The 70,601-nt window shown below is 51.5% G+C and overlaps 2 protein-coding genes across 4 annotated transcripts; one reads left to right on the top strand and one right to left on the bottom strand.

Moving 5' to 3' along the window:
* The first annotated feature begins 14,127 nt into the window (after positions 1-14,127).
* On the top strand, positions 14,128-31,393 carry DDB2 (damage specific DNA binding protein 2). Of its 3 annotated transcripts, XM_075567483.1 has the most exons (13): positions 14,128-14,260; positions 17,407-17,597; positions 19,306-19,492; positions 20,089-20,272; positions 20,362-20,447; positions 20,604-20,792; positions 20,911-21,056; positions 24,452-24,551; positions 24,756-24,933; positions 25,918-26,063; positions 26,268-26,432; positions 27,405-27,450; positions 29,425-31,393. In XM_075567483.1, exons 4-13 carry the CDS (start codon positions 20,089-20,091, stop codon positions 29,679-29,681), a joined length of 1,497 nt encoding a protein of 498 aa, XP_075423598.1. In that variant the 5' UTR covers positions 14,128-14,260; positions 17,407-17,597; positions 19,306-19,492; the 3' UTR covers positions 29,682-31,393. The 3 variants fall into 3 exon arrangements, with proteins under 3 accessions (XP_075423598.1, XP_075423596.1, XP_075423599.1); XM_075567481.1 differs by lacking the exon at positions 19,306-19,492; XM_075567484.1 differs by lacking the exon at positions 19,306-19,492 and having other exon boundaries at positions 14,137-14,260; positions 17,411-17,597.
* Positions 31,394-39,681: 8,288 nt separating this feature from the next.
* On the bottom strand, positions 39,682-63,576 carry ACP2 (acid phosphatase 2, lysosomal). Its single transcript, XM_075567485.1, has 11 exons — positions 63,333-63,576; positions 57,273-57,368; positions 56,451-56,537; positions 46,916-47,068; positions 46,729-46,827; positions 46,510-46,599; positions 45,776-45,908; positions 45,048-45,136; positions 44,245-44,351; positions 41,538-41,713; positions 39,682-41,076 (listed from the first exon to the last, which is right to left on the bottom strand). The coding sequence occupies exons 1-11, from the start codon at positions 63,450-63,452 to the stop codon at positions 40,940-40,942; spliced, it is 1,287 nt and encodes a 428-aa protein (XP_075423600.1). The 5' UTR covers positions 63,453-63,576; the 3' UTR covers positions 39,682-40,939.
* Positions 63,577-70,601: the final 7,025 nt, after the last annotated feature.

Here is a 70,601-nt window from a genome sequence, read left to right as displayed (position 1 = left end):
AAAAGACCCAGGTACACCCAGGTACATTCTGAATACATTTCCTTAAACTAGCCCCAGCATTTTTGCATTGATTAATGGCCTATCAGATTAACAGCGGGGGTCCCTGGCAGTCCCATTCAAACTGAATTGGACTGCCAGGGATCCCTGCTGTGTTAATCCTATGGGTCGTTAGTCAATGCAGAAATGCCTTAAACGTGCCTCAAACTAGCCCAGAACATACCCAGCACATACCCTGAATGTAACCCGGCTAGTTTAAGGCAAATGTTAGAATAAGCGTTGCCTCTACTGTACTGTTGATATATTATTGAAATGGACTGGGGGGGTGGTCTCTGGAGAAGGATTGAAAGTGATGTTCAGTTTCCATTTTGTAAAGTCAGTAAGAATGTGTCTGGTGTGAATGGGAGATTTCGCTTCTAAGTAGATTTACGACTGTGCCTAAAGTAACGCCCACATTCTTGTGATAGTGTATACCAGGTATCTATCTATTCATAGCTATTTTGAGGCCAGTTCTAACCAGGTATTATGAGCTGTAAGATGATTGGTTTAAGAATTAAGGAGTGGTTAGTATAATCTGCCTAGTAACAGTTTTAGACAAAGGAATCAAAAATGTATAAAGGTTGCTGCCTGGACACTCCCTGGCAGAGAGAGTCTTGTAGACTTTTGAAAGAGTATGATGATACTGTACAATAAACTACTTATTATCAACTGAACCCCGTTTGTCAATTTGGAACATTGACAGTCTTAAAGGTGGATGGACAGGATGCTAGTCAGGAATTGAGGGGAAGGACATTCCAGAGGTGTGGGGCAGTCAGTGAGAAAAGTTTTAAGGCGGGACAGTGCTTTAGATACAAAAGGAGTAGAGAGAAGACATCCTTGTGGAGTGTCCTGAGCCCGTTGTGCTCTGTCTGCATCCTGCTCTAAGCAAGCTGTGAGCGCGGCTCTGCTTGTCGACAAGGAACCCTGCTTCCCGGACACAGTGAAGTTTCCTCGGTCGGAGAAAACCTGTTCAACCCTAAGGACAAGGAACCCTGTGTGAGACCCGCACCCAGGCTGCATCTCTCCTACCTTGTGCCTGGCTAGCTGACTCTATCACGGACTACAGAACCAGCCGCTTCCCGCTCGGGAGCAACGCAAGACTTTACTTTCTCCAGCCGGAGAACACAGACGCTCTTCCCACTTCCCCAGAGGCTGGGAAAGTCACCGCTTGTTCTGACCCTTTTCAGCCGTGAGCTGATTTCCTTCCCCATTTGTTTCCAGGCCTTTGGGTACTTCCGCTTTCACGGAACATTGACTTACTTGGCCCTAGTGGCAATACTCCATCTCAGTGCCTGGTGGCAAAAGGACTTTGACAGAAATATCCCAGGGACACCTCCCATAGTCTCCCCGGCTACCTTCCTGATTCCCCACAGAAAGTTACCTCTCTATATATCTATGTTGTGTGGTGTTCACTGTATTTGCTAAATAAACCTGTTTTGTTAAACTCCTGTGTTTAGTCTGGCGATCCAAACGAACCCGGTATTCTGATCAACCCCCGATTATCACATCATCACCTTTTTGTTTGTTTTTTGACGTACGCATGCACACTTTTTTTCTTACGATGCCAGGCATTCCAAACCTCTTTGTCAATGAAACTAAGATTGTTTTTGAGCTCTTAAAAACAGAAAAATATTACAAAGCTTGAACCGGTTGCCCCAGATGCAAATACAAAATTAGCCCAATACCGCACTCACGCTGCAGTGTATACAAACTTCCTTCTGTTTTTTTTCTCGGGCGGGAGGGACACACACACACACACACACACGGGGGATAAAGCGATTTGCCAAAAAGCTGCAGGGAGGCGACACGGCGATTTGAAATGGGCTCTCCCACTTCAAAGACAGTGCAGTGATGATAAGAACACCTCCCCCCCCCACCCCCGCCCGTTCACTTAATGTCTTTCTTCTTCTGTGCTTCACACGTACAATGTGGCAGCGTATTCTGAAACAAGTGAAACACTGAGAACTAGAAGCATCTCCAACCTGATCTGTAACGGGGATTTTGGTGCTTGATGCTCCGGTTTACCCTGCATGTTATCCCCGTCCGGCAAACCGTGGGAGTTTAACTGGCTTGTGGCAATTCAATGCACATGGAGGGCAATGTATTAAGCAAACGTGGCATCTTGCAGCTTTTTGCGTCCCGCATACCAAAGTCTTTGCTCCAAGCCTTGTGATTTGGGGAGTGTCAGTAAGGGGATTACGTCCCACAGATTATAGTGAGGTGCATCAAACTCTTCGTCTCCAAATGCCACTTTTCTATCTTGTAGTTGAGTGGAAAAAAAATCTTGCCAGGTCTGATGGGCGTAAACTTCAGTGGTTCACAAACATAACAAGCACTTTCTTACATTTGACGCAAACAGAAAATGGAGCAATGCGTCAAAATATACTACTATTCTTCTATGTCATCATCATGGAGACGGGGGGCGGTAGGACCCAGTGCTGAGACGTCTACATGTGGAGCAGTGCGGAGGGCTGCACTTTATATCTTTGCCTGGATCTCCTTTTTTTTAAACTTCAAATTTTTTATTGGAAAATACAGATACAGCCAATGTACCACAGCCCATTATTACATTTCCAGATTTGTCAGTCATATATAGTAACACCTAGGAGACGAACAGACTTAACGGTTTACAGACAGGACCAGACGAACATGACAAGGGGACAGGGTGAGAGGGTAGGGGTGGGGGAGGGGAGGTGAGGGGGGAGATAGTGGGTAGCCGGACTCCGGGGTAGGGGTGTAGATACTGTAACTCCTTTTCAGTATTGTCGGCCCTTGCTGAGAGATTGAGTCGGGACAGGTCTTTCCGGGGATTCCTCCTGATCATTGTTTTTCCCAGTTCTATGACTACCGAAGGGTCTGCTAGCTGTGCGTCTCTAAGTCGTGTTGTCTTGTCTGCCCATAAAGGAGAACGCACCTATTTTAATTAGTGCAGAATTGAGGAGGCATCCACTCCTGGGATGTCTACCTGGGTCAACCATGGATCCCAGACTTTTAGGAAATTTGTGCCGGTGTCATTAACTAAACTCGTTAATTGTTCCATCCGGCAGACATACCAAATTCTATTTTTGATCTTAGGGATAATTGGTACCTCCTGCTGTTTCCATAATGCTGCGATCTCACACCTCGTGGCAGGGGCAAAATGCGCGATCAATTTATGTGACGCATTTGACAGACCCTCGATCCGTCTGCCCTGCAGGAACAGCCACGGGTCGAGGGGGATCTCCAAATCGAGAATCCGCTGAATCCAATCTCTGATTTGTTCCCAAATAGGGGCCACCTTAGTGCAAGACCACAGCACATGTCGGAGATCTGCTGCCTCCCCACACTGTTTAGGGCAGAGAGGGGAGTAGCCCTTTACAAATTTCGCTAAGCGCGTCGGAGTGTAGTACCACCTCATTAGGACTTTATATGCGTTCTCCTTTAATGTGGAGCAGATTGAGCTTTTTGCCGCCGCCTGGATAATTCTGTCCCAGTCATCGTCCTCTAAAGTCTCTCCTAGGTCAATTTCCCACTGTCTCATCTAACTCAGTCTATTGTCATTGGGCGACTTCTGGCAGATCACTTCCCTGTACATTCTAGACGTGAGTCCCCTAGTGTCCGTATCTCTAGAACACAGCTGCTCAAAATTTGTTCGTGCCGGTCGTAATGGCGTTTTGTTGTAGAAATCTCTGATCTGGAGGTACCTAAAAAATTCGCTGTTTGGGATATTCTTAGAGGATTTAATTTGCTCAAATGATTGTATGGTCCTTTTGCCCTCCAGATCTTTTAGGCGGGAGAATCCCTTCTGAGTCCAGATTAAGACATTTTTGCTATTCAGGCCCGGAGCGAAATCGGGGTTGCCCAATATTGGCGTCATTACTGACGCTTTGGTTGTCAGGTTACATTTAAGCTTCGTGGCCTCCCAGACTTTTAACGAATTGACCATGGTCTGTAGCGGGTTGTGCATCTTGCGTACCCTTTCTCTGGGTAGCCAGATTAAATTTCGAATTTCAATTGGTGCACAACATTTCTTTTCCAACTCAACCCATCTCCGAAGGCTTGGGTCAGTGTGCCATTGGAAAATCTGCCCTAATTGGGCTGCTTTGTAGTAGGCCTGCAAGCAAGGCACCGCTAACCCTCCACGTAGCGTGGGACGTTTTAAAATCCCTTTAGAAATTCGTGGGTTTTTCCCATTCCAAATAAATTTCATAATTTTTGACTGGAGGGAGAGGATGTCCGCCTGTACCAATGGGATAGGGAGACTCTGGAAGAGATATAGCATCTTTGGGAGGAGATTCATTTTCACACTATGTATCCTCCCAATCCAAGAGATGTTCCCCTTCATCCAGGTTCGGAGATCCTCTCCCAGTGTCTTTATGATCTTGGGGAAATTTGCTTTATACAAAGTTTTATAATCCCTTGTGAGATACACCCCTAAATATTTGATCGCAGAGGGTTGCCATTTAAACTGAAAATTGAGGTCAATCAGTTTTTCGATTTCTTTTGGTAAATTAATATTGAGGGCTTCTGATTTTGACTGATTGATCTTAAATCCCGAAATTTGGTTAAATTTGCCCAGTACGTTGAATATATTTGGGAGAGATGTGAGAGGTTTGGTTATTGTGAGAATGACATCGTCCGCATAAAGCGCGGCTTTGTGCATTTGGTCTCCCACTGGGATACCAGAGATATCTGGGTTAAGTCTAATGTGTGCCGCCAGAGGCTCTATACATAAGGCGAACAGTAACGGCGACAGCGGACATCCTTGACGTGTTTCGCTTTTGATTTCAAACTGTTCTGAGGGGAAGCCTTGATATCTCACTCTTGCTGTTGGATTTTTATACAACGCCAGGATGGCCTGCAGGAGGCGTCCCTCAAAGCCAAATGCTCTCAATGTTTCCGAAAGGTAGGACCAGTCTATTCTATCGAAGGCTTTCTCAGCGTCCAGACTTAGCACCATGGAATGTATTTTTTTGTTTTGGGTCAGATCAATCAAATCTATAATTCTCCTGGTGTTATCTGCCGCTTGTCTACCTGCGATAAATCCTACTTGATCCGTGTGTATCAACCCGGGAAGGACGCTACCCACCCTGTTGGCTATGAGTTTCGAGTATATTTTAAGGTCCGAGTTAATCAGTGAAATGGGCCGGTAGCTCTTGCAGTCTGCCGGGTCCTTACCGGGTTTATGGATCACCGATATTGAGGCTTGGAGCATTTGTGCTGGGAATGAGGCCCCTGCTAAGATTTCATTGAATAGCTTTAACATATGGGGGGCTAGTATTTTTAAATATTTCTTGTAATATAAATTCGAAAAGCCATCTGGCCCTGTGCCTGGATCTCCTTTTACCTCTCCCATCGTCCTTTCAGTGTCCCGTTTGCCAACGCCTCTTCCTCCTCTTATCGATCTCTCGGGGTACCCCAGGACTCTGTCCTGGGAGCTCTTATCTTTTCTCTTTACGCACTCTCTCTAGATGACCTTATCACACCATATCACATCTCAAGGGTCAAATATCACCACTACGCTGATGACACAAATTTACTTTTCGACCTGACCTTACACCTGCTGTTCAGAACAAAATCTCTGAATGTCTCTTAGCTATATCATCCTGGATGGCCCTCCGCCAACTCAAACTTAACATGTCAAAAATGGAGCTCCTCATACTTCCTCCCAAACCTGGCCCTACTGCTGTGAGGATCGGGTGCAGGCTCTGCTCCAGTTTGATCCAGACCTTGCTGCTGCTGGTTCCTCATCAGTGCCTGCTGTGTAGACCCCACCCAGCAATGAATCCGGGCTCTGATTATATTATCAGCTTCTGCTGTGCAGCTCTTCAGCTATTGGCTGTTCCTCCTTTATAGGCTCAGCGGTTGCCTCTGCAAATCGGCTGAGGCTAATACTACTTTACTTGTGACGTTGTGCTGGTCACAAGCACACTGTTTTGCCTTGTCCTGCCTTGCGTTGCTGTGCCTTGTTCTGCCTAGCTTTGCTGTACCTTGCCTTGCAGGTTCCTACCTGAACCCTTCTCCTGTCTATGACCAACCGCCTCTCTCCAGCCCTCGACTACGGCTTGTGACCCCAACCTTCTACACCCTCTCCTACCTCTGACCACGGCGAGGCTATTTACGTTCCTCTCTTCTCCAACCAGACCCGGGTACCCACAACTGCGAATCTGCATTCCGCACACAACTTCGCGTTTCCAGGTCGGTGTTTCTATATCCACACCTCGGCCTCGCGGTTCAGTCCAGTTTGTGGCGAGCACCCGTTACAGTTTGCTCAGCCCTGCAAACATGGACCCTGCTGAGATGGGTCGAGTCCTGGCCCTCCACGCCAACGTGTTCGCCAAACTACAACAGTACCTAGATCAGAATAACAAATGCATGGATCAGATCCAGGCTGCGGTACAATCCATCGCAGACCAGGTACTGCGTGCAGGGTTCAATCCTGCTCCCCATGAAGCGGCTGTCCCAGAACCGAGGTCTACCCACGCCGCCTCGGCTGTCGTGTGTTTCTAAATCAATGGTTTATTCAATTTGAACTTATTCCTTCTCGTTTTGTCTTTCAGCGTTCAAAAGTCGCATATATCATGTCTCTGTTAACTGACGCCGCCCTTGTGTGGGCATCTATCTAGGAGCAAAGACCGGACCTCACGAGTAGCTTATCTCTCTTCACTCGGGAACTCAGAGGGGTCTTTGACACTCCAGGACGTAAGGTAACGGCTTCCTCTTCTCTCCTGCATATATCCCAAGGCAGTCGAACGGTGGCCCGCTACGCAGTTGAATTTCAGACTCTCGCCGCAGATACTGGATGGAACGATGAAGCACTAGTAGCAGCATTCTGGTAAGGTCTTGCGGAAAACCTCAAGGACGAACTTGCCACCTGGAACGTCCTGCAGATTCAGAGAATCTCATCACTCTATGCATCCGCATGTATCAGCGTCTACAAGAGAGAAGAGTCGAGAGGGCCTAGGGCAGAGGAGGTAAACGTTCTTTTCATACGCTTTCAGCAGCTCCCGTTACCGACAATTTCCTGGAGAAAGAGGAGGCAATGCAGCTCGGTGGTAACATCCTATCAGGGAGTGAGAACCAGCACAGATGCAGTTCTGGCCTCTGTATGTATTGCAATATGCGGACATCAGGCTCTACTTTGTCACAATAAATCGGGAAACCCAAAATCCCAGTGAGATCCGGGAGAGTCACACTGGGAGTATTACAACCTTCTCCTTCTTGCCTACTTAGTAGGGTGCTTCTATCAAGTTAACCGGGAAATCCTTTGTGGTCAAGACAAGGGCCTTTCTGGACTCCGGGTCACGCGGCAACTTCATCGACCAGGGTATTGCAGAGAGACATCAAATCCCGTTGGTACAGAAAGAATCCCCTGTAGGATTAGAGGCTACAGCCAGCATTAATTTCCTTAGCGATGGCACTGTTTCGGTTGGAAGCGGGTAAGGATCATACAGAAGAGATTATTTTGGACGTTATCCACTCTCCCACTGCTGACGTCATTCTAGGATTGCCATGACTGCAACTTCATAACCCCCTTGTGGATTGGACGGAGTCCCGACTCGTCCATTGTAGCCCTCGCTGTCTGAAGAAATGTTCAGTAGCATCACAAACCCTGTCTGGAATTTCTTTACCGCCCGAGGTAAATTCCAATCTACCCAGTATCTACTCCACCTTCCGGGATGTATTCAGCAAGGCCCAGTCTGAGGAGTTGCCACCACATCAGCCTTTTGACTGTCCCATTGACCTCTTACCCGGGTCCGAAGAACCGTGCCATGAAAGATTACATTCTGGAAAACCTACAGAGGGATTTCATCCGAAAGTCGGCCTCTCCTGCTGGTGCAGGGTTTTTCTTCGTCAAGAAAAAGGATGGATCATTGCGGTCTTGCATTAATTAACAAGGACTCAATAAAATCACGGTAAAAAAAAAAAAAAAAAAAAAAATCGGTATCCCTTACCACTCTTTTCCGAACTTTTTGACCATTTACAGGGAGCCTCTATTTTTACCAAATTGGATTTAAGAGGGGTTACAATTTGGTAAGAATTCGTCAGGGCGACAAGTGGAAGACGGCCTTTAATACTCGTGATGGGTATTACGAGTATCTTGTTATGCCATTCGGACTCTGTAATGCTCCGGCTGTATTCCAGAACTTTGTTAAGGAGATATTTAGGGATCTCCTCGACAAGTATGTCATCGCATACCTGGACGACATCCTGATTTTATCAAAATCAACAAAGGAACATTCCGGCCATGTGATGGAGGTCCTAAAACGTCTGCGAGAGAACATCTATTCTCAAAGCTGGAGAAATGTCAATTCCACCATCCACCATTCCAGTACCTCATTTCTGGGATACTGTATATCATTTCGGCCACTGGATTAGCCATGGATCCAGCCAAAGTCAAAGCCGTTCTGGGATGGCCCCGTCCCCTCAGTCTGAAAGCTGTTCAGTGGTTTCTTGGATTTGCGAATTATTACCGCCGATTTAGACAAAACTTTTTGTCTGTCTTGGTGCCCATCACCGCATTAACCAAGAAAGATCCGGATCCTTATCAATGGTCTGCTGAAGCGGCGGAGGCATTTGACAGACTAAAAACAGCTTTCGCTTCGGCTCCAGTTCAAGTGCACCCCGATCCTGCTTTACCCCTCACCCTAGAGCAGGGGTCTTCAACCTTTCAAGGAAGAGCCATTTTATTAAAAACAAATTGTGTCCAAAATATTCACAGAGCCGCAACACATGCATGAATATTAAACCCCCAGAAACACATGCATATACTGTGCACACACTAATAGGGTATATACAGTATAAGCATTAACTCCTGCACTGTCCCACGCCGGGCTCATGCCGGTGCACGTTGTCACAGAGAAGCCCAGTGTGGGACAGTGTAGGAGGCAGATCAGCAGTTGGGGAAATGCCCGGCAGCAACAAGAGGCCTGACCAAAGCCGGCCGGGCCCCCCCGCAGCCAGTGCAGCACAGTGAGGGAGGCAGCAGCTGGGGAGCGGCAACCTGCGGATGGAGGAAAGCCGCATGTAGGTGCTGAAAGAGCCGCATGCGGCTCGGGAGCCGCAGGTTGCCTACCCCTGCCCTAGAGGTAGACGAATCGGATGTCAGATAGGAGCGGTGCTATCGCAGTGGAAAAATCCAAAAGCCAAGTCACACCCTTGTGCATTATTCTCCAAAAAATTCTCTCCAGCCGAATGAAACTACGACATGGGCAACCGAGAACTCTTAGCCATAAAGATGGCCTTACAAGAATGGAGACACTTGCTGGAGGGTACCGAAAATCCGGTCACACCACAAAAACCTCATTTACATCTAGGGCTCTCGTTGATTGGGGTAACGACAAGCATGGTGGTCATTAGTCTTTTCTCAAGGTCCTGGGACGTGCATCCGTTGAATGAAGATAAACAGGAACATCCAGATAAAAAAACGGAGCACCATCCAATCCACAAAACTAAAGATCCAGAGGGGGTTACCTCATAAAGCAGACTTTATTGAACATGCAAAAAGGTGAACCCCTAAAGAAGTGGGGGAAACAAACTGCGCGGTTAACACCTACGGCGCTTCATCATGATCTTGATTTTTGTGGATTGGATGGTGCTCCATCTTTTATCTTCATGTTCATATTTAAAGTAGCAAGCAGTGTGGAGTTTAAAAGGGAGTTCAACAGGAGTGGAACAAGTGGACAACACAACACCTACTGGCCCTGAATCCTGGATTTGGAACTACGCTGGATAGGAGGATATTATCTATCTCAGACTACACATCTCAGCATTAAACTATTGCTGCCATATGCCGCCACTACTGTTTGTATTTGCTTTGACCTCACTTTTTTCAAAATACAGCCTGTGCTTCTTTCTACCACTCTCATTATGTCTCTATCTCTATTCATATATCTCCATCTGTCCTTCCTTCGCCACTTCTCAGTTCACATGAACTCCTTTCTTACCTGCGCCCTCTGACACTGCACAGCAATATCCCCTGCACTAAAACACACCCCTACAAATCATCCACACACATTCTCTTTCAATCCATGCTTCTCCTCCTTGTTTTTGGGGATATCTCTCCCAAACCTGGTCCCTGTCTTATTTCTGTATGCTCTCGTCCTCGCCTTCCACATACAACTTCTACTCCTTCTGGTGTCAGCCCCTCTAACCTCATACCCATCCCCTGCCACCCTCCCTCCTCTCTCCCTTTCTCCTGTGCCCTTTGGAATGCTCGCTCCCTCTCTAACAAGTGCCTCTCTGTGCATGACTTCTTTCTCTCTCACTCTCTGCTCCTATTTGCTATAACTGAGACCTGGCTCACTCAGTCTGACTCTGCTCTGGAAGCTGCCCTCTCCTGGTGGCCTTTCTTTCTCCCACACTCCGTGCCCTGATGGCAGGGGTGGAGGCGTGGGGCTCCTCCTCTCCTCTCTCTGTCGTTACCGTACCCTTCCTATTCCTCCCTCTCTTGCTTTTCCCTCCTTTGAGGCTCACACTGTCCAGATCTTCTCTCTTCTCCCTGTTCACGTGGCGGTCATCTATCGCCCACCTACCTCTACTAATCCCCCTTCTGCCTTTCTCTCTCTTTGAATCCTGGCTCTCTTTCTTTCTCTCCTCAGACTCCCTTGTTCTTCTCCTTGGGGACTTCAACTGCCATATTGATGATCCCTCTCTCCCTTGAGCCTCCCGTTTTCTCTCTCTAACCTCTTGTTTTGGCCTTCAACAGTGGACTGCAGCCAGCACCCTCAAGGATGGCCACTACCTAGACCTGGTTTTCACTAAACTTTTCTCTCTCGGATTCCTCCATTTCCCCCTTTCCTCTCTCTGACCATCACCTCATCTCAATTTCTCTCTCTCGCTTCTCCATCTCCATCTATCCCTCGTTTCTGCAGAGACCTGCGCTCTATTAACCTGCCAGCTTTTGATTCCACTTTACGCACATCCCTCTCCTCTCTCAGCCCTGCTCCAGACAACCTGGTCAGGAACTACAACTCTGCCCTGTCCTCCTCTCTTGATCTACATGCCCCACTTTCTCTCTGCTGTTCCTGCCCTTCTAACCCCAGACCCTGGCTAAATTCCCACACACGCATGCTGCGTTCCTGCACTCGTTCCTCTGAACGCCTCTGGTCACACTCGCAGACTTCCTTCACTACAAATGTATTCAATCCTGTTTCAATTCTGCCCTCTCTCAGCCTAAACAAATCTACTTTTCTTCACTATTCAACATGCACAAGTCTAACCCACGCCAACTCTTCTTTTTCTCCCTACTCAGACCACCCTCTGCTGCCTGTTCTTCTTCCTCAATCTCACCTTAGGACTTTGCCGACTATTTCAAGGAAAAGGTGGAATCCATACGTCAGGCCATCCCCTCTGTATCCCCCTCCCATCCTACACCTCTTCCTAACTCTCCTCCTGCCTTCCTTGACTCTTTATCAGTTGTCACAGAGGATATGTCGTTGCAGATCTCCTCTTCTCCCTCTATCACTTGCCCTCTTGAACCCATTCCCTTCCATCTCCTAAAACCTCTTGCTCCTACTATAATCCCTACACTCACACACATTTTTAACTCCTCCCTCTACTCTGGTACCTTACCCTCTTCCTTCAAACATGCAACAGTTATACCATTACTCAAAAACATCAAGCACGACCCTACCTGTCTTTCTAACTATCGACCTGTCTCCCTCCTGCCTTTTGCCTCTAAACTCCTTGAACGTCTTGTATTCTCTCGCTTGCTCCATTTTAGCAACACCTATTCTCTCCGCACTGCTCACTCCACTGAAACAGCTCTCACTAAAATAACTGATGACCTCCATGCTGCCAAAGACAGAGGTCATTACACTCTGCTCATATTACTCGACCTCTCTGCAGCATTTGATACTGTGGACCACCCTCTTCTCCTTCACATTCTCCATACTCTTGGTATTCGTAACAAAGCTCTAAACTGGATCTCCTCTTACCTCTCCCATCATACTTTCAGCATCTCTTCTGCTAACACCTCCTCTATCTAGCTCTCTATGGGGATACCCCGGGGCTGTCTCTTCTCTGTACACACTCTCTCTAGGTGACCTAATCACATTTCTTGGGTTCAAATATCACCTCTATGCTGATGACACACAAATTTACTTTTCTACCCCTGACCTTACACCTGCTGTACAGACTAAAGTTTCTGAATGTCTCTCGGTTATATCATCCTGGATGGCCCTCCACCGACATAAACGTAACATGGCAAAAAACAGAGCTCTTTATACTTCCTCCTAAACCTGTCCCTACTACCTCCTTCCACATTACTGTTGGAAGTACTATCATTCACCCAGTAGCCCAAGCACGCTGCCTAGGGGTCACACTCGACTCCTCTCTCACATTCTCTTCTCACATTAAAAAAATAGCAAAAAACTGTTGTTTTTTCGTAATATTACAAAAGATACGCCCCTTCCTCTGTTGGCCGACTGCAAAAACTCTGACACAGGCCCTCATTCTCTCCCGTCTTGATTACTGTAACCTCCTGCTGTCTGGCCTTCCTGCCTCCCCTACAATCTATCCTAAATGCGGCTGCCAGAATCACTCTACTATTTCCGAAGTCTGTCTCAGCGTGTCCGCTGCTGAAATCCTTCTCCTGGCTTCCTATCAAACACCTGTGGAATGCCCTTCCCCTCAATATCCGACTAGCACCCTCTCTATCCACATTTAAGACCCACCTCAAAACACACCTGCTTAACGAAGCATACGAGTAGCTCCGTGGCTGATAATTAACACTTCATACATAAAGCTTGGCCCCCTGCAGACGCACTTATCAGAAAGCCCTTCTACTGTCTCTGTACGTTCTTCCTACTTGCCAATTAGATTGTAAGCTCTTTGGAGCAGGGACTCCTCTTCCTAAATGTTACTTTTAAGTCTGAAGCACTTCTGCCCTTTATGTGTTATTTATATTATGTTAATTATATGATTGTCACGTGTATTACTGCTGTGAAGCGCTATGTACATTAATGGCGCTATATACATACATACAGTTCTCCCTACCTGCCACTTAGATTGTAAGCCCCTCGGGGCAGGGACTCGTTTTCCTAATGTTACTTTTATGTCTCAACTGCTTATTCCCATTATGTGTAATATTATTGTGTCACATGTATTACTGCTGTGACACGCTGAGTACATAAATGGCGTTATATAAATAAAGATATACATACACGCATACAATCTCCCTCCTGGCTGTCTCTCCCTGCCCCTATCTCTCTTTCTCCCTCTCTGCCCCTGTCTCTCTCTGCCCCGTCTCTCTCTCTCTGCCTGTGTGTCTCTCTATGCCCCTGTGTGTCTCTTTCTCTGCCCCTGTGTGTCTCTCTTTCTCTGCCCCTGTGTGTCTCTCTTTCTCTGCCCCTGTGTGTCTCTCTTTCTCTGCCCCTGTGTGTCTCTTTCTCTGCCCCGTGTGTCGCTCTCTCTGCCCCTGTGTCTCTCTCTCTCTGCCCCTGTGTGTCTCTTTCATTGCCCCTGTGTGTGTCTCTCTCTCTCTGCCCCTGTGTGTCTCTCTTTCTCTGCCCCTCTCTCTCTCTGCCCCCGTGTGTCTCTCTTTCTCTGCCCCTGTGTGTCTCTTTCACTGCCCCTGTGTGTCTCTTTCACTGCCCCTGTGTGTCTCTTTCACTGCCCCTGTGTGTCTCTCTTTCTCTGCCCCTCTCTCTCTCTGCCCCTGTGTGTCTCTCTTTCTCTGCCCCTCTCTCTCTCTGCCCCTGTTGTCGCTCTTTCTCTGCCCCTCTCTCTCTCTGCCCCTGTGTCGCTCTTTCTCTGCCCCTCTCTCTCTCTGCCCCTGTGTGTCTCTCTTTCTCTGCCCCTGTGTGTCTCTTTCACTGCCCCTGTGTGTGTCTCTCTCTGCCCCTGTGTCTCTCTTTCTCTGCCCCTGTGTGTGTCTCTCTCTGCCCCTGTCTCTTTCTCTGCTCCTCTCTCTGCCCCTGTGTCTCTCTTTCTCTGCTCCTCTCTCTGCCCCTGTCTCTTTCTCTGCTCCTCTCTCTGTCCCTGACTCTCTGCCTCTCTCTCTCTCTCTCTGCCCCGGGGGTTGATGGGAAGTGATATTATTATAGTAGGGCCGTGAGGTCACAAAAAAGGCGGGCCCGTCGTGCGCCACAGCCAATCACAGGAGGCCCCCGAGGGGGCGGGAGTGCGCGCGCATGCGCGGGAGAGGGAGACGCGACATCTTGCACAGAGAGACACAGAGGAAAATAAAGAGACAGCTCAGGATAAAAGAGACAGCGACCGCTGCTTAGAGAGAGTAAACCAGGTACAGACACCGTGCATCCAGAGACAGCTCCCGCTCCCTGAGAGACAGCTCCCGCTCCCTGAGAGACAGCTCCCGCTCCCTGAGAGACAGCTCCCGCTCCCTGAGAAACAGCCCCACTCACCCCGAGAGACAGCCCCCCTCTGCCCCCCTCACCCTCCCGCTCCCCGAGAGACAGCCCCCCTCACCCTCCCCGAGAGACAGCCCCCCTCACCCTCCCCGAGAGACAGCCCCCTCTCACCCTCCCCGAGAGACAGCCCCCCCTCACCCTCCCCGAGAGACAGCCCCCCTCACCCTCCCCGAGAGACAGCTCACCCTCCCCGAGAGACAGCCCCCCTCACCCTCCCCGAGAGACAGCCCCCCCTCACCCTCCCCGAGAGACAGCCCCCCCTCACCCTCCCCGAGAGACAGCCCCCCCTCACCCTCCCCGAGAGACAGCCCCCCCTCACCCTCCCCGAGAGACAGCCCCCCCCTCACCCTCCCCGAGAGACAGCCCCCCCTCACCCTCCCCGAGAGACAGCCCCCCCTCACCCTCCCCGAGAGACAGCCCCCCCTCACCCTCCCCGAGAGACAGCCCCCCTCACCCTCCCCGAGAGACAGCCCCCCTCACCCTCCCCGAGAAACAGCCCCCCTCACCGAGAAACAGCCCCCCTCACCCTCCCCGAGAAACAGCCCCCCTCACCCTCCCCGAGAAACAGCCCCCCTCACCCTCCCCGAGAGACAGCCCCCCTCACCCTCCCACTCCCTGAAAGACAGCCCCCCTCACCCTCCCCGAGAGACAGCCCCCCCTCCCGCTCCCCAAGAGACAGCCCCCCCTCCCGCTCCCCAAGAGACAGCCCCCCCTCACCCTCCCGCTCCCCGAGAGACAGCCCCCCTCACCCTCCCCGAGAGACAGCCCCCCTCACCCTCCCCGAGAGACAGCCCCCCTCACCCTCCCCGAGAGACAGCCCCCCTCACCCTCCCCGAGAGACAGCCCCCCTCACCCTCCCCGAGAGACAGCCCCCCTCACCCTCCCCGAGAGACAGCCCCCCCTCACCCTCCCCGAGTGACAGCCCCCCCTCGCCCTCCCCGAGAGACAGCCCCCTCGCCCTCCCCGAGAGACAGCCCCCCCTCGCCCTCCCCGAGAGACAGCCCCCCCTCGCCCTCCCCGAGAGACAGCCCCCCCTCGCCCTCCCCGAGAGACAGCCCCCCCTCGCCCTCCCCGAGAGACAGCCCCCCCTCGCCCTCCCCGAGAGACAGCCCCCCCTCGCCCTCCCCGAGAGACAGCCCCCCCTCGCCCTCCCCGAGAGACAGCCCCCCCTCGCCCTCCCCGAGAGACAGCCCCCCCTCGCCCTCCCCGAGAGACAGCCCCCCCTCGCCCTCCCCGAGAGACAGCCCCCCCTCGCCCTCCCCGAGAGACAGCCCCCCCTCGCCCTCCCCGAGAGACAGCCCCCCCTCGCCCTCCCCGAGAGACAGCCCCCCCTCGCCCTCCCCGAGAGACAGCCCCCCCTCGCCCTCCCCGAGAGACAGCCCCCCCTCGCCCTCCCCGAGAGACAGCCCCCCCTCGCCCTCCCCGAGAGACAGCCCCCCCTCGCCCTCCCCGAGAGACAGCCCCCCCTCGCCCTCCCCGAGAGACAGCCCCCCCTCGCCCTCCCCGAGAGACAGCCCCCCCTCGCCCTCCCCGAGAGACAGCCCCCCCTCGCCCTCCCCGAGAGACAGCCCCCCCTCGCCCTCCCCGAGAGACAGCCCCCCCTCGCCCTCCCCGAGAGACAGCCCCCCCTCGCCCTCCCCGAGAGACAGCCCCCCTCGCCCTCCCCGAGAGACAGCCCCCCTCGCCCTCACCGAGAGACAGACCCCCCTCGCCCTCCCCGAGAGACAGACCCCCCTCGCCCTCCCCGAGAGACAGACCCCCCCTCGCCCTCCCCGAGAGACAGCCCCCCCTCGCCCTCCCCGAGAGACAGCCCCCCCTCGCCCTCCCCGAGAGACAGCCCCCCCTCGCCCTCCCCGAGAGACAGCCCCCCCTCGCCCTCCCCGAGAGACAGCCCCCCCTCGCCCTCCCCGAGGGACAGCCCCCCCTCACCCTCCCCGAGGGACAGCCCCCCCTCACCCTCCCCGAGGGACAGCCCCCCTCACCCGACAGCCCCCCCTCACCCTCCCCGAGGGACAGCCCCCCTCACCTTCCCCGAACACAGCTCACCCTCCCCGAGGGACAGCCCCCCTCCCCCTCCCCGAGGGACAGCCCCCCTCCCCCTCCCCGAGGGACAGCCCCCCTCCCCCTCCCCGAGGGACAGCCCCCCTCCCCCTCCCCGAGGGACAGCCCCCCTCCCCCTCCCCGAGGGACAGCCCCCTTCACCCGCCCGCTCCCCGAGACAGCCCCCCTCACCCTCCCGCTCACTGAGAGACAGCCCCCCTCACCCTCCCGCTCCCCGAGAGACAGCCCCCTCACCCTCCCGCTCACTGAGAGACAGCCCCCTCACCCTCCCGCTCCCTGAAAGACAGCCCCCCTCCCGGTCCCCGAGAGACAGCCCCCCTCACCCTACCGCCCCCCGAGAGACAGCCCCCCTCACCCTCCCGCTCCCCGAGAGACAACACCCCTCACCCTCCCCAAGAGACAGCCCCCCTCACCTCCTTGCTCCCCGAGAGACAGCCACCCTCATCCTGAGACAGCTCCCCTCAACCCTCGCTCTCTGGAACAGCCCCCCCTTTCCCTACTAGACAGCCCCCATGCCCACTGAGACAGTACCCCTCACCCTCCCGCTCACCGAGAGAAAGCCCCCCTCACCCTCCCCGAGAGACAGCCCCCCTCACGCTCCTGCTCCCCGAGAGACAGCCCCCTCACCCTACAGCCCCCCTCACCCTCCCGCTCCCCGAGAGACCGCCCCCTTCACCCTCCCAGAGAGACAGCCACCCTCATCCTGAGAGACAGCTCCCCTCAACCATCGCTCACTGGAACAGCCCCCCTTTCCCGACTAGCCCCCATGCCCACTGAGACAGTACCCCTCACCCCTCTGGTCCCTGTGAGACAGCCCCCCTGCTCCCTGTGAGACAGTCCTGTCCCCCCCCCCACTGCCCGAGAGACAGGCTGAGGCAGCCCATTACATCTTGAGACAAACCCCTGCACCCCGAGACATCTCCCTGTATCATGAGACATGCCTTCGTGTATATTTAAGGCAGATTTCTGCACCCTGAAAGAGAGAGACCGGCCCATCAGAAACTGCTTTCTGTACTCTGCGAGACAAGACGCCCCCTACTCTGCGAGACAGACCACAGCAGGCGAACACCCTGTGAGAAAGATTACAGCCCATTTCATCTTGAGAGACAGACACTTGCATCCTGAGAGGTCCCCTCCTGTGACTGACAGGTGAGCAGTAATGGCCAGTCTACCTGCTTCCCCTGTTGGACGAGGTGGAAGGTGTTTTATCACTTCAGCACATAAAATATATATATCTCCTGCTGCTTGTGCCACTGTACATGTACGAGTAATCGCCTGGGACACGGTAATCCAATCCAGTATTATTTATGAAGGGCATTGTGGATTCCCCTTTAGAGTCAGATTAAAGAGGAATGTCATAGAACAATAATTTATACAATTTAGGGTCTTATTCTATATAGTCAGATGATAGCTATTGATTTCATTAGAGATTTTCGACTCAAAACGGCAACAGACTATATATGGGAGTATAATAAGGCGGTTAGTGTAATTGGCTTAATTAGAAAGAATCATTCACCCTTTAATTAACTGCTTACTGTGATGGTGAGGGGGTACCCAGGCCATTAATAAAGGTATTTGGCCCGGCTGGGTGCCCCTGCACCAAATTGGGAATTGTAGAGTGTCCGCTCTGCAACCCAGCATGGGTGGTAATACAGCAAATGTATTCAAAATGCCTATAAGGGGGCGAGAGTAATACTATGTATCAGCTGTATAAGCCATGTAACAGGGTGCCCCTGAGTCATAGTGGGTAAATGTAAAGGGTCAGCTCTGCGGCCCACTAATGGCTGCAACCCTGTAATTGTGTTTGAAGGGTCTGTGTGTTTCCCGTTAGGTATAAGAGGGCCACAGGTATAAGTCATGTAACAGGGTGCCCCTGAGTCATATTGTAAATATGATGTGTCAGCTCTGCAGCCCACCGCTGGCTGCAAGCCTGTAAATGCGTGTGTGTGTCCTGCTAGGAATAAGGGGATCACACGCATTATAATAAGCTACATTGAATGAGTGCGGTCATCGTTATGAATTGGTTCCGAGTGTTGCAACCACAATTACCACATCGTTATACTAAGTTACAATGTATGAGTGCGGTTGCAGTTATTTATTAGTCCGAGTATTGTAACAATGTTTCACTGCCAAACCGAAAAGAGGGAAATGTTTTATTTTTATTTTTAAACGCCAGCCGCTTTTTTGCACAGGTGCAGGGAGCTAACTTAGGCTAGGAGTATGCCAGCGCTGTGAAACGATCCCAACAATAAAGCAGTTATTAACTTTTATAAAAAGTAGTGAATGAAAGTCCCCCCTCTTTTGGTGTATTAAAATTATGAGAGGAAGGAAATTAACATTCCGACAGGCAGGGCAGCGGATACATTGGGGATTTACAAGTACATTATATGACCGGCCATTGAGTCATGCATAAACTTAAGTCAGGACCTCTAAGACATCACACTGAGATGACTCCAGAATGTCTAGGAAAGTCCGGACTTAAAAGGTACCGACACTTTAAAGTGTGAAGGGAAGTAAATGTAAACAGGTTTGCCTGCCAGATGTCCGGGGACCGGCAGCCAACATGTCGCCAGGGAAGTGGGCTTGGGTTAGGTATGCTAAGCGGCTCAGGTGCGAAGTTGGCGCATGACCGTGGCATACCTTGAAGCGTCTGCCCGGCTCCATGGAGTATGGGCGAACCTTGGCAATAGGTGGGACGCGTTGTTCCCACGCAGGGATTTGGCTGCACATTATACCGATAGGACTTTGGTGCTTTTTAAAAGTCCGTGCAGCCGATCGGGAGTGTGTTTCATCAAGTAAAGAGACATTGTGCGGTACAAACTATTCCATCATAACTAAGGATTATACCCTGCTTCAGGAGTTCGTTAGAACTAAGGATTTGCGAACGACGGAGGAGAAACAGGGGTCTCATGCTGTGCCCCTAGCCAAAGACTGTCGCACGGCTCTATTTGCGCACCAACCACGCTCCTGGGAATTGTTCCCTAGAGACTTTATTCTTGTGAATTTCGTTCCGTGGACATTTTATTTCGTTTTGCCCCATTCCAGTAAGTGTTTATTTCGTATTATTTTTGTAACTCCAAGCTGTGTGTGTTTCTCGTGTAAATAAATCACAATTTATTTTATCTCACGTTTTGTTCAATCAAAGGATCCGGGTATTTTTGTGTTCAAAGCGCTGGTCTCCCCGTGACAGGCTTTTATATTTATTTTTGACAGGATAGAAAGAAGGATTTGTTCTTGTTTGGAATGCTGGATTGAAACATCAGCTGCCTGTGTTTATCTGTTTGATTAATGATGGTGTCATAATATTTTGTAAACAAAGAAACAGACAACTATTTCTAATCCATGTGTTTTGTTGATAAGATTATTTGCCAAACATTGTAAGAGAAACCAAATCTTTTGTTTACCATATAAAACTTTAAACTTTTGAAGAATTATATTTAAATACTTACATGTACGTATTTTATTTATTTAAAGGTGTCACTTGGCTACATTTAACCTATTAAACATGTCAATGTCCTCAGTTCGCTTTTGTCCGAGGTTGGACTGACCCTTTAATCCCTTTGCGGCCATACGGTGTCATGCAGGGCCCACTTGTCACCCACATACATGTGACCTGTCATGCAACACTTTCTCCCCCTAGATGCCTCCCAAAAAGTCAGTACGGAGGAGTAGAAGAACGCTGGAGCAGCCCGCGGGTAAGGAAGAGGAGCAGGAGGAGGTTCCTTCCGGGAAGCGGAGGCGGGCGCACGGTGGCGCCGCTGAGCCGGACTCTAAAAGAAGCAGCAGAAGGAAGACACCTTCCCAAACCCCACCGTGCAGCAAAGGTAATGATGCGTGGCAATGCGTCGCAGGAAGTTCGCGGCACTTGGCTGTGTGCGCAGTGATGTGACCGCCGCGGTTCTGCTTCCCGCAGGTGCGTCAGGTCAGCATGCCAACAGGCAGAAAAGCATTGTGCATTACCTGTACCGGAGCACGCTGGGGGGGAATGTTCGGGCAAAGGTGAGGTGCTGTGGCAACAGATGCTGTATTTGTGTCTCCTCCCTATATTTACCTGCGTGGGTTTCCTGCCTATAGCCACTCGCCTGTGCTGTTGCCCTCCCTGTACCCGCCCGCGTGGCTCTGCCTGGTTCATCTTGTCTCTGTTTCTCCTTACAGTGCCTCCAGACCCCCTTCCTGCGCTCTCTTGCCTCCTACATACTGTATCGCACGAACAGCCCCTTCGACCGGAGAGTCACCACGCTTGAATGGCACCCCACGCACCCAAACACGGTGGCCGTGGGATCGAAAGGCGGAGACATCATTCTGTGGGACTACGAGGAGCTAAACAACACCTTAATTCCAGGGGTACGTCTATGTCTGTCTCCGCTCTCCACTCAGAGCAATGGCTGTATATGGCAGTCACAGCCCTCGCTGCAGCCTGTACCCTTACTCTGCTCTTATTTGCTTCCCTCACCTTTGGTAGATCGGAGCTGGAGGGTGCATCACAGGAATGAAGTTTGACCCCTTTAACCCCAATCAGCTGTATACCTCGTCTGTGGCTGGCAGCACCATTCTACAGGATTTCAATGGGCGCACTGTGCAAGTGTTCACCAACACAGAGGATTGGGCGTAAGAGAGCTCACCCTGCAGTGGGAGGGGGGGGGGTACAGGAGAGGGGTCTCTTACACAAACATTATGTATAAATTACACCTACTTATGTCCAAAATACACCTACTAACTGTAATGAGGCTTAACCTGCAGGAGAGGGGGTATCGCTAAAGGAGAAAGGGGACTAAAAAGATCACTGGGTAGGCCTCGCCTGTATAGACAGTGGGTAGGAGTAGGATAAATAGTGCAGAGTCCGTCCGTATGATGCTCTTAATATGTGTAAGGGACAAAAGAGAGGCATCACTGGGATAACTTTCTCAGGGTATAGATAAGAGAGAGAGGCATCACTGGGATAACTTTCTCAGGGTATAGCTAAGAGAGAGAGGCATCACTGGGATAACTTTCTCAGGGTATAGCTAAGAGAGAGAGGCATCACTGGGATAACTTTCTCAGGGTATAGCTAAGAGAGAGGCATCACTGGGATAACTTTCTCAGGGTATAGATAAGAGAGAGAGGCATCACTGGGATAACTTTCTCAGGGTATAGATAAGAGAGAGAGGCATCACTGGGATAACTTTCTCAGGGTATAGATAAGAGAGAGAGAGGCATCACTGGGATAATTTTCTCAGGGTATAGCTAAGAGAGAGAGAGAGGCATCACTGGGATAACTTTCTCAGGGTATAGCTAAGAGAGAGGCATCACTGGGATAACTTTCTCAGGGTATAGATAAGAGAGAGAGGCATCACTGGGATAACTTTCTCAGGGTATAGATAAGAGAGAGAGGCATCACTGGGATAACTTTCTCAGGGTATAGATAAGAGAGAGAGGCATCACTGGGATAACTTTCTCAGGGTATAGATAAGAGAGAGAGGCATCACTGGGATAACTTTCTCAGGGTATAGATAAGAGAGAGAGCGGGGCATCACTGGGATAACTTTCTCAGGGTATAGAAAAGAGAGAGAGAGGCATCACTGGGATAACTTTCTCAGGGTATAGATAAGAGAGAGAGGCATCACTGGGATAACTTTCTCAGGGTATAGATAAGAGAGAGAGGCATCACTGGGATAACTTTCTCAGGGTATAGATAAGAGAGAGAGGCATCACTGGGATAACTTTCTCGGTATAGATAAGAGAGAGGCATCACTGGGATAACTTTCTCAGGGTATAGATAAGAGAGAGAGGCATCACTGGGATAACTTTCTCAGGGTATAGATAAGAAAGAGGCATCACTGGGATAACTTTCTCAGGGTATAGATAAGAGAGAGAGGCATCACTGGGATAACTTTCTCAGGGTATAGATAAGAAAGAGAGGCATCACTGGGATAACTTTCTCGGTATAGATAAGAGAGAGAGGCATCACTGGGATAACTTTCTCAGGGTATAGATAAGAGAGAGAGGCATCACTGGGATAACTTTCTCAGGGTATAGATAAGAAAGAGAGGCATCACTGGGATAACTTTCTCGGTATAGATAAGAGAGAGAGGCATCACTGGGATAACTTTCTCAGGGTATAGATAAGAGAGAGAGGCATCACTGGGATAACTTTCTCAGGGTATAGATAAGAAAGAGAGGCATCACTGGGATAACTTTCTCAGGGTATAGATAAGAAAGAGAGGCATCACTGGGATAACTTTCTCAGGGTATAGATAAGAAAGAGAGGCATCACTGGGATAACTTTCTCAGGGTATAGATAAGAGAGAGAGAGAGGCATCACTGGGATAACTTTCTCAGGGTATAGATAAGAGAGAGAGAGAGAGGCATCACTGGGATAACTTTCTCAGGGTATAGATAAGAGAGAGAGAGGCATCACTGGGATAACTTTCTCAGGGTATAGATAAGAGAGAGAGCGGCATCACTGGGATAACTTTCTCAGGGTATAGATAAGAGAGAGAGAGGCATCACTGGGATAACTTTCTCAGGGTATAGATAAGAGAGAGAGAGGCATCACTGGGATAACTTTCTCAGGGTATAGATAAGAGAGAAGTGTTCTTTAGAACAGAAGGAAAACTACAACACACGGAACATGTTCTGAAACTGGAAAGTGTGAGACTCCAGGAGATGTGACCGTCCCTCTCCTCTGAAAGCGATATGATGACACACACACCCCCCACCCACCGGTGTTGCCCGATTTTAAAAGGCAATTTAAAAAAAATAAAGTTAAGTTGAAAAGTACATACTCGCCTTATAATCGGGCCCGCCAACTTTGTGAGCCTATCAGTAGTTGGAGGTAGGAGGGTAAAACGGAAGAGGGTCGCTTTATTTGTGTGTGTGTGTGTGTGTGTATGTATTCGGGTTAGGAAACGTGGAGACGGCATCTGTACAGTAACTGCAATTACAAACAGGCATTGGAAGTATGTCTGCATGGATGTCCCACACACCCAGAGCAAAGGAACAGACTGTGCACCTCCCATTACTCCGTACAAGGTGCTTCCAAACATGGTAATACTAAGTTGTTCCCCTCCATATACAAGCCAGGGTACTACAGGCCCTCCCAAGTGCATCCGTGACATTTTGCTGCCTCTCCTCGATGTATCCTAAATCCATACACATGCACTCCATTCCTTTAACAGGAATACGTGCGGGTTCTGGCTCTGCCGTATGGTCCACTAATGGGAAGAAAGGGTAGCAGATCTCCAAGGGAATGTTCCAAGTGATTACGTTGAATAAATGACCAAACGTTTTGGTCCAGCATAGTGGGCCTTTCTGAAGGTGGGACGGTGACCTTTCTGAAGGTCCATTATGCACATGTGGTAAAAGCAAATATGTGGCTGCTTTTCTTTCTTTGAAAACGAATTGCAAGTTGTATTTTTTTGGGAGGTCTCTGAACGGTGGAGTGTTTGTCTAGTGTTTTCTTTCCCCTTATCCCACCCTGTCCTTATCAGAGAGTCAATAGAAATAAGGAAGAGCAGAGAGAGGGGGAGCTCTGCCTGACCATTCTCTTGTAGAACACACAGTGACATCAGTGAGCAGCCAGTGGAAATCATACCCCTTCCAAGTCTCCGCTCACCGTGTTTACATAACAACTCAGGTGGCTGATTTTGATTTAAAAGAAATAATAATCACCCAGATGTGGTCTCTTAAATATGTCCCTAGCATTAATACACGTTGATTCTAGGAGGCACTGCCCCCTTAAACATGTCCCAGCCATTAGTACACTTAGCTCCTAGGAGGGACTGGCCCTTTTAATATGTCCCAGCCATTAGTACACTTAGCTCCTAGGAGGGACTGGCCCTATAAATATGTCCCTGCCGTTAGTACACCACTCCTAGGAGGGACTGACCCTATAAACATGTCCCTGCAATAAGTACACTGTGGTCCTAGGAGAGACTGACCCATTAAACATGTCCCTGCCATTAATACACTTTAGTCATTGGGGGAATTGCTCCTTTAACTGCCTGTGCTATATTGTCTCCCAGCATGTGGTATTGCAGCCTGGATGTATCTACCCGTCAGCAGTGTGTGGTGACTGGAGATAACGTGGGTAACGTGGTCTTGCTAGAGACGTGTGGGAAAGAGGTGGGTATTGTAGTCTGCGTGGTCTTTGGTCTTCTCCCTCCCACCTCCCTCTCCTCCTCCTCCTCCTCTCATGGCTCTGTGTACCAGCTCCTGACCCACAGTGACTCTCGTCACTGCTCATTGTCACCCTAAGGAGTGCAGGGTGATCAGAGTGCATGAAACGGTCAGTGTGCTGGTGACTGACTCCAACTTCTCTGTGGTCAGGTTTGGAAGCTGAGGCTGCACAAGAAGAAGGTGACGCATGTTGAATTCAACCCGCGCTGCGATTGGCTGCTGGCGACGGCCTCCGTGGACCAGACTGTGAAGCTTTGGGACCTGAGAAACATCAAAGACAAATCCAGCTGCCTGCACACCTTGCCACATGGACGCGGGGTGAACTCTGGTAACCGTTAATCCCCCGAGTGTGTGTGTGTGTGTGCACCTTGCCACATGGACGTGGGGTGAACTCTGGTAACCGTTAATCCCCCGAGTGTGTGTGTGTGCACCTTGTCACACGGACGCGGGGTGAACTCGTAACCGTTAACCCCCCGAGTGTGCGCGCACCTTGCCACATGGACGCGGGGTGAACTCGTAACCGTTAACCCCCCGAGTGTGTGTGTGTGTGTGTGTGCACCTTGTCACACGGACGCGGGGTGAACTCGTAACCGTTAACCCCCCGAGTGTGCGCGCACCTTGTCACAGGGACGCGGGGTGAACTCTGGTAACCCTTAACCCCCCGAGTGTGTGTGTGTGCGCACCTTGTCACACGGACGCGGGGTGAACTCGTAACCGTTAACCCCCCGAGTGTGCGCGCACCTTGTCACTGGGACGCGGGGTGAACTCTGGTAACCGTTAACCCCCCGAGTGTGTGTGTGTGTGCACCTTGTCACACGGACGCGGGGTGTATTCGTAACCGTTAACCCCCTGTGTGTGTGTGTGCACCTTGTCACACGGACGGGGTGAACTCGTAACCGTTAACCCCCCGAGTGTGCGCGCACCTTGACACAGGGACGCGGGGTGAACTCTGGTAACCGTTAACCCCCCGAGTGTGTGTGTGTGTGCGCACCTTGTCACGGGGACGCGGGGTGAACTCTGGTAACCGTTAACCCCCCGAGTGTGTGTGTCTGTGTGTACCTTGTCACACGGACGCGGGGTGAACTCGTAACCGTTAACCCCCCGAGTGTGCGCGCACCTTGTCACAGGGACGCGGGGTGAACTCTGGTAACCGTTAACACCCTGAGTGTGCGCGCACCTTGTCACACGGGCACGGGTGAACTCCGGTAACCTTTAACCCTGTGTGTGTATGTGTGCGCGCACCTTGATTCCTGTATAGCAGTGACGTCCCCAGCTCGTTGCAGTATCTTTTCTCTCTCTCCCTCCCTCGCAGCTTATTTTAGTCCCTGGGATGGATCGAAGCTTCTCACCACCGACCAGCACAGTGAGATCCGCGTTTACTCTGCGTCTGATTGGTCCAAACCTCAGCGCATAATACCCCACCCACACCGCCAGTTCCAGCACTTAACCGCCATAAAGGTGTGTGTTGTTTGTTTATCACACAAACCGAAGCGTGTATGTGTGTGTGTGTAAAGGAAATGGCAAAACGTTCCCTTTGCTTTTATTGGGGTGTTATTCTGTACTTTCTTTTAACATATGTTTTAAGGGCTCCCTTTTATAGGGTCTAGTGTATGGAAGGAGACAGTAATGTTCTGGGTGCCCCCTGTTCATCTCCTCCTCCAGGCCACGTGGCACCCTCGTTATGACCTAATTGTTGCTGGCCGTTACCCAGACCCCCTCTTCCCGGGGTACACGGCGGATGAGCTACGGACAGTGGATGTGTTTGACGGGCAGAGCGGGAACATTATGTGCCAGTTGTACGACCCTTATGCATCTGGCATTGTCTCGGTAAGAACCGGCTGGCACTCCCGGTGCTGTATATAATTGCAATGTGACAGTGGGAGCCTGGCACTGCTGCAGTGTGTGGCAGAGCAGTGTGTGAGAGGTGGAGGCTGACACTGCTGCAGTGTGTGGCAGAGCAGTGTGTGAGAGGTGGAGGCTGGCACTGCTGCAGTGTGTGGCAGGGCAGTGTGTGAGAGGTGGAGACTGGCATTGCTTGTGCTGTAATTGTGCAGTGTATAAATGGAGTGTGTGGCAGGGCAGTGTGTGAGAGGTGGAGGCTGGCACTGCGTGTGCTGTAATTGTGCAGAGTATAAATGGAGTGTGGCACGGCAGTGTGTGAGAGGTGGAGGCTGGCACTGCTGCAGTGTGTGGCAGGGCAGTGTGTGAGAGGTGGAGGCTGGCACTGCTTGTGCTGTAATTGTGCAGTGTATAAATGGAGTGTGGCACGGCAGTGTGTGAGAGGTGGAGGCTGGCACTGCTGCAGTGTGTGGCAGGGCAGTGTGTGAGAGGTGGAGGCTGGCATTGCTTGTGCTGTAATTGTGCAGTGTATAAATGGAGCGTGTGGCAGGGCAGTGTGTGAGAGGTGGAGGCTGGCACTGCTTGGCTAATTGTGCAGTGTATAAATGGAGTGTGTGACAGAGCAGTGTGTGAGAGGTGGAGGCTGGCACTGCTGCAGTGTGTGGCAGGGCAGTGTGTGAGAGGTGGAGGCTGGCACTGCTTGTGCAGTGTATAAATGGAGTGTGTGGCAGAGCAGTGTGTGATAGGTGGAGGCTGGCTCTGCTGCAGTGTGTGGCAGGGCAGTGTGTGAGAGGTGGGGGCTGGCACTGCTGCTGGCCAGATTGCTTGCAAAGTTATTGGCTGCACTGCTCCTACATAAGATCAGGGCACGGGTATACTGCTCCCTGTGCTGGACCTCTCTCTAATCAAAGGATGCGTTTTCTGACATATATCCCTTGTTCACTTGCTTTATCTCTCCAGGTGAATAAGTTTAACCCCATGGGAGACTTGCTGGCTTCAGGAATGGGTGAGTCTTTTCACATTGGACACACGGCTGTTGGTCAACAATGCGCTGTAGCTACATGAGTACCCTCTGTTCAGACTGTGTGTAGTTGACTGTACACATTACAGTGCTCATCCCTTTTCAGCACAGGGCCCTAATATCCCCTGACAGTGACACAGTTAATAAAGGTGTACTTCCCGGCAGGGAGATGGTTAATGGCGCCAGGCTCTGTGGATGTTTTGTAGGGACAGGGGAATGAGGCTTTTCAGAGCAGTGTTTCTGTAGAGCATTGCATCTCGCTCCCCTCACCTTTTTTACCTGGTGTAGAAAGGTGAGGCTGACGAGGAGCTGTGTTCAAAGAGTAGAAATAGTTTATTGTGCGCGTAGAATCAATACGAGTAAAATAGCCGGCTCTGTCCTCTGCGTGCATGACAAAGCAACCAAGAGTCCTCTTCTCTGATCAAGACAAAGGAATCTTATTCAGGGCTTATACTTCTATCCTAGAAAAGCTGTCACACTAATCATTCTTAGGCCGAGTCCAAAGCAGGGGAGGCCGCGCTGAGCCGTGCGGACGCTCCGCGCTGAGCCCCTGCATCCTCCATGAGGATGTCTTTAGAGGGGGCTCACGCGATCGTCCACAGGCGTGCTGAGGCGCTGGCTTTTTCAGCTGACAGCCAAGCTGTATTTCAGAGCGCTGTCGGCTGAAAACATCCAATCGCCGCGGAGCAGCATCAACGTCACGGCGCCGTGACTTCGGTGTCCCGCCTCCCTCAGTCTCCCCCCGTCTCCCGATCGTGCCCGCTGGCTCGCCTGCATAGGCATGAAATCGCGCAGATTTCAGCAGGCGAGCCTCAGCGTCGGCGCACCTCAGCCCTGCTACCCTCTCTATGGCCCCGCTACCCCCTCTATGGCCCCGCTACCCCCTCTATGGCCCCAGCCTTACTGCTAGCATTCTCTCTGCGCATGCTCCAAATACCTCCCTTTTAACATAACACGAAACAAAGGAGATGCAGTTATCTGTTGCTGGACCAGCTGTGTGGGATGCATGGTGTAAGCCTCTGCTATCCTGTCTTGTGTCAGGAATTCCAAGGTTGGCTTGTTCATGTTGCCTTGTCTCTGAGACATCAGCACGTTCTTTGCTGGATCCCACTGGCCAAGTCTTGAAACAGTCTCTCTTCTTATGAACAAACAGTCTCTCTTGTTACCCAGAATCCTCTGAGAGTAATGTCTAGGGGTGTTTCAGGTCCAACACCTAGTTATCCTGTCACAAGAAACACACTGTGCGGTGCTCATTAACACATATGGAAGTAGCTGTAGTAAGCAAAAAATGATATAAAGTCCTTAGATGGAATACCCTTTAGGTATCATGGTATGGACCCGAAAGTACATTTTGAAGATCACCCATGTAATCGAATTAAACTGGAAACATCCCACTTGGTACTGCGGTGAGGAGTTATCACACTAAAGTGTCCAGACAATTATACATCCATGTGGTATGATATCTTGAATGGTGCATGAGATATACACCAAGGACTGACGAGTAGTGCAGCATCCTTGGGCTATGATCCCAACGTCCTAGGGCACAGGTGTGCTTCAGTCTTTCATCAGGTGCAGGAACAGGTAAAAAAAAAAAAAAAGACACAGCACTACTTCCATGCAGGATAAGTAAAGATCAAAACAAGAGCGTTCCCATGGTGAAAAAATTAACACATTTATTGGATCATTAAAAAAAAAGGCATACACAGGCAGGAGGCCCACACCGACACGTTTCAAGCCTGAGCTCTTTATCGAGGTGATCACCTTACTTATACTGTATGGAAGTAGTGCTGTCGTCTTTTTTTTTTTTTTTTTTTTTTTACCTGTTCCTGCACCTAGTTATCCTGACCTGCCCCCACGAGCGACCCATAAAGGGTGTTTGTTGAAATGATGCTGCAGAGAGCTTGAGGACTGACACTCCCCCCTGACCGGCCCGGTGGGCCCCGTTTTGTGTTGTCGCAGGTTTTAACATCTTGATCTGGAGCCGTGAGATTCTGCTGATGATGAAGCAGGAGGAGATGATGAAGGCATTGAGAGACAAGGGCCACTCGGTGGGGGAGAGAAGAAAAGAACAGCGGAGCGCTCAGCCGTCCCATCCCAACACCTCCAAGGGCAAGTCCGACACCAAACTCGCACCCTCGGAAACAGAGAAAACCAAGTGTGTGGTGAATAACGCCCCTAAAACCACGCGCGGGAAACGCAAAGTACCTGACAAGTAAACCTGCGGCTGATACCTGGTCCAAATTTCACTTTTAGTCTGGGCTCTACGGGCTTGCGAGACAGCGCACAGGCGTGGCCGCTGTAACCAAACTCCAAGAGTGCCTTATTGCTCTTGTTATCTGAAGCGAGGTGTAACATCGCATCTAGTCAAAGATCTGCTTTTGAAATATTTTTGTTTTTGATGAATTCCAGGACTGCTAAAGAGTGTTTTCATTAAGGAACTTCACCCTGTTACTTCCCTTTAAAAGAATATCCCCCAAACAACAAGTGAACTTTTCAACACCTACTACCCTGTCTTGGGAGACTAGAAATGGAATAACAGCTGGATGTTCGGACGTTCCCATCTGTATATTTTGTATTTTCAGAAATCCAATATAAAATAAATCTGGGTTTTTTTTTTTTTTTTACATAACATTTTTGTATTTGTGCTGCTGCTGCTGCTGCAGGCGTCTGTTCCCTCCCTGAAGTCCTAAGAGGCTTAAATGTTTTGAACGGAGTAAGAGCCTTAGATTAATCGGCGGGATGCTGTCGGAGAAAGACATTTCATTTTACATGAAAACCGACTGTATGATCAGGTCCTAGCCTGGGCCATAAGTACTCACTATGAATATACATCCTATCTAATAATTATTTGAGCTTTTAGTTGCATGTTTTTAGCCAAAGCATGATATGTTTACCTACCAGCTTCAACGCAACCTCCGCTTGGGTTGGAAAAAAAAAAAGCACCTTTTTTCTTCTATGGCAGCCATTAATGGGTTAATCCCTGCAACTAGCAGAGGTAGGCGGACTTCCTGCTTAGACCGCCATATAAGGTGGTGTTGCCCATCCCTAGTCTGTTATTCTTGTCCTACCTTAGCCGAGGGACGGCCGTCTGCTGGTTCCCTCTTGTGCCGCCCTGACCAAGACTGTCCATTTTCTAGCTGCTGTCTGATTCTGGCCAACAAGCCGTAGACAGCCCTCTGTGGCTGCTGCAAGGCGTCCTCCCCTTGGGTCCATTGTGGCATCTAGCCTGAAGGCGTTCGACGTAACGTGGTGACGTCACTGATGGCGTAATATGGCGCCATCACAGAGCACTCTTACAGGGTGCCAAAGATGTCATTTTCAGGTTGTCCCCACCAAGGATCGATGTGGTTGCCAGGCATTTCAAAACGTATATTTTATTTCTTCTTTGTGACGGGGCCATAACCCCAGTCCAAATAGGGCTCCAAATAGGAAGCTTGTATCTGGCCGAGTCCAGCAGGGAACTGGTTAATTGCAGCTACAGACAATTAGCCGGTCTCCACCTGGCTCATCAGTCAGGTAGGAAATCCTCATGCTTAAACTGCAGGAGATCTCTTGAGCGCAGAGAGATGGTGCTGCCAGAAGAGATTCCCAGGAACTCATGGAGTTGAGCACGGGACTGGGCTGCCGGCAAGATCCCCAGGAACCTCTATTCCAGGGCACAGCGGACCATGTAACCCGCCGGAGGGCGGCCGCCCAACGGACACAAACCCAGAGACTGACACACAGAGCCCCCTGCTTACAGGTACCTGTTTGGACTTCGGAGTCATAGGTTGTCAAGAGGCCTATTCTCCCAGCCCTGCAGAGAGGGACTGGAAAGTGAGTTAGCCTTTGCAAAGGGATAGACGGTTTGTTTATTTTGGTTGCTTTCTTAAAGATGTATTGTTTGAAGCTACAAGCTGAATAAAACCCATGATTTATTTTCCACAAATATGTCTCTCTGTCTGTACCTCTGCACATGTCTCTCTGTCTGTACCTCTGCACATGTCTCTCTGTCTGTACCTCTGCACATGTCTCTCTGTCTGTACCTCTGCACGTGTCTCTCTGTCTGTACCTCTGCACGTGTCTCTCTGTCTGTACCTCTGCACATGTCTCTCTGTCTGTACCTCTGCACATGTCTCTCTGTCTGTACCTCTGCACATGTCTATCTGTCTGTACCTCTGCACATGTCTATCTGTCTGTACCTCTGCACGTGTCTCTCTGTCTGTACCTCTGCACGTGTCTCTCTGTCTGTACCTCTGCACGTGTCTCTCTGTCTGTACCTCTGCACGTGTCTCTCTGTCTGTACCTCTGCACGTGTCTCTCTGTCTGTACCTCTGCACGTGTCTCTCTGTCTGTACATCTGCACGTGTCTCTGTCTGTACCTCTGCACGTGTCTCTCTGTCTGTACCTCTGCACGTGTCTATCTGTCTGTACCTCTGCACGTGTCTCTCTGTCTGTACCTCTGCACATGTCTATCTGTCTGTACATCTGCACGTGTCTCTCTGTCTGTACCTCTGCACGTGTCTCTCTGTCTGTACCTCTGCACGTGTCTCTCTGTCTGTACCTCTGCACGTGTCTCTCTGTCTGTACATCTGCACGTGTCTCTCTGTCTGTACCTCTGCACGTGTCTCTCTGTCTGTACCTCTGCACGTGTCTCTCTGTCTGTACATCTGCACGTGTCTCTGTCTGTACCTCTGCACGTGTCTCTCTGTCTGTACCTCTGCACGTGTCTATCTGTCTGTACCTCTGCACGTGTCTCTCTGTCTGTACCTCTGCACATGTCTATCTGTCTGTACATCTGCACATGTCTATCTGTCTGTACCTCTGCACATGTCTATCTGTCTGTACCTCTGCACGTGTCTCTCTGTCTGTACCTCTGCACATGTCTATCTGTCTGTACATCTGCACGTGTCTCTCTGTCTGTACCTCTGCACATGTCTATCTGTCTGTACCTCTGCACGTGTCTCTCTGTCTGTACCTCTGCACGTGTCTCTCTGTCTGTACCTCTGCACGTGTCTCTCTGTCTGTACCTCTGCACGTGTCTATCTGTCTGTACCTCTGCACGTGTCTCTCTGTCTGTACCTCTGCACGTGTCTCTCTGTCTGTACCTCTGCACGTGTCTCTCTGTCTGTACATCTGCACGTGTCTCTCTGTCTGTACCTCTGCACGTGTCTCTCTCTGTACCTCTGCACGTGTCTCTTGCGCTCTTCTTCCTCAGTGGGTAGTGGGTTTGCAGTATATCAGCCCCTTCTGCTATTCCAGGATATCAGAAAGCTGAACAGCCTCAGCATGAAGCCCAAGAAAGCTGTCTCCGAATCTAAATACTGCGTGCCCTGCGATGCTGCCGTTTGCTGACCCCAAGAGATTTTGTACAGGCTGCGTTAAAATTCCTCCTCATGTGGTTTTACCTGGGCTTATATGCCTGAATAAAGTTATTTTTGCAGCACCTTGCCTCCTGCCTTTCCTCACAGCAGTGCTGGTCTGAATTTTTCACTATCTTTGCGTTAAAATTCTGGCTGATGAGGGAAATTCTGCAAATGTTTTCGTACTTTCATTGATTGGATGAAAAATGGCACTTGTGCAGTCTTTCGATAAGGTACAGTCTCATAAGGTCCTTTAAAAAGGCTCAGGTCGGACTTACTTAGACCTGCAGACTGACCGCTTGGGCAATTTTTTTTCATTCCGAGCAAGCAAGTATTTCGGAGCTTGGGGAAGGCTCTTCATCCAAAGAGGAAGCCCAAGCGGACACAGGGTCCTTTTAAAATAGACAAGCTCATTAAGAATATGTGGACAACATTGAATATTGAAGACACCAGAAAGGAACTAGGTGTCCTGGACCAGGCCTTTTTGGGCCCGAGAGTCTGAGAACTTTTACAGTCCACACTTCTATTAAGCACATCGTGAGGACGGAGTGGGCATCGCTGGATAAAAGAGCATCAATGTCTAAAATTTGGGAGAATGTACCCCTTCATCGGACAAGACTGCAGTTGCTGGGGAATACTGCCGAACGAGGACGCAGCGATCGCCAAGCTGGCGAGGAACACGACTATTCCCTGAGAGGATGAATCCTCCTTGAAAGATCCCATGGATCGGAGAATAGGTGTCTTATGCAAAACAATACTTGTCTATTGGAGTAACACTGAAACCGGCACTACCTTCCATCTCGGGTCGCTACAGAGAGATGTTCTCAGATGGATTGCTCCGAAAAATGAAGAAAAAAATATTTATTTGGCCAATGGCAACATGATAAAATTTGAGTTGAACTGACAGAACTCTGACGCGTTTCACGCATGTATGCGCTTTGTCAAAGTATGTTCTTACTGAGCTTTGGAAACATAAATAGGATTCCAGACCGGAAGTACCACCTCCTGTGTTCCTCACTAATTGTTCCTCCTATAATAGGTATATCATCAAATGGGGTATCAGGTGGCAGCACCTCAGGTAGGAGACCATATTACATCAAATAGACAGAAGAAAATAATACAATTATGGCATAAGTGCACCAAAAGAGAAAACATTGAAAAATATTTATACATAGTTATGTTCCAATGTGTACACCAACTCCTAAATTAATAGATCAAACTTTAGATGTATTAAGCTGACTCGAAAATATTTATAAAAGAAGCAGTTAGATGAATAATCATTAAGCATTTGGGTATACCTTGGAACATAAGATACTACAAGGGACATTATTCTACCCTATTATATTAGGATAGATATATATGTAAACTCAAAATTTCTATATTTAAATAGTCTGAAAATATCCATATCACCAGAGGAGCAAGGAAAATAATGGTGGGTGAAAAAGGAAACAAGAAACCTCCACTGTATAGCATATAGCAAATAAAAAGATCACTTGTGAGCACATTCACATGTCTTAGGCAGGTCTGCAACCCTGCCTTTCACCATTATCATCCAGCATACAGTGTTTCCACGGCAGCAAGGGATTCTGGGAAGTGACATGCAAATGAGCACACCGTGTCACCTTTTGTATGTATGTATGGATGGCACCTTAGATTTTATAACAAACAAGCAGTTACACATGAATTCCTCCTGGGACCAAAGTGTCCAAAGTGAATCTCCAGAACATTTCTCTTTGACTGAGAATATTCTGGCGGTCCCCTTTTCTAATTGGAAGGGGAACATGTTCTATTTCACTGAATGAAAAAGATTTTACATTACCAAGGGTACATTCTGTGAAATGTTTTGATATTGGGTACCTTGTGTCCATCTTTTTTATAGATCGCAAGTGTTCCATAATCCTTACTTTTAGCGGTCGGATCATCGTTCTCCCGATGTAGCACTTGCCACATCCACACAAGTATATAAATGAGATCATTCGTATTAGAGGTAACGACCGTCTTCACTCTATACCTCTCTATATTTTTCCTGGATGTGACCGATTTTAAAGGTTTGGCATACATGCACACAGAGCAAAAGCCACACTTCTGCAAACCCACCGGTGAAACAAACCCCTTCGTAGCCAAAGGCTGTGTCTTACACAAACTTGGCGGTAAGTAAGATAGAGTTCTTGCTTTTTTAAAAACAAATTTTGGGGTGTTTTGCATAAATGGTTTTAACGTTTGGTCAAGTTTAAGAACATCCCAATGTTTGGCTACTATTGATTTGATGGCATTTGCATTACCCTGTTTTGGGTAATGAATAACAAAGAAGCATCCTTGTTATCAATCTTTTTGGACTTGGGGTGATTAGTCGGTAAATCCGATCTGTTGGTAAGAAATGTATTATCAAAAGCATACTGTATGTCTGATTTTTTTTTTTTTTTTTGCAGCCCCCTATTGACAAATTTCGCAGCCAATTCTCTTGATTGATCAATGAAAGGTTCTGTATTGGCGTATATACGTTTCAATCTTAAGAACTGTCCTTTGGGTATTCCTTTCAAAAGAGAATTCGGATGGGCACTGTTCGCCATCAAAAAAGTGTTTCTTGAGCTTACGAAATATATCAGATTGGATATGGATATCCATATCGATTGACATGGCACATCGATACCATGGACTGTCAGATTGCAGTGGGGACCCACAAGCAAGAGTTTACAGAAAGGCAAGTCTTTGATTCCCCCAATCTGGCCAGTGCTAAAATCCGGCACAAATCTCACAAGATGGGGCGCGATGTTTTGGGATCCCGTGATCCAGGGGCTTGGGGGAAATCAAGAAAGCAGCCTTTTTGATCAATGTATTAGAGATTCAGGCCATATTCTATGCTATCCTAGGTCTTCAGACCTCTCTTAAGCATTCTCCATTGAATGTGTATGTCTGACAACGTCGTGGCAGTTGCATATATAAATCGACAAGGAGCCTGAGAGTTCTCAAAGAAGCCTCTCGAATCCTGCACTGGGCGGAGGAAGCAGTTCCATGTATCTCCGCAGCTTACATTTCAAGAGACAAACTATTAGGCCGACTTTCTCTGCAGGTATTCCACACACGGGAGAGAGGGAGCTAAACCAGGAAGATTTCAATCGAATGCAGAAATGGGGACAACCAGATGTCTATCTCGTGGCATCGGCAGTCAACAGAAAAGTATGGACGTATGTATCAAGAGGGCATGACTCAGAAGCAATAAACTGGAACGCCCTCTTGATCTCTTGGAATTTCCATCTTGGTTACATCTTTCCTCCATTCTGTCTTCTGTAGCAGGTCATGAGCAAGAAAGACAGGGCTCAAGTTCTGCTGGTAGCCCCTTATTGGCCCAGGCGGACCTGGTTGGCAGACTTAAAGTTGATCAGTGGAGGAGTTGTAAATCCTCCTGACATTTTCAGCAGACTCAAATTCCGATTAATTTCCCCAATCATCAAATTCTGATGTTGACTGTGTAGAACGTGAAAGGACTTCACTGAAGGTACAGGGATTCTCGGATGAGGTTATTTCCACACTTATGCATTCCAGAAAACAAGTGCCTATTATCGAATCTGGAGGACATTTATCCTCTGGTGTAAGACAAGGAAAGTGGAACCACTGCAGTCGGAAGTCCCCAATATATTGGACTTCATTCAGCAGGGATTCCAGAAAGGATTGAACCCAGCTTCTTTGAAGATTCAACTTACTGCATTGGGGCATTCTATCATAAACCAATTGCCCTCAATCCTGTGATTGATTGTTAGATTTGAGAGACGTTTAGAATTAAACCGACAATATCCCCGTTTCTCTGTGGGACCTCCAATTTAGTCCTAGAACAACCCACTTCACCCGCTTTTGAACCAATTCATGACCTTTCTATGAAGTTGCTCGCCATTAAGGTTTTCTCTAACTGCAATAACCATAGCAGGTTGAGTTGGAGAAGTCAATGTTTTATCGTGTTGTGAAAAGGATGGAAGAAGCAAGGCACTACGGATTTTTATACTGCAAATTTATTGCCAATAGATCCAATGTGACGTTTTGGCCCCACATGGCCTTTCTCGAGTATATCATCATCCTCCTCCTCCTCCTCCTCCTCCTCCTCCAGCAGTTGCCTTATCTTATTGAGTACTTATCTTGTTGTGAACCATTCTTTCAGATGCACCAAAATAGTAATGAGGACTGTACTACATTTTCAAACTAGTGTCGGATTTCCATATCAGTCAGGACATTGTGGTGCCATCGCCATCCTTGTGCCCACATCCAACTTGCGATGGGGAAAGTGAGTTGCACAGTTTAGGGCTCCAACTTATATATATTCAGAAGACTGTGTGGGAAGTTCTCAGAGCTGTTCGTACATTTTGATGGACCTAGAAAGGACCAGGCAGCATCAGTTGCTTCAATATCCAGACCACTATTTGCAAAGCATATAGAGTAACAGGAAAGAAACCAGCTATAGGGTTAAAGGCTCATTCTACTAGGGCCATGGCAGCCTCCTGGCCAGGAAATTATGGAAAGCGGCAACGTGGTCATCTTTACACACACTTGCTAATCATTACCGGTTAGAGTAGGGGTGTTCAATTCCAGTCCTCAAGCCCCTCCCCCCCAACAGGTCTGGCTTTCAGGATATCCTAGCTTCAGCATAGGTAGCTTAGTCTTTGACTGGGGGGCGGGGGAGCTTGAAGACTGGAGCTGAGCATCCTTGGGCTAGAGGTTCAATGATCAAGCAGTTGTTCCAACAAGTATGAGCAGTATTCCCTCCCAAACATCCTAAAACATTGCTCTGGGACATCCCATTAATGGCTGCCATACAAGACGTAGAAGAAAATAGCAAAGAAGGTTGGTTAGCCATGTACCCGTTGAAGGATCCTGAGGTTTGAAAGCTTGTAACATACAGTATCAACTACTTGTTGGTCCAATAAAAGGTATCATGCCGCCTACAAACTCTCCCTCTTTTGTTACTACATAGAAGAAAATACGAAATATACCTTTCCGATATTTCTATTTCATAGTCCCCTATGCTGGGCTTCTTACCAGATGATAACTGGTTAGGGATGAGCAACACCACCTTTTGTATGGATATCTAAACAGGAAGTTCTTATCCCACATCAGCAGATTGCAAGGATGAACCCATTAATGGCTGCCATAGAGGACTTGAAGAAATCTAAATATCGGAAAGGTAAATTTGCTGTTCTTGCACGTTTTGCAGGTCAGTGACAACTCTGAATAGATCTCTCTATCGGAGCACTTTGCATAGGAGTTACAGGTGCAGCCACGCTAACTGTTCACGTTCGGAAATAGCCCCCAGAGCTGCAGTGTTTTGCTCTTCTTCCAGCGGCTCTGGTTACACCAAGTCTGCGCTTTAAGACTGTTCTTCACACATGAAACAGAGACTTGTAAGTAGCGCAAAGCGCATGTACAAACTATTTCTATGAAGGAATCTAGCCCCATTTGTGCTGGAAATCTGTGAATAAAAGTTATCCTCACGCCCCCATTTGCTTTGAGCATTGGGGTAACAAGGACCATGGACTTTGGGGTCACAGAGATTGTCAAAAGAGGGTTGTGCTGATCAGATTTTCATTGGCCTCTGCATTCTCTGGGCAATCCCTGGTGAGGGAAGGACCAAGTCTCCCGGCGTGAGCGGGAGATTCACAAATTGTTGGGCAAACTGGGAAGACTGGTCGAACCTCAATGTATGTAGCAGTCTGTGTGTATGTACTAGGAGTGCACACGTGGGAGCATGTATGTTGCAAAAAATAAATAAAGACTAGTGACAGACGCTCCCGGTGTGTAGTAGAGGAGACGCATTTGATGTTGCAATAAAATAGCATCTTTAATTTAACAGTAGCATCAAATGCTATATCAGGATGTTGTAAAGTACTAGCAACTGGTTTCGAGGCTTGCTGCCCCTGTGTCAGGCTTACACAAACATGGTCACCAGCACCCTTAAAAAAAAAAAAAATAAACCATGGGCACGGAGGTGACGTGAGACCCATTACTGGCAGCGAATGAAAACTCTGAGGACAAGAACACACAGGTGGCTGGAGGACAATGGCCAGTGGAAACAAATGTCCTCGCATTGAGGATATAGTGACTAACATCTCCACATGGGGAGTGAGTACAGAAGAAAGATGGGTGATCTTGAATCTATCCTTTGTCCCAACTCCTGAAGTAGACTGGTAGGTAGAGTGAACTCAAGTTTTTCTGTCGCAACTAAAAAAACCTGCACAGGTAACTCGAGGAGAGGGGTGGGGGGGGGGGGGAGACAGATAACAGTCAACATAGCAAATGTCCAATATGATGGCGATAGGAGAGCTCAAAATATATAAAGGTATACGTGTACTGAAAAATGAATGATACTTGCAGGTGCTGAAACTCCATGGTAAAATCCATAGAAAGGAAACAAAAAGAGTTCCAAAATATAGTGGTCAAGGTTGGTCATCCAACATTTCGGTCCAACACAGCAGACTTTTCTCTAGGTGATGGGAGAGCCACAGACCTTGAGAAACCTGATAATAGAATCAAGACGGATGAGGAAGTTATCTCGACACGGAGCACTGCTGCACTATGGCCCAGTATGCCATCCTAATGCAACAGCTGCTGATACTCGAGAGCTGGATTTTTATCACAACATCAACCGAGTCTCTGGAGCGCAGCAATCAATACCTTTATTTTTTGGAGGGTATTAATTGGGATCTGGGAGGGAGAACCCTTGTCCTGAGCGCCCTACAATTAGTATTTACTCTGTATATATACACACCGGGGAACGAATGCATAAGTGCAACCCTATTGTAACTTCTTCCCCCCCCCGCCCCCCATTATTAAGGACCCTTCATGCCCCAGCCCGCCACTATACCCCAATCCCACACAAATCCAGAGACTCTTCCCTTTGTATTGTTTTTATTTGGTAAAAAGATAATTGTACCGGATTTCAAATCGAATTATAAAACATAAATTACAAAAGTTAAAATCACTGTGCAAAATAAACTGCGATGGGCGCAAGAGAAATTCACCTTCATTGATTTTTGAACAGAAACAGATCACCTAGCGGTCTTCAACAGTCTGAAGGCGGCACTCGGAACTAGCACATAATGCCCAGTGGATTATACAGTGTGCACCCTACACCTGTAATTCTAGGGTTTTAATGCTTAGAGAATCCCCATCTTATATGGTGAGAAGCAGGTACTGGCTCACTTTGATCAAAGCTACTGCATCGTTAGCTGTATGTTACCTTGCTTATCACTCTACTATAAAGTGCATGTAAGAAAATGCATTTTTCATTAATGGCTGCAACTATTTTCTTTGAATTGTGAGACATTTATTTTAACGGAATAGGGACTGGCCCCCTCGCTCTGTGAGCTTTTCCTAACGGCATCCTAGTTTAAACCACACCCCAGATCTGTGGCCAGAGGCCTTTGTGTCCTGCGGCTCTGACTGGTACCTCCTATAAAGAGGTGGCTGTGTTTCAGGATGTATTTTGGATGATGGTGTGCTGAACCTCTGCTCTGCAGCCAGCACAAAGGAGCACGAGATCTGAGCAAGAGCCTGGGCTGGGCTCTCGTCTTTATCCATCATGATTTGTGTGTTAAAATGTCCGGATACTGGCTTAATACTCCACAGGCCAGCACTGACCAGTCCAGCACGGGGGGGGGGGGGGAGAAACACTGGCACATTTAATGCATTAAGATTTATGGGAGTGCTTAGCTCACTACATGGGAGTGACACCGCAGGCTGTGTATGTATAAATATCCATTAGCAGATGTCTAATATATTAGGGGGGGCATCGTCAAAGCCCTCTGTGAGACAATTTGATTCCCTGATTTAAGGTCATGAGATATCTTGATTTAAACAGAGTTGTGGAATATGCGACAGTCCATTCCAGGTTGTGTAACATTGCATTGACCTCATATAAATGCCTGGCAGTAGCAGCCCTGGACCCTTGATGTAAAAACAAATATATATAAAAAAAATTAAATCCCAAGTATCTTGGTGTTCCCAAACTTAAAAAGAAATATTAAAATCCTGATTTAAAACAAATAATTCCTTTGCCTTTTGCTGGACACTATTCGAAACGCTAATCCGATAGGGTACTGGAGATTCAACAAGGCCATAAGGAATCCGTGGAGAGTGGGTTTACACCCTCAGGTCTGTTGTTCCTCCCCTATAGAGACCTGTTGGTAGCCGGGAGGCTGAGACTTCTGGCGGAATAGGACCATGAGGAGCAAAAGAACGAGAAGGAAGAGAAGGGATCCGCAGGCAGCCAGGCCGATGATGACCTCTGTGTGACCAAGATAAGAGAGAGGGTAATGGGCAGCCTGGCCTAGCACAATTCTTTTTCTCCCTGTATACAGTGTTTCTAACTTTCTGCATGCTGTGTTGGCTCTGGGTTATACTGAGCACTAAAACTTTCTATGCTGAACCCTAAACGTCCACTTATTTTTTTTATAGAAAATAGGATCTATTACAACCCCGTTCGTACCAAAAAGCATCTGCAACAAGCTGACAAGTGCTGAACTGTGCTACAGGCATTAAGTGAACTTGCCTAAAGGCTGAATGGACAGGTTATGTCTGATCTAAAGCGACAGGAGCCTGAAGAAAGGTATTTCTAATGTTAAATGTGCTTGGGTTTTTATTAGTCATTATAATGTTTGGGGCTTATTCTGACAAGGGAGCTGAGCCTCCTCCATGGATTGTGACTGCTTAGAAGTGTACTTTGTTAGCCCTTGTTCTCTGATTCACCTGTGTCTCGAGCTTTGCAGGGTATCTGACATTCTCGCTCCCAGTCCATAGGGATGACCGGTTGGAGCAGGCGCTGGAACTCCTCCATGGGACAGCGATGGTCACACCCGGGGAGGGACAGCGGGACAGGTGGCTTCCCACTCTCATTTCTAAAGTACATCTCAACTGTGAAGTTTCTTAAAAAGGTGGAGAGGCAGGGTGTGAGCGAGGAGGAGGAGGGGGGGGGCAGAGAGAGGGTGAGAGGAGGGGGGGGGCAGAGAGAGGGTGAGAGGAGGGGGGGGGGCAGAGAGAGGGTGAGGAGGGGGGGGGCAGAGAGAGGGTGAGAGGAGGGGGGGCAGAGAGAGGGTGAGAGGAGGGGGGGCAGAGAGAGGGTGAGAGGAGGGGGGGCAGAGAGAGGGTGAGAGGAGGGGGGGCAGAGAGAGGGTGAGAGGAGGGGGGGGCAGAGAGAGGGTGAGAGGAGGGGGGGCAGAGAGAGGGTGAGAGGAGGGGGGGGGCAGAGAGAGGGTGAGAGGAGGGGGGGGCAGAGAGAGGGTGAGAGGAGGGAGGAGGGGGGGGGGCAGAGAGAGGGTGAGAGGAGGGGGGGGGCAGAGAGAGGGTGAGAGGAGGGGGGGGGCAGAGAGAGGGTGAGAGGAGGGGGGGGGCAGAGAGAGGGTGAGAGGAGGGGGGGGCAGAGAGAGGGTGAGAGGAGGGGGGGGGGCAGAGAGAGGGTGAGAGGAGGGGGGGGGGGAAGAGAGAGGGTGAGAGATGGGGGGGGGGCAGAGAGAGGGTGAGAGGAGGGGGGGGCAGAGAGAGGGTGAGAGGAGGGGGGGGGCAGAGAGAGGGTGAGAGGAGGGGGGGGGCAGAGAGAGGGTGAGAGGAGGGGGGGGGCAGAGAGAGGGTGAGAGGAGGGGGGGGGCAGAGAGAGGGTGAGAGGAGGGGGGGGGCAGAGAGAGGGTGAGAGGAGGGGGGGGCAGAGAGAGGGTGAGAGGAGGGGGGGGCAGAGAGAGGGTGAGAGGAGGGGGGGGCAGAGAGAGGGTGAGAGGAGGGGGGGGCAGAGAGAGGGTGAGAAGAGGGGGGGGGAAAAGAGAGGGTGAGAGGAGGGGGGGGGGAAGAGAGAGGGTGAGAGGAGGGGGGGGGGGAAGAGAGAGGGTGAGAGGAGGGGGGGGAAGAGAGAGGGTGAGAGGAGGGGGGGGGGCAGAGAGAGGGTGAGGAGGGGGGGGCAGAGAGAGGGTGAGAGGAGGGGGGGGCAGAGAGAGGGTGAGAGGAGGGGGGGGCAGAGAGAGGGTGAGAGGAGGGGGGGGCAGAGAGAGGGTGAGAGGAGGGGGGGGCAGAGAGAGGGTGAGAGGAGGGGGGGGGCAGAGAGAGGGTTAGAGGAGGGGGGGGGGGTGAGAGGAGGGGGGGGGCAGAGAGAGGGTGAGAGGAGGGGGGGCAGAGAGAGGGTGAGAGGAGGGGGGGGGCAGAGAGAGGGTGAGAGGAGGGGGGGGGCAGAGAGAGGGTGAGAGGAGGGGGGGGGGGGGCAGAGAGAGGGTGAGAGGAGGGGGGGGCAGAGAGAGGGTGAGAGGAGGGGGGGGCAGAGAGAGGGTGAGAGGAGGGGGGGAAGAGAGAGGGTGAGAGGAGGGGGGGCAGAGAGAGGGTGAGAGGAGGGGGGGGCAGAGAGAGGGTGAGGAGGGGGGCAGAGAGAGGGTGAGAGGAGGGGGGGCAGAGAGAGGGTGAGAGGAGGGGGGGCAGAGAGAGGGTGAGAGGAGGGGGGGGGGCAGAGAGAGGGTGAGAGGAGGGGGGGGGGCAGAGAGAGGGTGAGAGGAGGGGGGGGGGCAGAGAGAGGGTGAGAGGAGGGGGGGGCAGAGAGAGGGTGAGAGGAGGGGGGGGGCAGAGAGAGGGTGAGAGGAGGGGGGGGCAGAGAGAGGGTGAGAGGAGGGGGGGGCAGAGAGAGGGTGAGAGGAGGGGGGGGCAGAGAGAGGGTGAGAGGAGGGGGGGGCAGAGAGAGGGTGAGAGGAGGGGGGGGGCAGAGAGAGGGTGAGAGGAGGGGGGGGGCAGAGAGAGGGTGAGAGGAGGGGGGGCAGAGAGAGGGTGAGAGGAGGGGGGGGCAGAGAGAGGGTGAGAGGAGGGGGGGGGGAAGAGAGAGGGTGAGAGGAGGGGGGGGAAGAGAGAGGGTGAGAGGAGGGGGGGGAAGAGAGAGGGTGAGAGGAGGGGGGGAAGAGAGAGGGTGAGAGGAGGGGGGGGAAGAGAGAGGGTGAGAGGAGGGGGGGGCAGAGAGAGGGTGAGAGGAGGGGGGGGCAGAGAGAGGGTGAGAGGAGGGGGGCAGAGAGAGGGTGAGAGGAGGGGGGGGCAGAGAGAGGGTGAGAGGAGGGGGGGGGCAGAGAGAGGGTGAGAGGAGGGGGGGGCAGAGAGAGGGTGAGAGGAGGGGGGGGCAGAGAGAGGGTGAGAGGAGGGGGGGGGCAGAGAGAAGGTGAGGAGGGGGGGCAGAGAGAGGGTGAGAGGAGGGGGGGCAGAGAGAGGCTGAGAGATGGGGGGGGCAGAGAGAGGGTGAGAGGAGGGGGGGGCAGAGAGAGGGTGAGAGGAGGAAAGAAGCAAAGAGCAGGTTAGAAGTGCAGCGAGGAGAAAAAGGGTGAAGAATATATAAAAGGAGGCCGGGTGTGAGAATAGGAACAGGGAGAAGACATGTAAGATAGCGACAGGGTGTTGATAAGTGGGATCTCTGACATCCTAGGAGGCTCTTATAGCTACATACCCAGTTTCCTCCTGGTACAACTCGAACATGTGGCAGGAGGCGTAAGGAGCCTGCTTTCCATTGTACACATCAAGAGCCATCTGCAGTGCAATCACTGTGGTGTCGTGCTGAGAGAGGGGATAAGCAGTGTAACATCCCTCCATCCCCAACACTGACACAGGCATGGAGCTGGCCGGAACCACAAACAATGCTTTATAGTGAAGGCATCTTAGGAGGAGCATAGGGTTGAGGCCTCCATCTGAGAAAGTATCAAATTTGACACTGCACTGGTTTCCTGATTTCAGGTCATGTGACTCATTGATTTAAATAGAGCTCTGGGTCATGTGACAGGCCAATGATTTCTTGACCTAACCATGCATTTCTCAGGGAGTGACAGAGACCTTGCCTGGGCCTGGAGATGAGGGCGCCACGCATGATGCACCTGCGCCACGCATCAACGCAACTGAAACACCTATTGTACTTCCATTCGGTATGTGATTGATCAGCTCAAAATGCCCCTGTGCAATGAGATCCCAGGGGCAGGCACTTACTGCCGAGTGTGCAATGAGATCCCAGAGGCAGGCACTTACTGCCGAGTGTGCAATGAGATCCCAGGGGCAGGCACTTACTGCCGAGTGTGCAATGAGATCCCAGGGGCAGGCACTTACTGCCGAGTGTGCAATGAGATCCCAGGGGCAGGCACTTACTGCCGAGTGTGCAATGAGATCCTAGGGGCAGGCACTTACTACCGAGTGTGCAATGAGATCCCAGGGGCAGGCACTTACTGCCGAGTGTGCAATGAGATCCCAGGGGCAGGCACTTACTGCTGAGTATGCAATGAGTTTCAGTTCATCCGAGTGGGAGTCTTGCGCAGCTGCTGACATATTCTTCAGGATCCGATCCACCAAAACACCTGCAAAAAGAGCGAGACCTTGTTACACGGGGACCTTCTATGGCCCTTATTCTGTAGGCTGTCCCATTGACATTAAAGCTGCAGACCAAGCAATATCCTACATGTGTATTTTTTTTTAATAAATCAGTTCTGTGCTATGAGAAAATACTTATTTTTTTGTTTCTATAGCAACAATTTACAAAGTCACATCCCCTTCCCCTTCTGAAGCAGACTCTGGCAAACCCCTTTTTTGAGCCCTGCCCCCTTTCTAGCAGTGCACCAATTACATCTAGTAGCTGCCTGGTCACATGATCTTCCCCACAGAACTGTGCATCTTTGGTCCTCGACTGCTGCACTGACAGCCTTTTAGTTAACCCCCGAGCCAAATCTTAGCTGATTGATCACAGGAGAACGGATCAATCGGCAACTTAGCTAATTACTTATCACTGCGTGGATTGTATTGATACACACATTAAAGGGGGAGGAGAAAACGCAGCCGCTTGGACTGCTACTTTAATGTGACAGTGTGTCAGTGCATCGGCGCTTTTGCAGTTCACAGAATAACGACCTTCATTGGGAAGTCCTTCCCGCTCCAAAGCGTTGCAGCCTATCTGGTAGCAGAGGGGTTAATGCAGGCCTGCCTCCCCGCGTGGCACTCACCGCCCTGTAGACGAGCCTTCTGAACCTGATGCTGGACGCCGAAGAGGAACTCGAAGCCGAAATCCTTCAGCTCCTTCAGCTGTGCCAGGACGTCGGCGTTGGCCCAGGCGGGCAGGCTCAGGTTGTGACTTTTCTGCGCCAGAAAGACGGGTTTTGTAAAACCTACCACACTCCTGTAAAGGCTTAACGGGCCAGGCTCTGCGTGAGCCAAGCAATGTACCGAAGAGAAGAGTAAGGAGCAGCTCAAGATCCGTTATCTGTGACACTTTATTTAAAAGAAAAATTCACGGGTTGGCGCGATGTTACAAGCGTTGTATTCTGTCTGCAGTTATTATTAAGCTATATGTGTTTCTAAACCAGGGGTGGGCAACTCCAGGCCTCAAGGGCCATCAACAGGTCAGGTTTTCAGCATATCCCAGCTTCAGCATAGGTGGCTCAATCCGAGGCTCAGTCTTCGACCGAGTCTCAGATTGAGCCACCTGTGCTGAAGCAGGGATATCCTTAAAACCTGACCTGTTAGTTGCCCTTGAGGTCTGGAGTTGCTCCCTCCCTGTCCTAAACAGACCTGTGCATACTGGGACAGTTCAGGGGTAAATCAGCCATTCAGTAGCATTACGGATTAGGTTTATCCGTGGCCATCACCCCCCCCCCCCCCCCATAACCCTGCGAACTAATGTTCCTCAGAGCGCACCCATTGTCCCCTAGAGACCTTCCACTGCTGCGTTGTCACTAACCTCACAGAACAGGGTGTCATAAACACTCCACACAGACTCCAGGGAGCAGTCGGCTATTCCTGTCTCATTCGCAACCATATGCAGGAACTTCTGTGTGGGGGGGGGAGGGAAGAAGAGAGCTGGAGCGTTAGAATTACAGCACAGTGTGTGTGTGTGAGAGATGGGGGGTGTGGGGGGAGACCGTGTCATCTTTATAATGCAGGGGGGGAAGCTGCTCACCATGTTGTCTCTGGTCCTGTTCACATACTCTGCAGACTGACGGGTCTCCTCCTGCAGCTTCTGGTACAGTGGGCAGGGGGACAGAGGGAACTTCAGGAGCTAAAACAAAAAGAGCAGGAGAGGGGGGACAGTGTGATGGGGACGCTGCATCCAGACCCACCTCCCCAGGACATGTCTTCCCACTCGCCTGGTCCTCGGGGCTTGGCACCGTGTGCACCGGGATCGGCTGCCACGTGATGTTGGGGTTGAAGATCTGGGAGCCCTCGGGAGGGAACAGACCCGCCAGATTGGCCTCCGCACTCATCAGCGTGCGGTCCACGTCTGTGCTCCGCACATAGATCTGAGGAGAGAGACACGGGAGACGCTGGGACACAGCTCACAGGAGCACAGAAACCTGCACTCCTAGCCCTGGAAGCATCAGCGGCAACACTGCACAGAGCTGCATATGCACCACAATCTACAGCATTGTGCAGCAAAGGGGGGGGGGGGGGGAATACGCCACCAGAGATCCGACCGTGAATCAAATAGGAGGTACAGAAAAACGCTTTTATTTACAAACCCAAATTATCTCTGCTTTTTATATTTTTTCCCTCTTACAGCTCCAATTTCTCTTTTTTTATTTTTCCAGAGATGAGATTAGTTCACAGACCTTTCCAAACCTCGTAGATTTCTTCCTTAAGTGTGCCATCGTTCTGTGAAGATCTGTAATGTTTGGATCCTAAAATGTATCACACCCTACAAAAGAAAGACCTTTCCCCCTTTCTGTCTTTGTAGCAGAGATTGTAAAATTAATTTTAAAACAGTCAGCAAACCAGTGAGCTCCTGTGTCTCTGTGATCCAGGCTCGGTATCCTGCGAGCGCCTGCGTCTCTGTGATCCAGGCTCGGTATCCTGCGAGCGCCTGTGTGTCTCTGTGATCCAGGCTCGGTATCCTGTGTCTCTGTGATCCAGGCTCGGTATCCTGCGAGCTCCTGTGTCTCTGTGATCCAGGCTCGGTATCCTGCGAGCTCCTGTGTCTCTGTGATCCAGGCTCGGTATCCTGCGAGCTCCTGTGTATCTCTGTGATCCAGGCTCGGTATCCTGCGAGCGCCTGTGTATCTCTGTGATCCAGGCTCAGTATCCTGCGTCTCTGTGATCCAGGCTCGGTATCCTGCGAGCGCCTGTGTATCTCTGTGATCCAGGCTCGGTATCCTGCGAGCGCCTGTGTCTCTGTGATCCAGGCTCGGTATCCTGCGAGCGCCTGTATCTCTGTGATCCAGGCTCGGTATCCTGCGAGCGCCTGTGTATCTCTGTGATCCAGGCTCGGTATCCTGCGAGCGCCTGTGTCTCTGTGATCCAGGCTCGGTATCCTGCGAGCGCCTGTGTCTCTGTGATCCAGGCTCGGTATCCTGCGAGCGCCTGCGTCTCTGTGATCCAGGCTCGGTATCCTGCGAGCGCCTGTATCTCTGTGATCCAGGCTCGGTATCCTGCGAGCGCCTGTGTATCTCTGTGATCCAGGCTCGGTATCCTGCGAGCGCCTGCGTCTCTGTGATCCAGGCTCGGTATCCTGCGAGCGCCTGTATCTCTGTGATCCAGGCTCGGTATCCTGCGAGCGCCTGTGTCTCTGTGATCCAGGCTCGGTATCCTGCGAGCGCCTGCGTCTCTGTGATCCAGGCTCGTATCCTGCGAGCGCCTGTGTATCTCTGTGATCCAGGCTCAGTATCCTGCGAGCGCCTGTGTATCTCTGTGATCCAGGCTCGGTATCCTGCGAGCGCCTGTGTATCTCTGTGATCCAGGCCCGGTATCCTGCGAGCGCCTGTGTATCTCTGTGATCCAGGCTCGGTATCCTGCGAGCGCCTGTGTATCTCTGTGATCCAGGCTCGGTATCCTGCGAGCGCCTGTGTATCTCTGTGATCCAGGCTCGGTATCCTGCGAGCGCCTGTATCTCTGTGATCCAGGCTCGGTATCCTGCGAGCGCCTGTGTCTCTGTGATCCAGGCTCAGTATCCTGCGAGCGCCTGTATCTCTGTGATCCAGGCTCGGTATCCTGCAAGCGCCTGTGTCTCTGTGATCCAGGCTCGGTATCCTGCGAGCGCCTGTGTCTCTGTGATCCAGGCTCAGTGTCCTGCGAGCGCCTGTATCTCTGTGATCCAGGCTCGGTATCCTGCGAGCGCCTGTGTATCTCTGTGATCCAGGCTCGGTATCCTGCGAGCGCCTGTGTATCTCTGTGATCCAGGCTCAGTGTCCTGCGAGCGCCTGTATCTCTGTGATCCAGGCTCGGTATCCTGCGAGCGCCTGTGTATCTCTGTGATCCAGGCTCAGTATCCTGCGAGCGCCTGTGTATCTCTGTGATCCAGGCTCGGTATCCTGCGAGCGCCTGTATCTCTGTGATCCAGGCTCGGTATCCTGCGAGCGCCTGTATCTCTGTGATCCAGGCTCGGTATCCTGCGAGCGCCTGTGTATCTCTGTGATCCAGGCTCGGTATCCTGCGAGCGCCTGTGTCTCTGTGATCCAGGCTCAGTATCCTGCGAGCGCCTGTATCTCTGTGATCCAGGCTCGGTATCCTGCAAGCGCCTGTGTATCTCTGTGATCCAGGCTCGGTATCCTGCGAGCGCCTGCGTCTCTGTGATCCAGGCTCGGTATCCTGCGAGCGCCTGCGTCTCTGTGATCCAGGCTCAGTGTCCTGCGAGCGCCTGTGTCTCTGTGATCCAGGCTCAGTATCCTGCGAGCGCCTGTGTATCTCTGTGATCCAGGCTCGGTATCCTGCGAGCGCCTGTGTATCTCTGTGATCCAGGCTCAGTGTCCTGCGAGGGCCTGTGTATCTCTGTGATCCAGGCTCGGTATCCTGCAAGCGCCTGTGTCTCTGTGATCCAGGCTCGGTATCCTGCGAGCGCCTGTGTCTCTGTGATCCAGGCTCGGTATCCTGCGAGCGCCTGTGTCTCTGTGATCCAGGCTCAGTGTCCTGCGAGCGCCTGTATCTCTGTGATCCAGGCTCGGTATCCTGCGAGCGCCTGTGTATCTCTGTGATCCAGGCTCGGTATCCTGCGAGCGCCTGTGTATCTCTGTGATCCAGGCTCGGTATCCTGCGAGCGCCTGTATCTCTGTGATCCAGGCTCTGTATCCTGCGAGCGCCTGTGTCTCTGTGATCCAGGCTCAGTGTCCTGCGAGCGCCTGTGTCTCTGTGATCCAGGCTCAGTATCCTGCGAGCGCCTGTGTATCTCTGTGATCCAGGCTCAGTATCCTGCGAGTGCCTGTGTCTCTGTGATCCAGGCTCAGTGTCCTGCGAGCGCCTGTGTATCTCTGTGATCCAGGCTCGGTATCCTGCGAGCGCCTGTGTATCTCTGTGATCCAGGCTCGGTATCCTGCGAGCGCCTGCGTCTCTGTGATCCAGGCTCAGTGTCCTGCGAGCGCCTGTGTCTCTGTGATCCAGGCTCAGTATCCTGCGAGCGCCTGTGTCTCTGTGATCCAGGCTCAGTGTCCTGCGAGCGCCTGTATCTCTGTGATCCAGGCTCGGTATCCTGCGAGCGCCTGTGTCTCTGTGATCCAGGCTCGGTATCCTGCGAGCGCCTGTGTCTCTGTGATCCAGGCTCAGTGTCCTGCGAGCGCCTGTGTATCTCTGTGATCCAGGCTCGGTATCCTGCGAGCGCCTGTGTATCTCTGTGATCCAGGCTCGGTATCCTGCGAGCGCATGTGTATCTCTGTGATCCAGGCTCGGTATCCTGCGAGCGCATGTGTATCTCTGTGATCCAGGCTCGGTATCCTGCGAGCGCCTGTGTATCTCTGTGATCCAGGCTCGGTATCCTGCGAGCGCCTGTATCTCTGTGATCCAGGCTCAGTATCCTGCGAGCGCCTGCGTCTCTGTGATCCAGGCCCGGTATCCTGCGAGCGCCTGTATCTCTGTGATCCAGGCTCAGTGTCCTGCGAGCGCCTGTGTCTCTGTGATCCAGGCTCAGTATCCTGCGAGCGCCTGTGTCTCTGTGATCCAGGCTCAGTATCCTGCGAGCGCCTGTATCTCTGTGATCCAGGCTCGGTATCCTGCAAGCGCCTGTGTCTCTGTGATCCAGGCTCGGTATCCTGCGAGCGCCTGTGTCTCTGTGATCCAGGCTCGGTATACTGCGAGCGCCTGTGTATCTCTGTGATCCAGGCTCGGTATCCTGCGAGCGCCTGTGTATCTCTGTGATCCAGGCTCGGTATCCTGCGAGCGCCTGTGTATCTCTGTGATCCAGGCTCGGTATCCTGCGAGCGCCTGTGTATCTCTGTGATCCAGGCTCGGTATCCTGCGATCGCCTCTGTGATCCAGGCTCAGTATCCTGCGAGGGCCTGCGTCTCTGTGATCCAGGCTCAGTATCCTGCGAGCGCCTGTGTATCTCTGTGATCCAGGCTCGGTATCCTGCGAGCGCCTGTGTATCTCTGTGATCCAGGCTCGGTATCCTGCGATCGCCTCTGTGATCCAGGCTCAGTATCCTGCGAGGGCCTGCGTCTCTGTGATCCAGGCTCGGTATCCTGCGAGCGCCTGTGTATCTCTGTGATCCAGGCTCGGTATCCTGCGAGCGCCTGTGTCTCTGTGATCCAGGCTCGGTATCCTGCGAGCGCCTGCGTCTCTGTGATCCAGGCTCAGTATCCTGCGTCTCTGTGATCCAGGCTCGGTATCCTGCGAGCGCCTGTATCTCTGTGATCCAGGCTCGGTATCCTGCGAGCGCCTGTGTCTCTGTGATCCAGGCTCGGTATCCTGCGAGCGCCTGTGTCTCTGTGATCCAGGCTCAGTGTCCTGCGAGCGCCTGTATCTCTGTGATCCAGGCTCGGTATCCTGCGAGCGCCTGTGTATCTCTGTGATCCAGGCTCGGTATCCTGCGAGCGCCTGTGTATCTCTGTGATCCAGGCTCGGTATCCTGCGAGCGCCTGTATCTCTGTGATCCAGGCTCTGTATCCTGCGAGCGCCTGCGTCTCTGTGATCCAGGCTCAGTATCCTGCGAGCGCCTGCGTCTCTGTGATCCAGGCTCAGTGTCCTGCGAGCGCCTGTGTCTCTGTGATCCAGGCTCAGTATCCTGCGAGCGCCTGTGTCTCTGTGATCCAGGCTCAGTGTCCTGCGAGCGCCTGTATCTCTGTGATCCAGGCTCGGTATCCTGCGAGCGCCTGTGTCTCTGTGATCCAGGCTCGGTATCCTGCGAGCGCCTGTGTCTCTGTGATCCAGGCTCGGTATCCTGCGAGCGCCTGTGTATCTCTGTGATCCAGGCTCGGTATCCTGCGAGCGCCTGTGTATCTCTGTGATCCAGGCTCGGTATCCTGCGAGCGCATGTGTATCTCTGTGATCCAGGCTCGGTATCCTGCGAGCGCCTGTGTATCTCTGTGATCCAGGCTCGGTATCTTGCGAGCGCCTGCGTCTCTGTGATCCAGGATCGGTATCCTGCGAGCGCCTGCGTCTCTGTGATCCAGGCTCGGTATCCTGCGAGCGCCTGTGTCTCTGTGATCCAGGCTCGGTATCCTGCGAGTGGCTGTGTCTCTGTGATCCAGGCTCGGTATCCTGCGAGCGCATGTGTATCTCTGTGATCCAGGCTCGGTATCCTGCGAGCGCCTGTGTCTCTGTGATCCAGGCTCAGTATCCTGCGAGCGCCTGTATCTCTGTGATCTAGGCTCGGTATCCTGCGAGCGCCTGTGTCTCTGTGATCCAGGCTCGGTATCCTGCGAGCGCCTGTGTCTCTGTGATCCAGGCTCAGTGTCCTGCGAGTGCCTGTGTCTCTGTGATCCAGGCTCAGTATCCTGCGAGCGTCTGCGTCTCTGTGATCCAGGCTCGGTATCCTGCGAGTGCCTGTGTATCTCTGTGATCCAGGCTCGGTATCCTGCGAGCGCCTGTGTATCTCTGTGATCCAGGCTCGGTATCCTGCGAGCGCCTGTATCTCTGTGATCCAGGCTCAGTGTCCTGCGAGCGCCTGTGTATCTCTGTGATCCAGGCTCGGTATCCTGCGAGCGCCTGTATCTCTGTGATCCAGGCTCGGTATCCTGCGAGCGCCTGTGTATCTCTGTGATCCAGGCTCGGTATCCTGCGATCGCCTCTGTGATCCAGGCTCAGTATCCTGCGAGCGCCTGCATCTCTGTGATCCAGGCTCGGTATCCTGCGAGTGCCTGTGTCTCTGTGATCCAGGCCCAGTATCCTGCGAGCGCCTGTGTCTCTGTGATCCAGGCTCGTATCCTGCGATCGCCTCTGTGTCTCTGTGATCCAGGCTCGGTATCCTGCGATCGCCTCTGTGATCCAGGCTCAGTATCCTGCGAGCGCCTGCGTCTCTGTGATCCAGGCTCGGTATCCTGCGAGTGCCTGTGTCTCTGTGATCCAGGCCCAGTATCCTGCGAGCGCCTGTGTCTCTGTGATCCAGGCTCGTATCCTGCGATCGCCTCTGTATCTCTGTGATCCAGGCTCGGTATCCTGCGAGCGCCTGAGTCTCTGTGATCCAGGCTCGGTATCCTGCGAGCGCCTGCGTCTCTGTGATCCAGGCTCGGTATCCTGCGAGCGCCTGCATGTCTGTGATCCAGGCCCGGTAGCCTGAGAGCGCCTGCGTCTGTGATCCAGGCTCCGTATTCTGCGAGCGCCTGTGTCTCTGTGATCCAGGCTCAGAATCCTGCGAGCGCCTGTATCTCTGTGATCCAGGCTCGGTATCCTGAGAGCGTCTGTGTCTCTGTGATCCAGGCCCAGTATCCTGCGAGCGCCTGTGTCTCTGTGATCCAGGCTCGGTATCCTGCGAGCGCCTGTGTCTCTGTGATCCAGGCTCAGTATCCTGCGAGCGCCTGTGTGTCTCTGTGATCCAGGCTCGGTATCCTGCGAGCGCCTGCGTCTCTGTGATCCAGGCTCGGTATCCTGCGAGCGCCTGTGTCTCTGTGATCCAGGCTCAGTATCCTGAGAGCGCCTGCGTCTCTGTGATCCAGGCTCGGTATCCTGCAAGCGCCTGCGTCTCTGTGATCCAGGCTCAGTATCCTGCGAGCGCCTGTGTGTCTCTGTGATCCAGGCTCAGTATCCTGAGAGCGCCTGCGTCTCTGTGATCCAGGCTCGGTATCCTGCGAGCGCCTGTGTCTCTGTGATCCAGGCTCGGTATCCTGCGAGCGCCTGCGTCTCTGTGATCCAGGCTCGGTATCCTGCAAGCGCCTGCGTCTCTGTGATCCAGGCTCGGTATCCTGCAAGCGCCTGCGTCTCTGTGATCCAGGCTCAGTATCCTGCGAGCGCCTGTATCTCTGTGATCCAGGCTCGGTATCCTGCGAGCGGCTGCGTCTCTGTGATCCAGGCTCGGTATCCTGCAAGCGCCTGTGTATCTCTGTGATCCAGGCTCGGTATCCTGCGAGCGCCTGCGTCTCTGTGATCCAGGCTCGGTATCCTGAGAGCGTCTGCGTCTCTGTGATCCAGGCTCGGTATCCTGCGAGCGCCTGCGTCTCTGTGATCCAGGCTCGGTATCCTGCGAGCGCCTGCGTCTCTGTGATCCAGGCTCGGTATCCTGCAAGCGCCTGCGTCTCTGTGATCCAGGCTCGGTATCCTGCGAGCGGCTGCGTCTCTGTGATCCAGGCTCGGTATCCTGCGAGCGCCTGTATCTCTGTGATCCAGGCTCGGTATCCTGAGAGCGTCTGCGTCTCTGTGATCCAGGCTCAGTATCCTGTGAGCGCCTGAGTCTCTGTGATCCAGGCTCGGTATCCTGCGAGCGCCTGTATCTCTGTGATCCAGGCTCAGTATCCTGTGAGCGCCTGCATGTCTGTGATCCAGGCTCGGTATCCTGCGAGCGCCTGCGTCTCTGTGATCCAGGCTCGGTATCCTGCGAGCGCCTGCGTCTCTGTGATCCAGGCTCGGTATCCTGCGAGCGCCTGCGTCTCTGTGATCCAGGCTCGTATCCTGCGAGCGCCTGTGTCTCTGTGATCCAGGCTCAGTATCCTGTGAGCGCCTGAGTCTCTGTGATCCAGGCTCGGTATCCTGCGAGCGCCTGTGTCTCTGTGATCCAGGCTCGGTATCCTGCGAGCGCCTGTGTATCTCTGTGATCCAGGCTCAGTATCCTGCGAGCGCCTGCGTCTCTGTGATCCAGGCTCGGTATCCTGCGAGCGCCTGCGTCTCTGTGATCCAGGCACAGTATCCTGCGAGCGCCTGTGTCTCTGTGATCCAGGCTCAGTATCCTGCGAGCGCCTGCGTCTCTGTGATCCAGGCTCGGTATCCTGCGAGCGCCTGCGTCTCTGTGATCCAGGCACAGTATCCTGCGAGCGCCTGCGTCTCTGTGATCCAGGCTCGGTATCCTGCGAGCGCCTGCGTCTCTGTGATCCAGGCTCAGTATCCTGCGAGCGCCTGCGTCTCTGTGATCCAGGCTCTGTATCCTGCGAGCGCCTGCGTCTCTGTGATCCAGGCTCGGTATACTGCGAGCGCCTGCGTCTCTGTGATCCAGGCTCGGTATCCTGCGAGCGCCTGTGTATCTCTGTGATCCAGGCTCAGTGTCCTGCGTCTCTGTGATCCAGGCTCGGTATCCTGCGAGCGCCTGTGTCTCTGTGATCCAGGCTCAGTGTCCTGCGAGCGCCTGCGTCTCTGTGATCCAGGCTCGGTATCCTGCGAGTGCCTGCGTCGCTGTGATCCAGGCTCAGTATCCTGCGTCTCTGTGATCCAGGCTCGGTATCCTGCGAGCGCCTGTGTCTCTGTGATCCAGGCTCAGTGTCCTGCGAGCGCCTGCGTCTCTGTGATCCAGGCTCGGTATCCTGCGAGCGCCTGTGTCTCTGTGATCCAGGCTCAGTGTCCTGCGAGCGCCTGCGTCTCTGTGATCCAGGCTCGGTATCCTGCGAGTGCCTGTATCTCTGTGATCCAGGCTCGGTATCCTGCGTCTCTGTGATCTAGGCTCGGTATCCTGCGAGCGCCTGCGTCTCTGTGATCCAGGCTCGGTATCCTGCGAGCGCCTGTGTCTCTGTGATCCAGGCTCAGTGTCCTGCGAGCGCCTGCGTCTCTGTGATCCAGGCTCGGTATCCTGCGAGTGCCTGCGTCTCTGTGATCCAGGCTCGGTATCCTGCGTCTCTGTGATCCAGGCTCGGTATCCTGCGAGCGCCTGCGTCTCTGTGATCCAGGCTCGGTATCCTGCGAGCGCCTGCGTCTCTGTGATCCAGGCTCGGTATCCTGCGTCTCTGTGATCTAGGCTCGGTATCCTGCGAGCGCCTGCGTCTCTGTGATCCAGGCTCGGTATCCTGTGTCTCTGTGATCCAGGCTCAGTATTTTAGCACACAGAGCATTCACATAACTGTATAACTGAGCTAGGAAACGGTGGTGGATGTCCCTATGAGACCCGTTACAGGGACGCCTGTCATTGTGCTTTGATGTTCTGTGTGTTTGCTGAGGCGCTATTTTCTCATTCAAACAGATAAGAAAAAGCTTCACTGGAGAATCAGGGACACGTCTCACTGTAATTAACCACTTCTCTGCCAGAAGGGCCTGCAATGCAGTTTGAAGCAGGGTTCATTCTGCTTTCATTTGTGAGTGTTTCATGTCCTGTGTGGGTGGGACTTGTCCCTCATGATGATGACGACAGGGGGGGGGACGGGGACACACCGCTCATGATGACAGGGGGGCAAGACCCCTAATAATGATGACAGAGGGAGGGGGGGAACCCTTAATGATGGTAGGGCGGGGAACCCTTTATGATGATGCAGGGAGGCAGGACCCCTAATAATGATGACGGGGTGTGGACCTCTCATGACGATGACAGGGGGGGAACCCTTAATGATGTTGATAGGGCGGGGGACCCCTCACCTCGTGTCTGTTATATGACTCGTTGAGGAATCCTTCGTAGCGTTTGCGCAGCTCCTGCCCGAGCACCCACTGCTGCTTCATACCGACCTGAGAAACACACAGAGTGAGACACACACAGAGCTCAGAGTGACACATGCACACAGAGCTCAGAGATAGACACACACAGAGCTCAGAGCGACACACGCACACAGAGCTCCCACTGCTGCTTCATACCGACCTGAGAAACACACAGAGTGAGACACACACACAGAGCTCAGAGTGACACACGCACACAGAGCTCAGAGATAGACACACACAGAGCTCAGAGCGACACACGCACACAGAGCTCCCACTGCTGCTTCATCCCGACCTGAGAAACACACAGAGTGAGACACACACACAGAGCTCAGAGCGACACACGCACACAGAGCTCCCACTACTGCTTCATCCCGACCTGAGAAACACACAAACACAGAGTGAGACACACACACAGAGCTCAGAGTGACACACGCACACAGAGCTCCCACTGCTGCTTCATCCCGACCTGAGAAACACACACAGGGTGAGACACACACACAGAGCTCCCACTGCTGCTTCATCCCAACCTGAGAAACACACACAGGGTGAGACACGCACGCACAGAGCTCAGAGTGAGACGCGCACAGATTGAAACATACCCACAGAGAACTCAGAGTGAGACACACACATACAGTGACACACGCTCAGTGAGACAGACACACACGCTCAGAGTTAGAAAAACACACAGAGAGCTCAGAGTAAGAGACACAGAGTTCAGAGTGAGACTCCTCAATGGCTCTGAGCCCCACCCCACAACCCCCACACCTGTGTGAGCTGCCCGAAGCCCTGTGGCCAGGCACTCTCTTGGAACACATCCTTGGGATAAGCCTTCACAGGGGAGCGATCCCCATGACGATACACCTGGAGAAGAGAGAGCAGTGTTACACCAGCACAAAATAGCAGCAACCCCTTAGGGGACGCACACGAGGGGGCAGCATGGGAAATGCGGTGCGCCCAGGACAAACCCACACTCACAAAGGAAAGCCACATTATTTGCCCCATGAGCACCTGTCACATACTCCATGTATTCTAGGTTTACCATACGTCTGTATTTTCCTGGACATTTAAATAACTAAAAACGTCCGGGATTTCCGGCTACGTATGGGTGAGTGCCGACCGCGCATGCGCCAATGAAAGCTGACCGCGTATGCGCAAGCGATGAGTGCCGACCGCGCATGCGTGACAGTTGTCCCGGCTTGGTGTCCTTTTTTGAATGGTGAAATATGGTAACCCTAAATGGAATTCAAGAGGGTTTTTGGCAACACGGAAGTGTTTGTCAATCACGTTTTTTCTTTACCTTTTCACCCACCCTGTCGTTATCAGAGAGACAATAAAGATAAGGGGGCGGGACACTGCCTGTACAAACTCTTGTAGAACATATAGTGACATCAAACACCAGGGCAACAAGAGGAAACCCACCCCCCTCCCAATTCTCAGCTCACCAGGTTTACAGACTGACCTTCAAAATACTGATAAATGTCAGACTGGGGGGGGGGGGGGGGGGGGTTGGATAGTATTAACCAGATGTGACCCTATAAAAATGTCACTGGCACCAATATACTTTGGTACTTTAACCCTTTGGGTGCCTCAGGACATAGCCACTTAATCGTGAGGTCTGACAATCCAGGGGTCACATAATCACGAATAGCCACTCTGGGGCCGCGGCCCCTCCAGCACCTAAAAGGTTTAACAAAATATTGGTTCTCCGTGCATGTATTATTATTATTTTTTTAAACATTTCACCCCCATACTGTACAATACAGGGGGTATGTTTTCACCCTTCTAGTTTTTCCCAGCTAACTGATTTTTTAATTGTGTAGTTTATTCCCCCCCCCAAAAAAAAAGAGACAAAACCTCTCAAAACCTAAACTGATGTGGCTGCTACATCCTCTCACTTGGTGACACGAATAGACCTCATAGAACCTTGTGTAAGAAGAGTAAGATAAGACCTTTAATTTCTGATAAGATCTCATTACGCTGCTGCCTGGGAGACCCATCTCACATCACACTTGTTTACCCAAGCATATTTATTTATACAATGTTTTACCAGGAAATACATTGAGTTACCCCTAGTTTTCACGCATATTTGTAGCTCCGTGGCTGATACTATACATCTTATATGCATTGATCTTGGCCCCTTGCAGACGCACTGACCAGAACACCCGCCCCCTGTCTATGTATGTTCTTCCTATTTACCACTTAGATTATAAGCTCATCGGGGTAGGGACTCCTTTTCCTAAAATGACTTATGTCTCAAGAGCTTATTCCCACTATGTGTGTTATGTTATTATGTCTTGTGTGTAACTGCTGTGAAATGCTATGCACATGGATGGCGCTATACACATAAAGATGTACAGTAGGGCCCCGCTTCTCGGCGTTCTGCCAATACGGCGGTACTGTTTCCTAACTGCAGTCAAGTTTCCGCACATGCGCAGAAGGGAACACCGACTCCGTGCATGCGCAGAAGGGGCCGTCCGACTCTGTGCATGCGCAGAATGCTGCATTCTGGGACGGAGGAGGAATGGAAAATCGCTGGTGAACATAGCTTTTTTGGTACATAGCGCACAAATGCTATGTTCCGCTTTTTGGCCGGGGTCTGGAACGGAACCCACCGTATGAGTGGGGCCTGTCTTTACATACATACACCGCAGGAGTTGCCATGTGAACACTATTTGCAGGCTTTGCGCCTTTCTACATCAAAATCATCTAGGAAAACAATAATGCTGATAATCTGCGTTAAAAGGCATCACACACCGCTCACTTCCAAAATCAGTCAAATGAGGGGAACTACACCTTTAAATATATGGATGGAATTGTAAGGTGATGTGAGCACCCACAGCAGCAAAGGGGTTAAACATTATTTTACTGCTTCACTGTGCTACCTTTAAGCTGTGATATGCGATTGGTTGCTTAAGTCCTGGTTTCTGATTGGCTAGAGATGCTTATGAAAGCTGTGTATGATTGGAGAAGTCGCCCTGTTTGTGATGGGGTTAGCGTTCAGGTTTGTCCTGTTCTGCAACAACTAGTTCTATAGCAGGAGTGGCCAACTCCAGTCCTCAAGGGCCACGTATTAATTATGGATATCCCTGCTTCAGCACAGGTGGGTCATGAGCCATTTGTGCAGAAGCAGGGATATGCCTAATAACTGGCAGGTTGGAGGCCCTTGAGGACTGGCGTTGGCCACTCCTGTTCTATAGGGATTATTATTTATTTATAAAGCCCCAACATAATGCTAAGTAGAGGGATTTAATTACATAAACAGATATCTCCAAATATTTCCAATATCTGAGTTTATATGGCGCTAACATACTCTGCAACGCGGTACAATATGGGGGTATGGATAAGAGCAAAATATAAAATACATACAACTTAAAAAACAATGTATCATTGGGTAACTAGGTCCGTGCTCCGAGCAGCTTACAATCTAAAAGGAATGGGAGAGCGGACAAGGGTAGGGGGGAAGAAAGGCCACTCAGTATATTAACCATATGCCCAGAATCTTTATACTATATTAGTGAAAGCACTGTATGTTTGCCTGCCTGCCTGCATGCATGCATGCCAGCCTGCCTGCCTGGATGTCCGGTGTCCCTAGGGGAAATCTCATTGGTCCCTTGGTCCGCCCCCGCACACCTCTCATTGGCCTGAGGCGGAGTGACAGGCCAAAGGACACACAGGGACACACACACACAGGGACACACACACACAGGGACACACACTCTCCCCCGTCAGTTGGACCGCAGCTCACCTTCCACCCCCCCCCCTCCTCTCCCGGTGCCCCTCCTCTCCCGGTGCCCCTCACTCTCCCGGTGCCCCTCACTCTCTCCCCCCTCCCCACCTCACCCAAATCCCCACGCTCCGCAACATCCCCAGCCGCACCATCACCCTCACCGTGCGCCGCGGAGGAAGCGCGGCCCTGCTGCTCAGCAGCAAACTCCAGGCTCTTCCCCCCTCACGGCGCGGCCCTCCTGCTCTCCCCCTCACGTGCGCCGCTACCGGAGAGGGGAAGCGGCGCGGGACTCCCCATCACGTGCGCCGATACCGGAGAGGGGAAGCGTCGCGGGACTCCCCATCACGTGCGCCGCTACTGGAGAGGGGAAGCGGCGCGGGACTCCCCATCACGTGCGCCGATACCGGAGAGGGGAAGCGTCGCGGGACTCCCCATCACGTGCGCCGCTACTGGAGAGGGGAAGCGGCGCGGGACTCCCCATCACGTGCGCCGCTACCGGAGAGGGGAAGCGCGGCGCGGGACTCCCCCTCACGTGCGCCGCTACCGGAGAGGGGAAGCGCGGCGCGGGACTCCCCCTCACGTGCGCCGCTACCGGAGAGGGGAAGCGCGGCGCGGGACTCCCCATCACGTGTGACGCTACCGGAGAGGGGAAGCGCGGCGCGGGACACCTGCCACTCTTGCCCCCCCCAGCTTCCCGAACTCACCTCCTGCCCCAGCCAGATGCCACGGGGTCAAGGTAAGTCACACACCGTCTCCCACCCACGCACTGTCACCCAGTCACCCACACACCCACCCAGTCACTTTCACCCACTCAGTCACCCACTCAGTCACTCACTCAGTCACCCACTCAGTCACTCACTCAGTCACCCACCCACTCAGTCACCCACCCACTCAGTCACCCACCCACTCAGTAACCCACCCACCCACTCACTTAGTCACCCAAAAAATCACTTAGTCACCCACCCACTCACTCAGTCACCCACCCACTCAGTCACCCACCCACTCACTCAGTCACCCACCCACTCACTCAGTCACCCACTCAGTCACCCACCCACACACCCACCCAGTCACCCACTCAGTCACCCACACACCCACCCAGTCACCCACCCAGTCACTTTCACCCAGTCACCCACTTTCACCCAGTCACCCACCCACCCACTCAGTCACCCACCCACTCAGTCACCCACTCACTCAGTCACCCACTCAGTCACCCACCCACACACCCACCCAGTCACTTTCACCCAGTCACCCACTTTCACCCAGTCACCCACCCACTCAGTCACCCACCCACTCAGTTACCCACCCATTCAGTCACCCAGTCACCCATTCAGTCAGTCACCCATTCAGTCAGTCACCCAGTCACCCACCCATTCAGTCAGTCAGTCACCCACTCACCCACCCAGTCACCCACTCACCCACCCAGTCAGTCACCCACTCACCCACCCAGTCAGTCACCCACTCACCCACCCAGTCAGTCACCCACTCACCCACCCAGTCACCCACTCACCCACCCAGTCAGTCACTCACCCACCCAGTCAGTCACTCACCCACCCAGTCAGTCACCCACCCACCCAGTCACCCATTCACCCACCCAGTCAGTCTCCCACTCACCCACCCAGTCAGTCTCCCACTCACCCACCCAGTCAGTCTCCCACTCACCCACCCACCGACCCAACTCACCCACCCAACCACCGACCCAAAGTCACCCACTGACCCAAAGTCACCCACCCACTGACCCAAAGTCAAACCGACCCAAAGTCACCCACCCACCGACCCAAAGTCACACACCCACCGACCCAAAGTCACACACCCACCGACCCAAAGTCAAACCGACCCAAAGTCACCCACCCACCGACCCAAAGTCACCCACCCACCGACCCAAAGTCAAACCGACCCAAAGTCACCCACCCACTCAGTCACCCACCCACTCAGTCAAGTGTCACACACCCACCCAGTCACCCACACACTCAGTCAACTCAGTCACCCACCTAGCTGTCAAGGGGGGGGGGGGGGAAGCCTAACCCTGTCGTACGCCCCCCCAAAATTATATCCCGGGCAACGCCGGGTCTCTCAGCTAGTATTAAATAAAATAAAAAAAGTTCTAGAAGACTAATCAGAACATGTGAATACAGACAAAAAAGCATCAATATCCTTACTGTACAGTCTTATTGAGACTAATGGGGGCAGCAGGTGGCACATAGTACAGGGCGCATAAATACACACGCACACACGCACACGCACGCTCCCCCAAGGCTGCAGTCGCTGGAAAAATCAAATTGAGATGACGTCCAGCGATTGCGACCAAGGCGCTTCTCCGACGCGCTTATTATAAGCGCACGCGACGTCGCTATCACTATAAGCGCAGCCTAATGCAGAGGTTCTTGACTCCATTCTTCAAAATCCCCCAACAGGTCAGGTTTTCAGGATAGCCCCGGTGGCTCAATGCACCTGTGCTAAAGCTATAGAAACATGTACAGGGTAACCAGGGAAATCCAGGTAACAAAGAGACAGCACACCGCAATAATGAAGTAAATAAAGTGTATTAACAACACAGGGCAGCCAATGTTTCGGTCCTCAGAGTGGGACCTTCCAGAGTGGGCAGTGTGTGTGTGTGTGTGTGTGTGTGTGTGTGTGTGTGTGTGTGTGTGTGTGTGTGTGTGTGTGTGTGTGTGTGTGTGTGTGTGTGTGTGTGTGTGTGTGTGTGTGTGTGTGTGTGTGTGTGTGTATGCAAATATGCATTTGTCTATGTTTATATTTTTTCAATTAACAATTCTAAATCACCAACAGGTCAGGTTTTCAGGATGCACCTCTGCTAAAGCAGGGCTGTCCTGAAAACCCGACCTGTTGGAGGGTTTTGAGGACTGGGGTTAACTTCCGGGCCCCCTCAGCCCTCACTTCTGGGCCCCCTCTGCCCTCACTTCCGGGCCCCCTCTGCCCTCACTTCCGGGCCCCCCTGCCCTCACTTCCGGGGCCCCCCTGCCCTCACTTCCGGGGGCCCCCCTGCCCTCATTTCCGGGCTCCCCTAATGAGCCCACACAATGCAGGTGAAATTACGTCACGGTGAGGTGGTGCTCTCTCCACTTGAGTCCCTCACTCACCAGGGTGACGAAGCGCAGCTGTCGGGCTTGTGTAAGAAGCGGCGCCGCCACAGCCAGCCCCAGCAGCAGCGTTGTGATCCCCCCGAGGGAGCCGGAGCTCGGATCGTTCTTCGCCGCCATGATCTGTCTAACTGCCCGGCCCCGGAACTCCTTGCGCGGCGCCGCAACTGCCGGGGGCGGACACTTACTGTAACACAGGAAAAACCTCACACCGCCATCTGTGACGCATTTAGAGTACCAACATGGCCGCCTTCCCTGCTAGGTGTACCAACGTGGCCGTTTTGCGTTCTCTCCAGGGTGTACAAACATGACCGCCTCTGGTCTGACTGAAGGGCCCTCTGCTGGTTACACAGTGATCTGCATATTATTGTACTGAAATACCCAATTAAAAATATATATATTTAAATTCGTTTTTAATTAGTACTTCAAAAAGGTGCCACATACTGTGTCTCATACGGTGGAGTCTCCCTGAATCAGCAGTTGCTTTAACAGGTCTAGGAAACCCCCAAATATCACTGATATCACAGTCTTTAAAGGCCGACATCTCAGGACCTTGGGCGAGTCTAGTCTCCCTGAGCCTTGTACCGCGCTATGATAACTGTCAGCACTATATGAGAAAATCATGGTTACACACCCTCCAACTGTACATATTTAGCTGGACCTGTTCTAGGCCCTGTACCTATTGTATATATCTCTGCCAGTGGCTTCAACCTCAGCTAATTAAAGCAGCTGGGAGATTGATGACTTATCTGCTAATGATCAGCTAGTTATATGTAACACCTTTTGCCCCCCCCCCCCCTATCGCAATGGGGACCATGTGGGGAAATACAATTGTGTTACCGGGTGTGGTGCGTTACCTGATAGGCTCACAGAAGGCCTGAACCTCCGCCACTGGGAGCCTGGGGTTACATGATCATTCGTTGAACACAGCGCCTCCACCTGTATGGGCTCCCACCTTAGTGGGATGGTCCTCTTACAGGAACCACAATAATAAAACACGCACACAGTGTATGCTAATAACTGTTTACTATTGCTAATACTAATAACTTCGGTACCTGTACCACACAGAATAATGCACACGTGGATAATATCACCGCGGCTCAGCAACGTCTGTACCTTGAAAGGGATCCGTCTGCAGCCGGCAGGCCACAGTCGCTGCTTAGTGTGGCCTCCGTGAAGATAGTCTATATATATATATATATATATATATTAGTCTCTGGTAAGATAGACTGTATATATAGAAGGGTCTGAGCCCAGACCCAGAAATCAGGCTGCGCGCCACAGTGTATATCTTTACTTAACCAAATAGCTAAAGGGGCAGATCTGCTTCTCTAAGGCCTGTCCCTGAAGCAACCAACAAACTGGGGCAAGGGTAATCGTTATCTGGGGCCTTTGGGGGTTATCTGGCCTAGTGCAAGGGGCTACTGCTCCCCTGCACCCTCACTCACTAGCTCCCTGCTCCAACTGCCAACTGTATCTAAAAGCAACTGCCGAGAATCCTTGAGCCCTATTGGCTGTTCTGGGTCACCTGGGGCTTTCCCCCCTAGGCCTCATGGGAGTTGTAGTCCCGTGGATGCTGCTGTAACATTGGGGCCGTGTGCGCAATTGCACTGCGCATGCGCGACTTTGGAATGGCCGCCGCAACTCCCGCACTTCACATGCGCGATTACTGTGCCCCCGCGTGCAAACCATCATGGCGGCCCCCGCTAGCCAGGTGCGCCGCCGAGCCTCCCGAGACTCAAAACGCTCCCTGCTCTGGCCCCCACCTTTGGAAACAGCCGGCGGGTCCGTCGCTGGGTCCGGCGGCACCCGCGACCGCGCTGAGGCAAAGGAGGGGGTCTCTGGTAGCCAGAGGGGACCGGGGCTACATATATATAAGTATGTACAAATAAAAACATAAATACACATTTTTTTTTTATTGCTTTGCATAAAGTACATTTTCTGTGTTATTTATTGCGTCTTCTTCCCAGCGGTTCCTATGTCTGGAAGCGTATGGAGATATATCAATATGACAGCAAGTAAAACCAACAGGCTGGGAACAGAACTGAGATATATGTTTGCACTAAAATGTTTTCTTTAAAAAAAACAAAAAACTAAAGAATATGGCAAAACTTTTACGGATTTGGAAATCCGCCCCCCCTAGGCACTTACATATGCTGGCCGCCTCCTTTCTTCAGCCTTCCTCTCGATTCGCAGCGTCATTTGATGCTGCGGACATCACCAAAGTGATGTCACATGACGTCTCGGTGCCATGGTAACGCAACGTAATTTGCCGTTGCAACAAGACGCCACGTTGGTGATGTCCGCGGCGTCATTTGACTGCGAATCGGAAGGAGGAGGGCGGCAGAAAGTAGACAGCAAGGTTGGCGCCTGACGCATGTAAGTGACTTCTAAAAAGGCCCGAGAGCGTGGCAAAAGTATATGGGGTGGACATTTTTGCCACTCCCCAATTTTGCCGCCATAAGACCGGGCCTAATTGGAAATCTGCCACTGCTCCATCTGTTGCACCTTTTCCCCACCCTAAGTGAGATCGTGCGGCTACCTGGTGTTGCTGGTGCGATGTGTAGCACATTAACCTCCCCCCCCTGGGAGATCTTGTCATGGCTATTGCTAGGTGTAGTGCTGGTTATCTGTGAGGTACAGGAGAGCTGAGGTACCCGCGATGGTGTGGGGAAGACAGGAAGGCTTTTGGGGATTCCTCTGGTTCTTTCTTCTTGGTGTCAGCGCCTCCAGACATAGGGGGCTTCAGCAAGGCTGAAGGGGGTCCCCGCTATGACAATCCTTACTCCTAATACCTCCCTCCACAAAGACTGCTGCGGAGCCAGAAGTATAGTCTTTATTACAGCAGCCACTGCTGGTGTTGGTACAGCTTATGCTCCAGTTGATAAGGTAATCCCTGGCTTCTGGATGGTACTGGCCTGCGGGTAATGGTGAGGCCTCTCTGGATTAGGTTAGTGCCTCAGCCCAAGAGGGACTGAGCACATCTCACTCCCAGCCGGGAGGAGAGCTCAGAGCTCCTACCCCATGAAGGGATAGTCTCGAACCCCAATCACAAACTGAAGGACCCACCCCTAAGGGCTGAACTTCATACTATAATTTAGGCACTTCCTTCCTGTAGTTCAAAGAGGGAGGGCCCAATATATGCACCATCACTCCTGTCACTCAGGAAGTCAGTATGGAGGAGGAAAACCCCATAGGACAGCCTGTCACTGTCTGTGTCTTACTAGAACTTACATGACAGGGAAGGTAGAGAGATAGCTGGACCAGCCATCGCTATAGGCGCATACCTGTGAGGCTGGAACAGGACGTCTTGAGATACTCTGTGGTGGTATGGGGAGACATCAGGACAGGTTTTCAGTGTTAATCCCTCAGGTTACAGTGCCTCCAGCCAGTGAGGATCCTGGGGTGGCCAGGAAAGTCCGTTGCTGACACTCCTTTTGTGAACCAGGCAGTTATCCACACAGATAGAGGTTTAACTGATGTTTATTGTCCTTTCACAGCAAGTCACAGCATTCCCTCTCCCTGAAGGGAACCTCCAAGGCTTTAGGCCCATGTATGCTCCTCATGAGCCCCTCCTTTACCTCCGTAGGGAATAAAGGGTATGATGTTACCCACTCCACAGGGGGAGGGAAGAGAGCCCTGACTTCTGGGAGAGTGTCAGTATATACCCAGGGGATGGGATTGTAACCCTGCCCCATAACAGGGCAGGTTCGATACTGACAGGCATCACATCATGGGCATGTGACCCAGCCAGTATCCTCCCAGGGATGACACTCTCAGGTTGTTGTTAGGCCCGCCCCTGGATACCGTAACAATGCATCCAGGCTGCATCCAGGCTTATTGAAAGGGTTTATCCCTCACAGAGCCTGTACCTAGCAGGACTTATACTGTGAGGGCCCAAAAGAAGGATAGCGGCCGGAGGGCTAGGCTATATAAACATAAAGATTAATACAATAATATGAAGCAGGTTGTGACTAGGGTTGCCAGGTGGCTTGTCCAAAAAAACTGGACACAATGGTAAAAGATGCAACCCCCACACCCCCCGAAAACCATATAAAACATTCCCCCACGCCCCCCGAATACATATAAAACATACCCGCATGCCCCCCGAATATATATAAAATATACCCCCACCTTCCCAATACATATAAGGTGTCTGAGGCTGACGTGCGCCGGGCCTCCCTCTCACACCAGGGCGCACCGGAAGCCCAGCTGACTTCTGGCGCTGACGTCAGAGGACCCGGCGCGCGTCTGATACCTCGGCGTGGGACAGACGGGGAGAGAGAAGCCTGCAGTGGGAGAGAGCCGGCATGGTGGCAACTGCTCTGACCGGCCGCCGGCCCCCCTCCGCATTCACTGTCTCCCCCTCCACATCCACTGTCCCCCCTCCGCAGCCACCGCCCCCCCTGCACCCACTGCCCGCCCTCCTCTCTGCAGCCGTCGGCCCCCCGCATCCACCCTGCTTTCGGAGAGAGGTAATACTGGACACATACATGTCTGGTATAACCTTTCATTTTATACCGGACACAGGGGCAAAATACCGGGCTGTCTGGTTCAAAACCGAACACCTGGCAACCCTGGTTGTGACTAATAAAAAGTAGAAACATACTAATTGCATGCCTAGTTCATGGGGCCAGGCCATCCAATTTATCCTATGTTTAGGAATAAACATATATATGTTGGTTGCTATTAACTGTCCTTTGTCTAGTATAGTATTGTATAGTATATACAGTTAGGTCCGGAAATAATTGGACACTGTCACAATTTTCATAATTTTGGCTCTATACGCCACCACAATGGATTTGAAATGAAACAACCAAGATGCAATAGATGTGCAGACTTTCAGCTTTAATTCAAGGGGTTGAACAAAAATATTGTATGAAACGTTTAGGAATTGCAACCATTTTCATACACAGTCCCCTTATTTCAGGGGCTCAAATGTAATTGGACAAATTAACACAATCATAAATAAAATGTTCATTTTTAATACTTTGTTGAGAATCCTTGTCTGGAATGTATGGACATCAGCAAACGCTGGGTTTCCTCCTTTTTGATGCTTTGCCAGGCCTTTACTGCAGCTGTTGTTTGTTCGTGGGTCTTTCTGCCTTATGTTTTGTCTTCAGCAAGTGAAATGCATGCTCGATCGGGTTGAGATCAGGTGATTGACTCGGCCATTGCAGAATATTCCACTTCTTTGCCTTAAAAAACTCGTGGGTTGCTTTCGCAGTATGTTTTGGGTCATTGTCCATCTGTAAAGTGAAGCGCCGTCCAATCAACTTCGCTGAATTTGGCTGAATCTGAGCAGATAATATATCCCTATACACTTCAGAATTCATCCGGCTGCTTCTGTCACATGATCACATGATCACATGATCAATAAACACTAGTGACCCAGTGCCATTGTAAGCCATGCATGCCCATGCCATCACACCGCCTAACCGTGTTTTACAGATGATGTGGTATGCTTCGGATCATGAGCCGTTCCAAGCCTTCTCCATACTTTTTTCTTCCCATCATTCTGGTACAGGTTGATCTTAGTTTCATCTGTCCAAAGAATGCTGTTCCAGAATTGGGCTGGCTTTTTTAGATATTGTTTGGCAAAGTCTAACCTGGCCTTTCTATTCTTGAGGCTTATGAATGGTTTGCACCTTGTGGTGAACCCTCTGTATTTGCTCTCGTGAAGTCTTCTCTTTATGGTAGACTTGGATAATGATAAGCCTACCTCCTGGAGAGTGTCCTTCACTTGGCTGGATGTTGTGAAGGGGTTTTTCTTTACCATGGAAAGGATCCTATGATCATCCACCACTGTTGTCTTCCGTGGACGTCCAGGCGTTTTTGTGTTGCAGAGCTCACCAGTGCGTTCTTTTTTTCTCAGAATGTATCAAACTGTTGATTTGGCCATTCCTAATGTTCCTGCTATCTCTCTGATGGATTTTCTTTTTTTTTTTGCAGCCTCAGGATGCCTTGTTTCACTTGCATTGAGAGCTCCTTTGACTGCATGTTGTGGGTTCACAGCAACAGCTTCCAAATGTGAATGCCACACCTGGAATCAACTCCAGACCTTTTACCTGCTTAATTGATGATGAAATAACGAAGGAATAGCTCACACCTGTCCATGAAACAGCTTTTGAGTCAATTGTCCAATTACTTTTGGTCCCTTGAAAAAGAGGGGGCTACATATTAAAGAGATGTAATTACTAAACCCTTTCTCCAATTTGGATGTGAATACCCTCAAATTAAAGCTGATAGACTGCACTTTAAGCCCATATTCATTATTTAACTGTAATTTTAATTTATTTTGGAACACAGCCGAAATAACAAAACTTGTATCAGTGTCCAATTATTTCCGGACCTAACTGTATAGCGTTCGGCAGGAGAGACGCAAAAGTAAACCAGTTAAAAATGAGGCTTCCCGAGCTCTCTACTCTACATAGCAGAAATGGCAGAGAGGACACCCTGCAGGAGATAAACGATACAAGAATCGAACTTAACTTGCTCCTCACCTCCCAGGCTGAGAAAATGTTGAGTTGGTTAAAGAGGAAATTTTTTGAAAAAGCAAACTAGCCAGATACCATGCTAGCTAAACAATCCGTAATAGGCAACCAAATTATAATATCCACACCATCAGGACCCACAAGGGGGAAGTGACATCTAACCCCAAACTCATAGTGGAGGTGTTTAAAACATACTATGAAAAGCTGTATAACGGGGAGAAGGTGAGACATAACGGAAATTTTCTGGTGGACTCGGCATTGCCAAGGCTGAGTGGTTTGGATTGAGAGTCTCTGCAAAAAGATTTTACAGTTGAAGAGCTAGTAGAGGTTGTAAATCTTAAACCCGCTAAAGCTCCATGCCCTGACGGGTTCTCTAAACCAGCGGTGCGCAAACTGTGGGGCGCGACCCCCAGGGGGGGCGCGACACTGCCGACGGGGGGCGCGGGGTTTACAGAGGCCGCGCGCGCTTCCCGAAGGCACTTAAATTAAGTGCCGGGGGAGCTGCAGGGCCTCTGTAAACCTAACTTACCGTGGCTCCGGCGGCTTCCTCCCTGCGGCGCCATGGCAACGCGGCGTCAAAATGATGCTGCGAGGTCATGTGACGTCACGTTGCTATGGCAACGTGACGTCATTACGCCGGAGCGCGGGTAAGTTGTGGTTGGGGGGGGGCGCGGGAGTGAGGGGACAGCTGTCAGGGGGGCGCAGGGAAAAAAGTTTGCGCCCCCCTGCTCTAAACTATATTATAAAAAATGTATTGGGATTCTTAAAAAATGTA

Source organism: Ascaphus truei, chromosome 12, assembly GCF_040206685.1.
Source record: "Ascaphus truei isolate aAscTru1 chromosome 12, aAscTru1.hap1, whole genome shotgun sequence".
In the NCBI taxonomy this organism is placed as follows: domain Eukaryota; kingdom Metazoa; phylum Chordata; class Amphibia; order Anura; family Ascaphidae; genus Ascaphus; species Ascaphus truei.
Note: the sequence above shows the minus strand (reverse complement) of the source record. Positions and strands in the feature narration are given on the sequence as shown.

Coding starts and splice junctions, on each gene's coding strand:
- ACP2 (XM_075567485.1), bottom strand. CDS start 63,452: ATGGCGGCGAAGAACGATCCGAGCTCCGGCTCCCTCGGGGGGATCACA. Junction 56,538..57,272: donor GCTTCGGGCAGCTCACACAG/GTGTGGGGGTTG, acceptor TGTGTTTCTCAG/GTCGGTATGAAGCAGCAGTG. Junction 47,069..56,450: donor AGTCATATAACAGACACGAG/GTGAGGGGTCCC, acceptor CTCTCTCCTCAG/ATCTATGTGCGGAGCACAGA.
- DDB2 (XM_075567481.1), top strand. CDS start 20,089: ATGCCTCCCAAAAAGTCAGTACGGAGGAGTAGAAGAACGCTGGAGCAG. Junction 20,273..20,361: donor AACCCCACCGTGCAGCAAAG/GTAATGATGCGT, acceptor TGCTTCCCGCAG/GTGCGTCAGGTCAGCATGCC. Junction 20,448..20,603: donor GGGGGAATGTTCGGGCAAAG/GTGAGGTGCTGT, acceptor TTCTCCTTACAG/TGCCTCCAGACCCCCTTCCT.